Genomic DNA, 72089 nt, shown 5'->3' with positions numbered 1-72089 from the left:
GGACCGACGATCTACGTAAGATTGCCGGTGTAGGCTGGATGAGGATTGCGGAAAACCGGGATGTCTGGCGCGAGCTTGGGGAGGCCTATGTCCAGCAGTGGACTGCAATAGGCTGAGCTGACTGACTGACTCATTTGTGACAAAAAGTCATTTCTAACATACTTCGAGGATACTCAATTAGACTTAGAGATTTAGAGAGATTAGAGGGACTTCGACTTCATAGTAAGTTCCAGTACATTTGAGGTGTATATAATTTGTACATATATAATGTGTGATATAGCGCACAGAATTAGCAAGTTGAAGTGGCAGTGGGCTGGTCATCTGTGTCGCAGGACCGATAGCCGTTGGATTAGACGGGTCCTGGAGTGGAGACCGCGTCTTGGCAAACGCAGTGTGGGACGTCCTCCAGCCCGTTGGACCGACGATCTACGTAAGATTGCCGGTGTAGGCTGGATGAGAATTGCGGAAAACCAGATGTCTGGCGCGAACTTGGGGAGGCCTATGTCCAGCAGTGGACTGCCACAGGCTGAAGTGATAATTTGTACAAGTAGTAACAACAACCAAATATATGATGAAGTAATATTTTTTTTCAACTTTGTTTTCGGCCATTTAATTAAGATAAATCCTGTTAACCGACTTACTAAAACTAATAACAGTAACAGTCAAAGTGTGTGTCAAGTATTAAACTACTGATTTTACTCCCCTACATGTGGATCTCCCCAATATAATGTGGAAACATTATTTGCAAAACCCGGTATTTAACTTTTATTTCTTGTTGGAATTTTATTCGCTACAAACTTTTGTCCCTTGCTTCATCCTTTAAAAGGTTTCGAAAAAGGACCCTCTGAGGCTACCAAAGGACATTCATATGTTATCACTTATACAAGAGTAAGTATTTACATTTCGTAATTTATAAACTTTTTACGTACTTAAAACGATTTTAAAAATTTATTTAATAAGAAATATATAATCAGAAAGCTTTTAGAATTACCAAAAGCAGCAAAGTATTTCGCTACGTCGGTAACAAGAAGAACAGATTAATAGTTTGTTCATCAATTTTCACACAAATATAAAAAAATAAAATAATTGCCTTTCAAAGATATCTTTTCCAGCGTCTTTGGTGCGACAAAGCCAGTACTGCGGTCACCAACCCGCCTGCCCAGCGTGGTGACTACGGGCAAAAAACATGAGTTCACGTTATTTTTGGCGTAAACTTGTGGAGGCCTATGTCCAGCAGTGGACTGTATAGGCTGTAATGATGATGATGAAAGATATCTTTTTAATGTAAATTTGGAGCGAGTAAATGTGATAGAACTGTTTTCTGTTTATTATTCTTGAGAAAGAAGAAACTCAAAGCAAAAGTAATGTGACGTAACAAATCTAACCTTATTAAATTTAAACGCGATTTGTGTATAGAATTTTACGTATATAAAATGATAAACATGAAGCTTTCAATTGCATATGTATTAAAATACTATTTGTGAGATTTTGATTAAATTTAAATAGGATCACATGACAAATACCAACTTTCGAATGCAAAATGAATCATCAAAATCTGTGCTCCCGGTAAAATGTTGTGAGAGACAAAAAAACGTGTGTGCTTTTGACTACACGACTGAAGTAAAACTTCTTTAGATCCATCTGTATGTATGTGTATAGTAATAATTCAAATTATAAGAAAGACAGAAAGAAAATGTGGGCCCGTACCTCTCCCTTTGCTAGTAATATACGAAACGTACCTCTCTCTTTTTCTATCTTCTCTAAATTATATCTCCCTCTCAACTTAAAAAAAAAATAAAATCGAATAGAGAGCCTTTTTTGTTCATAAAATAGCCGTACATAATATACACATGTCGAAAAAGGGCATGACAAGTTTTGATCATTAACTCCTGTTGTATTTTAATTTGTCATTTGTCATTGATGATTAACATCGATGGAAATAAAGATGAATTTCCGAATTGCTCGTACACGCATAACATTCGAATGACTGTAGCAGAGTGGTTAATACTTTTTTGTGGTAAGGTTTGTACAGAAAAAAAATTACCTACAAGTTTGCCAGATCAACTAGTACATCACAAAAACCTTTGCATCTAAAAATAGTTACTGATATCAAAAAGATAATAATAAATTACGTTCATTCAAGTATTTATGGATGTATTTCGAAGTATGCGGATAAATCTAATTAAACAAACAACGAATCGGTACTGGTCCCAGGTCAATAAACAGAGATACATCAAAGGTGGCTAAAAATAATTTAATGTCGTTGTCCTAGGTACGTTATAATTGTCTTACTGTAACGACGTATATTAATTAGTGTTAACTGCAGATCAAGGTATTGTTACGATTCAATGTCAATATAATATCATCTGTTTCGTTCGGTTTTTTGAACTGTGACGTTAGGACAAGATATAATAGATTGACTGGCCCGTTGGCGCAGTTTATAGGCCCTGCTGTCTGCTCCGTGAGCTATGGGTTCGATTTCCGTCCGTTTGTACTTTACGAGTACATTATATAGTTTTGTATTACATTAAGCACTATAAAAGTATCTGAAGTGCGAACGCGGCTCGATTTATTAAAATTTGTAATATTATATTTAGAATATTTAAAAAATTAATATAATAAAACTATTATAGGATAGTAAAAATAGGCGTCTTTTATCGGTCAACCTCGCACTAAATTTCCAATCGAATTTTTTAATAAGATTAAGGATTACTTACTATACAAGTATTTAAAATTCGAAACTAAAATTACAGATAACGATTTATTGGAAAAAACAAACATCTTCTGTTATATACACTGTAACACGAACACAGGTTTTGTTAAAAATAGAATAAATTCAATTACTTAATATTTAAAAACATTATTCCTTTTTTAACGTATTTAAGGTACCAAATTAAAATGTCATTAAAGTCAGTTCACTTTTTTTATAAGCATATTCCCGATCGTCCGTTGAACAGTAAAAAAGGTTTAAAAAGAAATAAAATCTGTTCCATCACATTGATTCCTATTATAGCTTTGTTCACTGCATGAATAATAAAATGAATACGGTTCGGTTCCTGTCAAAAAAATCTATCTTCGTTACGTCAAAAACATGGTTTAGGAGAATTTCGGTTTTATTGTTTTCGTATGCGACGGATGAAGATTTATTGTTAACGGTTAGATCTCGTTTGATGGTAAATTTAATAGCTTTTTATGTGTATTGGACGTTTTTATTTTCTTTTTAATGTCTACTATTTGATACGATATACTATTTTGATTGAAAATGAAAATTTTTATTACTAGAAAGTTATTTTTTTTGTCTTTATACAGGTGGACAAATGAGCAAACAACAGCGACATCTGCTTCGTGCGAGGAGTTGCAGGCGCGTTGCCAGTTCTTAATCTGATGTCTTAGCATACACTGTTATTACAAGTTCATTATTCGTTTTCTTTGTTTTAAGGTAATGACTTTATTCTATGCTTTGTGAAAACTCTTGATGCAAAAACATTAAGCAGTCTAAACTCCTCTGTTATCAACTGAAGCATTAACACTACGATGTTTGACAAACAAAAGCATTAAGTGAATACGAAAGATCATAAATGAAACACTGGATGGCGAAGACGCCTAATTCACAAATGGGTTTATATTGTAGAACACGACTAAGAACACTTAACGAAACACTTATTTCTCACTTCAAATCTTTAGTTGTTCATTAACAATACACACTTTTAACTACATTGAATACGTTATTACACTAATCACTTATACGCCACTTATCGAATAGCAACGTTGGCCGCACAATAATTAAACAATAACCGCTTCTTTACTAAAAATTATCATATTTAATAGGACAACAATCCCACCAATACATGACAAAGATGGTGACAGACCCATCAGAAAATTAGTAGTAACTATTCGGAAGATGGTGTCTCCATCTTTATGCTCTTTCGGTACTTCAACAAATAATAATCACAATACGAAAGATACAATCTAATGAAATTACAATCAATACAAACTTATAAAATTATCAGAGATAAAAATTTGAACGATAAAAGTATTTATTGGGTAACTACCCTACAAAACAGATAATACCGGTAACTTCAGCATACATTCAATACAGAGTGCAGACAAATCTTTAATTAATCGTCAGTATATCATTTTTAATTTCAACCTTTTTAAATGACTAGGTCAGAAAAGAAAAACGTACGGACCATCCGATAGTAAACGGTTACCGTAGCCTACAAACGCCTGCTTACCAGAACCATCGCAAGCACATTGCCGACCCTAACCCTGATCAGCCCCAGGAGCTCTCTTACTCACTACAAGAAACAACACTATTTGAAAGCAGTATTATTAATCAGGGGTCTTCTGTAAGGTTGACCTTCTTCACCAGAAGGGCTGCACCAGAATTAGAGCAGGGTTTATCCTTCTGTGTCTTATCTCGATAAAACAATTTTCATTTATACAATTGAAAATGGAATAATTAAACATGCGTTGCAGTAATTAAAGTCGTTAATGAAGGTTTAGATAACATTACATGTCTTTAGATAGCCAACCCTTTTTGGGGTCGGTTGTTGTTCGTGCAGGTTTTTTAGGGTTCTTTTTACCCCAATATGAAAACAAACGATGTTTCTACACCCCTTCGTATAAAATTACCATGTTTCGTTTATTTAACGTAAACAGTATAATTATATACACAGAAAAATATTATGTCCGATGTTTGTGTATTAAAATAAATCAATATTTTTGGGACATACATGTAGCATTTAGGGAGATATAGGCTGACACTTGTCTTATGATACAGATATATGAGGAAAGGGTAAAACCGAGAACAAAGTCTAGTGATCAGAAATTTCTTCAAAATTTATTTAATTTAAAATGAAAACATCAACAAATTTAATTTTTTTTAATATAAATAATAGTTTTTGATCCTACCACTATAATATGGACACTGAAAGTAAAGCAAATTTATGAGAAATTCCCGCAAATTAATTGTAATTCTGGGTATTCGCGCTACATAATGAACGTGGCGAACAGAGTCGAACGCTGACACAATGTCATGACACTAATGAGTTAGTAATTATGTCGCGGCAGGGCTTCGGGATTCTGTTACGAAGGGGTTAAGTTGATAGGTATTTATACGTGTTTATCCTGTAATCAATATTGAATTTATTGTGAATTTATCGTTACAGCAATAATACCAGGCAGAAAGCTATTAGGGTTAGTTTTTTTTTTTAAGGAAAAGTTCTTTAAAATCGTTGTGAATTGAAATTCGATGAAACGAAAAATGTTTCGCGATGAAAAAGGAACCACATATATAAATGTATTGGAAAGAATGAGATAGACTACATTACTGCTCAAAACTCGTAAGCGATACGTTTTGTATGGTGCTCAAAACCTTTTTTACGAGGTCGATAGAAAACATCGCAACGGCCTTTCCTTTTCAATCTTTCCCAACCTTTCTACGAGTTTTCAGAAGTTTCACTAATACAAATAAATGTATCAATCCTTTAGAATTTGAAACATAGACAAGATTTCTTTTACGGAGAATAGTAAATACGCCTACCCTCATTTTAAAAAAGGTTTTTTTTTTCATTTCCAAATATTTATTTCCGTAAACAGTTCATCAGTTTCTGGTCTCGAGGATGTCAACGGAGTACTATCACTTTGGCTGCCAGGGGAAATATTACTTAGTTAATTTTTAGCACCTATTGGTATAATAGGATGCCTGAAATTAAGACAAATAATATAAATGAAGTAAATTCAAAAACGAGGGTTGAACGATTAAGTTTGGAGCTAAATTAGTATAAATGTCAGGGTTACAATATTGCCCATGTGAATTTAATCTTGAATGCTCCTGGAATTGGGGAATAGGGTCGTCAACGCGCTTGCGATGTCTCTGGTGTTGGTACGTCTATAAGCTACGATAATTGCCATGGTGAGCCATACTTATTATTCCTAGTACTCTAGTAATACTCCCGTATTTACTAGGGCGTATTTTTTTTCTATTTTGATGTCAGTCCAACAATGCCATCACAATGGACAATTCAAGAACATATCTATTCTTAATTTCTATTTTAATTTAAAACTATAAATTATCTTGGCTTCTTCCGGCATTGGATTCGCCAATATTTCTTATATATAAAATTCTCGTGTCACAATGTTAATTACCATACTCCTCCGAAACGGCTGGACGGATTTTTATGAAATTATGTGTACATATAGGGTAGGTCTGAGAATCAACTAACGTCTCTTTTTCATACACCTAAGTTATAAGGGGCGGGGATTAAGGGGGTTAATAAAATATATGGTAAAACAACGTTTGCGCGGTCAGCAAGTCCTTTAATAAAATCCTACAGATTTTAAAGTTAGAATTGGTGAGTAGGGCTAATATTTTTGGAATTATAACCCCTGTACCTTTAGTTGTAGTTCTACTTATATGAGCCGTAAGGTTATATTACATGCATTCCTCTATACGCAAATGTTGTATTTTTTTTTTGAATTGGAAAACTTAATATATGAGTTGGAAACCCTGAACCTGAAACGCTGAGTATCTCGCTATAATATATAAAAGAAAATAGTTTTATTTAGCAACGACATAGATTCAGGTTTTTCTATATTATACTAGCTGTCTTGGCGAACTTTGTACTATTTTTTTTCTTGACTAAATCTAACTTTTTCAATTTTCTTGTATCCGAACCGTGTCCTGACAATAACAAATGTAATAATTATGCATTTGGTTCTGTCGTTTGGAAGTTACGCGCGTACATACATTTGGGCGATTCAATTTTATTTAAATAATTAAATGGTAGGTTTTTTTATAATCACTATAATAACCTTGCTATGTACGTCCCATAGGAACAGAGAGATCAAAGTAGTTATTGCAGTAAAACTTCTACACGGACTCTTGACTTGGGGAGTAAGCTAGTGAATGCGTGAGGAGAGCATTACGAAAAGTGTGATCGGGCGACGCGAACGGAAGTTGAGAGGGGGATATAAGTTAGTGGAGATAGAAAGAGAGAGAGTTACGTTTCGTAAGTCTTACTGTAGTCGTGTAGTCTAAAGCTCACTCGTTTTATTTATCTAAAAACGTTACTGCAAATTTAAAATTACATAAGAAAAATAATAATCTTCTGACTTAAAAATAGTGCAGTCGGTCTTATCACTACTAGCGATCTCATACAACCTCTATCAATAGAGAAAGTATTGATAACAACAACAATAATAATAATAAGTATGCGTAAAAAAGTCTGTAAGCTTAAACGCGTTGACTAGTATCTATGTAGAGTTGACAACAACTCTGGAAACAACTCTGGTTTTATATACGAAGTATTGTTTTCCTTGTGTAATATTGATCGTATTTACTTTATATTAATAAAGTATATTCTATCATACTTTTGTTCAACGTTTCGGCTATTCATACATTTAACTGAATACGGTAATATGATATTTAATCTAGAAGTTTATATTTACTGATGAGGTTTCATCCACTTGATAATTTATTACGATTCATTGATAAATTACGATTTCAAATCGATTTTGAAGCCTACTTAAATAAACAAATGATTTTGATCTTAATAGCAAACGTAACGTTTCTGTGTGATGGTCATAAGAAAATGATTTAATATTGTTAGTAAACTGATTTCGTAAGAAAAAAGTTTTTTTTTTTATAATTGATCCTTAAATTTTTCTAAACAAACCTCTTTGCTTTAAATAGCACTGGCACGAAATAAAAATTACGGTAACTATGGTACGGTTCACGTCGTTTCCCTCGGCCCATCGCTTAAAAATGTACTAGATCAATAGTAATTTCGTTTTCAAATTATTAATTTAAACAACCGACTTTCCCCTAACTTTATGAATTTTGTATACGTTAAAGCCAATGTCGTGCAAATTATGTATTATTGTATACTAACCACACAACGTGGTATTATTTGCATTTAACCGACTACGAAAAAAGGAGGAGGTTCTGAATTTGACTTATATTTTACCTCATAACTTTTTAATAGGTGTGCCGACTTTGATGATTCTTTTTTTTAATCGAAATGTGGGACTTATCGTGTGGTCCCATTTGATGTTGTTCGACGTCTGAAGTGTTCTTAATAATTAATATTTAATTGATTTTTTTTTGAGAACTACTTTATGTTACTTGACGATTTAAAGTGAAATCGTATTTGTTTCTTGTTCGTTTGCTAGCAAATATTATATGTCAGGGTTCTTTATATTTGAAATTTATTCAAAATCATTTTAAATAGATCATAAAATAAAAATAAAATCAATAAAATCATCAGCTTGTTTACATTACTACATATGTATATAAATATAAAGAAAGTTGCATTTATATATACACATTTATACTTATATTGCAAAGCTGAAGACTTTATTTGATGGTATATTTGTACAGGCTAATCTCAGGAAGTACTAAAAAAATTGAAATATTATTTTTGTGATAGATATTCCATATACCGAAGCCAATAGGCTATATAATATATTAGCAGGTTTTTCCTCAAATTAATGCGACCGGAACGAGGCGCAGCGGGTTACTTAAAGAAGTTCGTTGAAAAACTATCAATAGTATCAATAGTATATATTTACGGTGATCTCGAAAACAACGCAAAACCTAAGGATAAAGGGATAATAACTAGTGATAAGGGATTCACATGATCCTGGATCTAGAGTTCTATGAAATGAAAATAGATATTTACTCTTAAAAGAAATATTTTTGCAATAAATACGTGTGTATACAGTTTTACCCGTGCAAAGGTTTTATTGATATTTTACGGTTACTGTTCTCTTTCTATCTTATTGTGATTTTTATAGCCTTATAATCTTTTTAAATAAAAAAAAAAATTTACCCGTAAGTAATTATATTTTAAATTATATTGGCGATTGATACGCTCATACGTGCAAACTCTTTATGTTTTAATTATTTATTATTTGTTATTAATTAATATAGATATAATTTTATATTGTATTCGAAATAAAATGGAAGTATAAAACTTTGATTTTAAAATAATTTTATCAAATATTATTGTCTTATGACTTAAGTGATCTTTTATATGAAATTTTATTATTAATTAAAAGTTTTTGAGTACATTTTTAGTCAACTGGTTTAGGAAAAATAATAAAATTATAAATGCAACTGTTAGCTTCTTACTTTGAACGTTTACATGATGGGAAGTGATACGTTATGCGATAGAACGAAAAATAATTTGAAATTATTTTTCATTAAAATAACTTGATAATTTGTGTATGTTTAATAATGAAAGATATTGAAAAAAGAAAAACTTTTTGTGATAAAATTTTTAGATGCCTTTTTTTTTGATTTATTGCAGTCAGCAGCTTATTTATTGATTTATTTATTTTTTAATTAGAATGATTGCGTATTTTAACGTGCCTTAGTTTCAATAGCACTAAAAATATTGTTAGAATTTCCTATCACAAGGGGTTATACATCGACAAGACCAAAAAAGAAAAAAAAATCTTACCTCATATCGCAAAAAAGGTGCACAAACAGTACAAGAAAAAAAAAACGACGAAAAATCCCGTACACAAAACCACCTCCTCGAAACAACAACGGGAAATAGTCAAACGTTCGAAAACAAGAACGCTTATAAACTATTATTTGAAATTCAATTCGTCATTGAAAAATTGCTTTTCATTTGAAACCGATATTTCGGACGTATTTTATGCACCCAGCAAGTGGATAGGATTTGAATCTATTTCGCATGATGATATTACGATGTGAATAATTTTTCGTAACGCGATAAGGGTGCGATCACATTGCTGGGTGACGCGTGCGCCGCGACTGCACTGCGACGCGTCTGCAGAGTGCATAACAAACAAAACTGCAGATCGGTCGATCTTAGGCGGGGTTCGCGCTATTTCACAGCTTTAGCGGCTACGAACGGCATTTGTTTTTTATTTTTTTTTTATCGTTTCAATTTATATCATAGGTTTATGAATGATTTTTTAACACGTGTGAACTATTTTTGTTTCATCGTTTTGTTTTATTGTTTACTTCAAATTGACTGTCTATTCCGTTTAATATTCGGAACTGGAGCTTTATTCAAATTTATTACACTTATAAATAACGTTACGTGACCCACTGAAAATGAAGCGATATATGATTATATATTTTTGAATAAGAAAACTCTGGATGTTTTTGGTATAGTAAGTCCTCGCGATTTCAACTATTGTGTGTTACATTACTGCCTTTTTTTCCTCGGGGTTCAAAAAATTGCTACAAACTGTAATTTCAAATTTTATTGAAGTAATTAATAATTTGAAATATTTATATATTTTATATATTTAACATTTTATTATTTCTTAATCACAAATTAAATGTAGTTTTATTTATTAGTGAAACAAATATAACTATCGAGTTTTCGATCGGTTTCAAAGTGCTTTTTAATTGATCGTAGTAAAAATAAAATGATCGGCGCACGCGCAGCATCCGAGCGTCAGGTTTAAAATAACCGGCGACAATGGTCAGTTAGCTTTCTAAACGAAGGGGACAATTTGCTTACATTATTTATACAATATTACTACAAACTGAGGCAAGCGATTATAGATTTTTTTATACATGTAATTAATCATAAAACCAAAATGAGGGTAGTGTCACATTTCTACTGAGAAATGAAAAAAATATTAACATGAGTTGAAAAAAAGGATATTTTTAAAAAGCCTTTTAGGTGTTGATGTAAATTTTTATAAATTAAAATATATAGTTGTAAGTCGTTTCGTGGACATGGCGTCTGTAATATCAGAAGTCTCGAAATAAAATTTGGGGTAAAATAGTTTCATATTTTTATATATCGTATAAAATTTTTTCTTTCTTCAAACTTTGTTTCGTCGTTGTATTTTCTTATTTGAAATTTTAAAAATAAAAATAAGTATAAACTTTTTTTACTAATGGACTACGTAAATAGAAATAGCTAGTTAGTATAGTTAGTAGAGTTAATAGGTCAAGCACAATAATAATTTTTTCGTACTACTTGCTCAAAAAAGTGACATTCTATGCCACAAAAAGCGAACATAACAATAGTCATTTTTAATCTGTTAAAAACAGGGAAAGAAAATTGTACTGAATTTCATTCATCCTCTAAGGGGAGAATGTGATTTAAATTTGGAATACTTACCGAAATTTATACCGAACTACATCTGTGTTTACACCATTGAGTTTGTATATAAAGCATTACACATCTTTTTGAAAAAGGAATACGCATTTATTATGCAGTTATGATTATTAAATAAAATTACGAAAACCGACGAGGCCGTATGAGCTTGATGCCTTTGCTTTTCCGACAAAAAATATTAGTCTAGGAATTTGCCGCGTTTTTGTTTTCTTCAAATACATAAACGTTAAGTTTATTTTAATTTATTTTTATAAATCAGTTAATGTTCTAAAAATACGTCATTATTTTTAATAAATGCTTATCTCATATTATTATTGTTTTAATTTTTTTTGTAAGTGGTACGAAAAGTAGAGTATTTTCCTCGGTGATAAAGCTGTCTTAGTCTTGGGTGAACTTAAATCCCTCGCTTCACTCAGGACTCGTCTTAAATCCCTCGCTTCGCTCGTGTTTTAAGTTTTTAACACACTCGCTACGCTCTGGAGTAAACCTCGAGTCCTTTGTTACGCTTGCGATTTAAATCGTCACCCGCGACAGAAGACACTGCTTTATCCCCTTGATTAATAATCTACGATGACTTCTAATTTTTTTTTGACATGATAACGTCTTATAAATTGATGAACATCGGCTGCACGCACGAAAAAGTGTCACGTTCCGCCTGAGCCTGAGCGTGCAAGCGAGAGCGCGGAACAAGCAGTAGAGAGGCACGATAGGCCCAATTGTTGGCTTGTGACACAATTATCTCTTCTCGCGTGACGTCAGAGCTAGCAGTTCGATATAATTCAGTGATATGTTCAATTCAATTTATATAAATACTAGCTGACTCGCAAACGTTGGGCATGGGTTGGTGGTAGAAGGGTAAAAATTTAGGGTTGTATATATTTTTCAACGGCAAATCATAATAAAATAAAAAATAAATAATTTATCTAAAAATTAAAAAAATTAGGGGTGGACTAACCACCCTTAACATTTAGGGGGATGAAAAATAGATGTTGTTCGATTCTCTGACCTACCCAATATGCACACAAAATTTCATGAGAATCGGTCAAGCCGTTTCGGAGGAGTTTAACTACAAACACCGCGACACGAGAATTTTATATATTAGATTCAATTTTCCATCAATGTTTCTTTATTACGTTATCACGTAAAACTATCGTCCGTAAACCGACTTTATAGACGACCAATTTTTTTTTAACAAACATGTTACTTTTCTTATTTTGAATAACTGTTTTCCATACATAGAGCATTTCCTATTTCACTCCCCTTAGTATCAGGTACTAGATAAATTACATGTGTATAGCTAATATGGACTGTAATAAAGAACTTAACTGAGGTAGGACAGAGCAGCAATTTCCTGCTCAAAATATAGAGCAGGGCACAGCGAGAAATTAGGACCAGCCCCATTCGGAATACCTCGTACCTTAATACCGCGACCTTATAGAAGAGCACAGCTAAATAATACTGTTTTCAAGCAGTATTGTGTTCCTGTTGATGAGTAAGGTGACCAGAGCTCCTGGGGGGATTGGGGATTAGGTCGACAACGCGCTTGCGATGCTTCTGGTGTTGCAGGCGTCTATAAGCTACAGTAATCTTTTACCATCAGGTGAGCCGTATGCTTGTTTACCGAACTAGTGATATAAAAAAAAAAAGAATCCGCAACTCCATACTCAGTCAGAGAACGTTGTAAAGCTGATTGCTATGGAAAAGACATAAGGTTGCACCTTATAATCCTTGCGACTCAAGATCTGATTTGTGAGACAAGAGTGACTGTGCAAACTAAATTAAAGATCTCGCCAATATAAGGTACTCAAAGAATATACTGTATTAACTACTGATAGTTGATAACATATTTTTAGCATTAATCTCATTTTTAACCGATTACCAAAAAAAATGTTTTTCTTTTTTTGCACGTGCAACCTCATAAATTTTTACTATAATATATATTTTTTAATTATATATATTATTTTTTAATTTAATATATATTTTTACTATAGGTGTACCGATGGTTTTTGATGACTCCTTTTTTATTCGCCAGCTGGTTTATTCTACAGGTAGTGTTTGTCGTGTAGTCACAGTTAGATTTGAGCGAGATTCGGCCATTTGTTTTTGAGTTCGCCCTAATGTTGCGCATATAATAATATGCGCAACATTAAATATATTTTCGACTAGCTGTGCCCGCGACTTCGTCGGCAGGGAATTTTTATTCAGTTCGCAGACTTATAAAATGAATAAATTTCTAAAATAAAAGTAGCCTAAGTTACTCCTTACTACATCAGCTATCTGCCAGTGTAAGTCTCATCTAAATCGGTCCAGCCGTTTCAGAGATTAGTCTTAACAAACAGACAGACATCCAAACAGACAGACAGACAAAAATTGTATAAAAAAATTATTTTGATGATAACTGCTTTTTACTATATGCAATTAGTAAAAAGCAGTTATTTTAATATGACAAATAGACACTCTAATTTTATTTATTTGTATATAGAGTACGAGTATAGGCTAGTTACGTTGATGACATTTTCATTTTATTGCTTGTTAGTTAAATTGAAGTCATTCTTCATTTGATAACAAACAATTATTTTAATTAGTTAATTACAATCGTGCGAAGATAGGTTCGATCGCTGTTTTACAATATACATATATGTAATTTCATTGAGTACGACATTAAGTAAATAATTAGTTTAATCGTGTGTTTAGAGTTTTTATCGCCAATATTAATAGCATCACTTAGCGATACGCTGTTACAATGTAGGATAAGTTTAATTACTCAGCTGGATAATCTGCAAATGTTCTATCCAGTTCATTTTTTTTCATTTGGAATCACGCCTATCTCTTAGCGTAAAAATGGATAACCGATATGATTACAACTATTTCTTCTTTTGCTTTCTATATTGTACTTCACTCATGATGTACCGTGATGTTTTATAGCCTATAAATTCTTTCAATAAACGAATACAAAAAAAATTAAAATCGGTTTGATGCCTCCTGCCAACACTGTGTTCAAGTAAATAAACAGACTAATACTAATTCGCTTAAACCGAAAATAAAAAAAATCATCATATCAAAAATTTCGCTCTAGCGGGTATATCGTTCCATAGCTTAATTGGCTAGAGCGCCGACACGGTCAGTCGGAGACGCGGGTTCGAATCCCGCTGGAGCGGTCAATTTTTGAAATTATATTCAAAAATGTTTAGAATTCCTAATGTGTGGGTAACACAAAAATAAAATCGTACATATTAAAAAAATAGCATGGTGTCGTCTCCTGTCAAAGATTTTCATTGTAATATGAAACTTTGAATAGTTACGGGTCTCTGTAAAGAACTCACTATAGACGGCGCCACGGTTCGCTTAAACCGAAAATAAAAAAAATCATCATATCAAAAATTTCGCTCTAGCGGGTACATCGTTCCATAGCCTTATTGGCTAGAGCGCCGACACGGTCAGTCGGAGACACGGGTTCGAATCCCGCTGGAGCGGTCAATTTTTGATATGATATTCAAAAATGTTTAGACTAATACAGATTCATTAACATGTACTTTTGTAGCATTAATAAAAATGTTCTTGCATATGTACACCTACGTTCTTTATTTGTTTAGTTATTCTCGTATTCTATGCTTCGAAGTTAATCTGAATCGACATTCTTCATTAACACGTTGATTTGTAATTATAAAAATAAATAAATATATTAAAGGAATTTAAGAGTAAGGCGTCTTTTTCTTTTCTGCCATTACTATTTTCCTCTCCTCTTTGTATTTTTTAAGTGTACTAAATTATGTAAAATTAAACCTGACTGATATTTTAATTCTAAGATCATAATAGATAACGTAATGCTTTAAAAAAAGCTTAGTGGTTTGTGAGGTCGTTACGTAATTTTTGCTATTTGTTAGTTATTTTAATATGTTTTTTTTAGATAAATCTATAATCTATATCTATAATCTATAATATATATAAAAGCGAAAGGTCACTCATTCATCACGAAATCTCCGAAACTATAACACCTACAAACTTGAAAATTGGCAGGTAGGCTCCTTATAAGACGTAGGCATCCGCTAAGAACGGATTTTACGAAACTCGACCCCTAAGGGGGTGAAACGGGGGTTGGAAGTTTGTATGAAAGTCCTATGTTTTTGAAGTAAGAAACTTGAAATTTAAAATGTAAGCTCTATAGATGGTGAAAAGGTGACCAAATAATGAATATTTAAAAATTAACCCCTTTTTGGGGTTAAAACGGGGAATCGTAGGTTGACTCACTGATCACGAAATCTCCGAAACTATAACACCTACAAACTTGAAATTTAGCAGGGAGGTTTCTTATACAGCGTAAACTACTGCTAAGAATGAATTTTACGAAACTTGATCCCTCAGGGGGTAAAACGGGGGTTGGAAGTTTGTATGAAAGTCCTATGTTTTAGAAGAAAGAGACTTGAAATTTAAAATGTATGCTCTATAGATGATAAAAAGGTGTCCAAATAATGTGTCTTTAGAAACCAACTCCCTTTTGGGGTTAAAACGGGGGATGGTAGGTTGACTCAGTTATCACGAAATCTCAGAAACTATAACACCTAAAAACTTGAAATTTGGCAAGTAGGCTCATTATAGGTCGTAGAAATTTGCTAAGAACGAATTTTATGAAACTCGACCCCTAAGAGGGGTGAAACGGGGGTTGGAAATTTGTATGAAAGTCCTACGTTTTTGAAGTAAGAGACTTGAAATTTAAAATGTATGCTCTATAGATTGTGAAAAGGTGTCCAAATAATGTATCTTAAGAAATCAACACCCTTTTGGGGTTAAAATGGAGGATGGTAGGTTGACTCACTCATTACGAAATCTCCGAAACTATAACAGATACAAACTTGAAATTTGACAGGTAGGTTTCTTATAGGACGTAGACATTTGCTAAGAACCGATTTTACGAAACTCGACCCCTAAGAAGGTGAAACGGGGGTTGGTAGTTTGAATGAAAGTCCTATGTTTTTGAAGTAAGAGACTTGAAATTTAAAATGTAAACTCTATAGATGGTGAAAAGGTGTCCAAATAATGTATTTTTAACCGACTTCCAAAAAAGGAGGAGGTTCTCAATTCGACTGTATTTTTTTTTTTTTTTTTTTTTTTTTTTTTTTTTTTTTATGTATGTTACATCAGAACTTTTGACTGTGTGGACCGATTTCGACAAATTTTGTTTTAATCGAAAGGTGGTGTGTGCCAATTGGTCCCATTTAAATTTATTTGCGATCTAACAACTACTTTTCGAGTTATATCTAATAATGCGTTTTTACTTGACGCTTTTTTCGTCGACCTACGTTGTATTATACCGCATAACTTTCTACTGGATGTACCGATTTTGATAATTCTTTTTTTGTTAGAAAGAAGATATCCCTAGTTTAGTATCGTGATAAGGACACCAGGATCTGATGATGGGATCCCAGAGAAATCGAGGGAAACTCTCGAAAATCCGTAATAACTTTTTACTGGGTGTACCGATTTTGATAATTTTTAATTTAATCAAAAGCTGATGTTTATCATATGGTCACATATAAATTTTATTGAGATCTGATAACTACTTTTTGAGTAATCTTTGATAACGCGTAGTTGCTTGACTATTCTTTCGTCGATCTACGTTGTATTACTTGTCGATGTAATTGAAGTCGGTTTTTTTTTCGTTTGCGAGCAAACACAATTATTAGAGATCAACTCCTTTTTGGGGTTAAACCGGGGGATGGTAGGTTGGCTCCCTCATAACGAAATCTCCGAAACTATAACAGCTAAAAACTTGGAATTTGGTAAGTAGGTTCCTTATAAAGTGTAAACATCCACTGAGAACGAATTTTACGAAATTCAACCCCTAAGGGGATAAAACGGGGGTTGGAAGTTTGTATGAAAGTCCTATGTTTTTGAAGTAAGAGACTTGAAATTTAAAATGTATGCTCTATAGATGGTGAGAAGGTGTCTAAATTATGTGCCTTTAGAAATCAACCCCTTCTTGGGGTTAAAACGATTAATGGTAGGTTGACTCACTCATCACGGAATCTCCGAAACTATAACAGCCACAAACTTAAAGTTTACAGGTAGGTTCCTTATAGGGCGTAGACATCTACTAAGAACTGATTTTATGAAACACGACCCCTTAGGGGTTAAAAGTGGGGTTGAAAGTTTGTATGAAAATCCTATGTTTTTGAAGTAAGAGACTTGAAATTTAAAAGGTCTGCTCTATAGATAGCGAGAAGGTGTTCGAATAATGTATCTTTAAAAATGAACACCCTTTTGGGGTTAAAACGGGGTTGGTAGGTTGACTCACTCATCACAAAATGCCCGAAACTATAACAGCTATAAACTTGAAATTTGGCAGGTAGGTTCCTTATAGTGCTTAGACATTCACTAAGAACGGATTTTACGAAACTCGACCCCTAAGGGGATAAAACGGGGGTTGGAAGTTTGTATGAAAGTCCTATATTTTTGAAGTAAGAGACTTGAAATTTACAATGTATGCTCTATAGATGGTGAGGAGTTGTCTAAATAATGCATCGTGATCTATATATATAAAAGAGAAAGGTCGCTGACTCACTCATCACGAGAACTCAAAAACCGCTGGATAGTCCCATCCACCCAGGATGGACAAAGATGAAATTTGGCAGGGGGAGGGGGGGGGTAGATTATAGTTAGTAGACTTCCGCTAAGAACGGATTTTGTGATATTCCACCGCTAAGGGGGTTTAATTAGCGATGATAGTTTGTATGAAACGTATACAGCAGCTATAAGTTCGCCTGATAGGTTATTTAAAAAAATAATTTGCGTTAAAAATCTTAGTAGTACATATCTTCATAACTATGCGAACGTAGTCGCGGGTAACAGTTGTAGTAACAGGTATTATAAAACAAAGTGCCCAAAAGTTTATGTGATCGATTCCCTCAAAATCTATCGAACGGATTTTTATGCGGTTTCACCAATGGAGAGTGGGCTTCAAGAGGAAGGTTTACGGAACGGCTAAGCCGATTTTGATGATAGTTTCACTGGACGTTTACCGGGAAAACTTTGTGACACACTGATTTCAACGCGAGTGGAGCCGCGGGCACAGCTAGTTAATATACATATAAATGTAGGACTTTGATATCTTATTATGACGGACTGCTTCATCGATCAAAACAACCAGCGTTAACTCTATTATTTTTTTTTTGTTTTATTTATTCATTTATTTTAGAACCATAATTTGCATCATCATCATCACAGCAGCCTTTCGCAGTCCACTAGTGGACATAGGCCTCCACAAGTTCACGCCAAAAATGGCGTAATCTCATGTGTTTTGCCCATAGTCACCACGCTTGCAAACTTGCATTGTACTTATAAAATACAAAAGATAATCATAGACCCACAGGGGTACAAATATTTAAGTAAATAGGAAGCACTTTGATAGGTACATATAATTATTTACACTATTTTAATATATATATTAGGTGCGATAATTGTTGATCATTATATCATAGTAATATATAGTAATTAATAACTACTTCACTTTATTTATAAATTTATAATCGCGTTCTTACTAAATCCACTCGTTAGGTAGCTGTAGCTGGTAAGTTTGTGTTATACCTTGATCTAAATATGACTTTATTACAGTAAATATAATATGGTAAAATCGTAAACGTTAATTTATGTGGTCTAGATTTAAAATGTCATTCTTACAATGGTCAGAAAACATCGCTGTAAATAACTTTCTCCAACAATTAAAGGCGATTGTAAGCTTAATATTGGCAAGGTTGCGCTCCGCTTTTGATGTGAAATTTTGAAACAAGCAATTCTGAAATATTTTCCGAATTTCATTGGAAATTTTCGCACAGAACCCTCCGAGTGTACGACGAACCTAAAAATTAAATAAATTTGATTATTTTGTCATTTTCGCGTTCGGAACCCGTGTCAATTTTATTGCAATCACGACTACAAGGTGACTTACATGAGACAAACTTCTTAGCGTTCCATGGATTCACCGTGCGGGTGTCGGGTCCATCGTGTGGCAGAGGAAGAAATTCAAAGCAGTTTGCAGGACCTAGGTGTAGGTTTAAGGAGGCACCCTTTGAGATGCGCATCAACGCTCACCTTCACTGCTCGAGTTTCCCGCCCTGCCTAGCCAAATTTGGTAGGAACCTGTTAGTGCAGCCTTAGACACTCGTTCTAAAGTAGAACTTACTGCAGTACTTTTGTTTTATGTTTACGTAAAATATCTAATAAATAAAATTCTCGTGTCGCGGTGTTTGTAGTAAAACTCATCCGAAACGGCTTGACCGATTCTCATGAAATTTTGTGTGCATATTGGGTGGGTCTGAGCATCGAACAACATCTATTTTTCATCCCCCTAAATGTTAAGGGTAGTCCACCCCTAATTTTTTTTTAATTTTTAATTTTTTTTTTATTTTATTATGATTTGGTGTTAAAAATACATACGACCCTAAATTTTCACCCTTCTACCACCAACCCCTATTTTTAAATAGCGTTTAGCGGCAAGAAAACGTTTGCCGAGTCAGCTAGTTTTTTTATAATATTGAATTTACCAAAAAAAGCATTACAAATTACTTAAATGCTTTTATAAATTTAACTCCTTTAATTATCGTGTTTCTTACAGTACATGTGTACGTTAAAACTAGCACGGCCAGATAAAGTTTAAAAGCTGATTTATCTAAATCTAGATTGTATCATCTAATGGCTGGTTTCATTAAAAATATGTTTTTGATTTTGCTTATTAGCAATAGATTTCTGTCATAGCTCGTATTTAGATTATATCAGAACCTATCTCCAGTAAATGTAATTACAGACTGACATTCTATGGACGCAACTTCGTAGCTATTACTCTTTATAATTTTTGCACAATCTCTCAGAGAAACATGATGAATTTGGTAATAAAAAGTATTCAGTGTTCTACCTTTGTAGTATGAACCTAAATGTCGTCCACTTTCATTAATATTTGAAACTAGCTGTGTCCACGAATTCATCCGCGTAGAATTTAAGAAAATAATTATTGTTCAGTTCGCAGAGTTATAAAATAAATATAAAAAAGACTATAATAAAAGGAGCCAAGTTACTCCTTATTACATCAGCTATCTGCCAGTATAAATGCCGTCAAAATCGGTTCAGAGATTAGGCGGAACAAAGAGACAGATAGACAGATAAAATTTTTACAAAATGTCATTTTGGTATATGTAACATACATGTGTATTTAGTAAAAAGCGGTTATATTAATATTACAAATACACTCCAAATTTATTTATTAGTACAGATTATTAAATCATGATTAATCTTATATACCTACTAACTTACACGTATTTGCTTGTCTCTAAAAGGTAAAATGTCTAATATTATATATACTCTGTAACTATAAGTAAAATGTGTGAAACTACATTTCAATAAATTATCATTATTTTTTTTTACTTTATTAAAATTTATTCAGTTGTTTTAATTCGCGTGATACACAACCAAGAGAGAGGCAGAAAGATAGACAAAAAAAACAAAAGCACACAGATCTCACTATCGAATGTAGAGTACCCTTCAAAAAGAATTTTCATTAATTGTAACACTAGTAAAAATGGGCCATGTTATTTAATACAAAAATAAGTCCAGTATATCAACAGGAGAATGACAAATCACTAGAATAGAAAATGACTATTTTTTTGTTTGTTGTTTTTTGTATGTTGTTGTTTATCATTGTTACAAAACATTTTCCTACTACATATTTACGAATGATAGTTACATACATAAACGCAAGAAACGCCCGCCTTATCTATCGAGATTATACTGAGAATGCAGTGTATTGCAGAATTACTTCAAGTAATATAAATCCTTGTAACAACTAAACGCTAGCTGGATTTTATGACCTTCTATATTTTATTAATAATTAACGCATTTTTCTCTATAATTAAGTATTTAGTTTTAACACCATGTTTTATTTTATTTTTTTCGCGGGGAAATGCTTTTACGCACCCCGCCGACGAGGCCGGCGGGAGTGTGGGACTCCTGGCCAACCCAGACTACCCACTAAAACCCAGCGGTGCCCCCATTGCCATGGCGAAGCGCCACGGGATCGCTTTCGCATGCTACCGCGACGCCCCGACGTTTGGCCCGCCATGTGCAGGCCGCCTTCGTCTACAAAGTGCCCACGGGCACTGTGAGCGCTCTATCACCCCGATGACGAGCGGGAGGAATAGTGGTGCCCTTCTCCCACTCTATTACGAAGGGTGAAGGAGCGTATAATGGCGTCTCCTTCCCCCTGGTCGTCTACTACGAAGCGGATTGGCGTCAGCCTCACGCTGTCGCTCCGCACCCTCTTTTAGCGCCATAACCTCCTAGCAGAAGGAGGTTACGGCCGACCAGCACCTCTTGCGACGCGACAGATCTTCGCCTATTACGGCCACCAGGGCGCAGCGCTGGGCGAGGAGGACTGTGGCGCCCCCAAGCGACACAGTACGCAAGGCCAGCCCTGCGGTCACCAACCTGCCTGCCCAGCGTGGTGAATATGGGCAAAACACACAAGTTCAAGCCATTTTTGGCGTAAACTTGTGGAGGCCTATGTCCAGCAGTGGACTGTGATAGGCTGAAATGATGAATGATGAAATTTTAGAAAATTAAAATACAACAATACACTGAACTCAATATAATTATATTTAGCTTTATTAAAACGTCCTTAAAAATTCAGTGAGAGATCACAGTTATCAGATTACGTATTCAAATTGACTACCATCAATCAAGCGCTCGTCGGGCGCGCTAATAAACGTAAGAAAAGCAAAACACACCACCTACTTAACTCAAAATTCACTATCCGGAGTCACTTAACCCATTCAGGGAACCGATTAATTTATTATTTCATGCCAACCTTTTCGCGCATCCAATTTAAAATTTGACATCTTAAACAGTTTTAAATTACACGTGGAATTATTTCATTAGTGCCGAAACGCCCGGGGGCTAGCGCCGATGTGGTCGAAACCGAATTTTTCGGTACCGAAAGTTGTAATCAACACGTCACAGTGACCACGCCTTAAACTCTTCGCATTTATGGTCAGATCCCGATATCGGCTCATTCTGCAAACCGCTTCACAAATTGTTCGGAATCAACGAAATATGTTTTATAGTAATTCAGTTTTTAGTCTAATGGTTATAGAGATGTATTTCGCATTTAAACGTATAATCGATACATTGTTGTGCTATAAGGTCGTATTTGCGGCGTCGTATGTGTTTTTGTTTGTTTACACACCAATATTTTAACGAGAAACGCGTATATAATCGGTTTGAGTGAATTTAATGTGAGTGTAATCGTAAAAGTAAAGTAGAAGTTACATATCAGATGATGAATTGTTGAATTACAATCGCGTTAAGTTGAGAATTTATTTAATAGATACTCTTCTGAGTTATTTCTGTAACACGAGTAAGTCTTACGACGACTTTATAGTAAAATTACTGTATCGCTAAGAGTTGTGTTTCTTATTTTATTGATTAAACTATTATTATTATTATTATTATTATTGATTATATGATTAATGATTTATATATTCTTATAGTTACAGATAGTACAATATTTCCACTACAAAAGTACACCGAATAAACCTGTACGTAAATATATTATTTTCTAATGCGTAATTACGTATATTCACAAACAGGCATATCGAGATAAAACGGAAGCGATTAACGAGTCGAGTTAAACGAAATAATAAAACACAAAAATATTGCAGTCGTTTCATATATTACGAGAAGTAATTGTAATAAATATGTTAAATTGAAAATTTATTATTGCATTAGTTTGAATTACAAAGACGTTATCTTCTACGATTAAAAAAAAATGTTGTAATGTCTTGGCTCAGAATTTTCCTATTTCGGAAATTTTCTTTAAGTTTTGCACAAAGCAGCTGACTTTTTAAGCGACTTCCGAAAATAGAGGAGGTTCTCAATTCAATTGTATTTTTTTTATGTATGTGACTTCGGAACTTTTGACTGGGTGGACAGATTTTGATGATTTTTATTTTAATCGAAAGGTACGTGTCATGTGGTGCCACTACAATTAATTGAGATCTAAAAAGGACTTTTTGAGTTATATCTAATAATGCATATTTACTTGATTGTCGTCGACCTACGTTGTGTTATACCGCATAACTTTTCACTGATTATATCAATTTTGATGATTCTTATTTAGATCAAAAGCTGATGCTTGCTATACAGTCCTTTTAAAATTTGATTGAAACCTGATTACTACTTTTATGAGTAATCTTTGATAACCCGCATTTACTTGACTATTTTTTCGTCTACTTATATTACTTGTCGATGTGATTGAGGCCGTTTTATTTGTTTCGTTTGCGAGCAAACACAATTATTGTATAAGTGTATCTCAAACATTCCTAACTCGATTTATATGGCTATTATTCTTTCTCAATATATTTCTTATAAATAACTAACGTAGGCTAACGTAGCCAGGTGTGCCCGAGATGGGCGGCGCTGCGTCGCGATCTGACGACAGTCTTCGGAGGGGACTTGTCACTGCCGAGCTTCATCGACGCGATGCTCGGCGACGACGAGTCCTGGAAGGCGATGGTCTCATTCTGCGAGACAGATAATAATAATATCCCAGAAGGAGAATGACGAGTGGGTGAGAGAGGAGGCCGCCGATGAGGCTTCCCTCCGCAGGCGACGAACGGGGGTGCGTAGGAGGTGCTACTTAATGCGTCCCCAGTAACGCCCCTGTGCTAGTGTCTGGTCGGGATGAGAACCCGGTCCTGCTAGACAGGGCGTTACGTCACTAGCGTCGTTGGGAACCCAAATTAAACTTTTATGTAACTGTGAGGGACTAGAGATAAGGACGTAATCATCACGTTAAAAAATGAGATAAATGATTTCATATTATTGTTGCTTTTAAAAACTCTTTTATTCGTGTAAAAAGGAAATTTAAGGCGGTATATATGTACATGTATGCATCCTAAATTAAAACTTAACTAGATACTTTAACGAGTGAACTGACTGAAAAATAAATAAATAAATGAACGCTTCACACTTAACGGCCTCCAGTAGGATTTTCTCCTGGGGGTCCCACACAATACACAAGCACAAACGCTTAGACCACGTCAAACATCTATGTGGCCAATGCAAATGTCTGTTCTGTGCGGGGATCAAACCCGCGACCCTCGTGACCGTTGCGCCAACGCGTCGTCAATACTTATAAAGAAAATACTTTTTCATGCATGTCAATACAAATTACGACTGCATAAATCTTTCATTAGGAAACGTTCTCGCTACAATTTTAGTGTACATATTTATAATTTACTAGCTGACCTGGCGAACTTCGTATCACCTTTTTTTTTCTGAAATATAATAATAACATAATATATCAAAATAAAATATAGCCTATCTTTTAAGTTGGATCGAACTGCACATGGTGTGCGAATTTTATTATAATCGGTTAAGTGGTTTAGGAGTCCATTGAGGAGGACACGAGATTTATATATATTAAGATTGTATGAGAAAAATATTGAAACAAATATTATTCAACCTATGCGAGAAATTTACTATGTTGAGTTCATTTCCTACATTTAAAAACGAACAAAGTTAAAAGAAGCATAAATTTTTATCATTTTATCCATTACCGCGAACCTATGAACAATACTATGATTGGAGCGTTTAAAGACGTTAGAATTGTTTCTGGTTTATCTCTGTATAGAGACAATTTAGGTTACAGTTTCACTGTTTAGGTTTGCAATAAAATAATAAAATGTTTTATTTACATCGGGTTGAAGTGAGAACTATTTAAGGGAAAGAATAGTGAATTTGCTCTTGTTTTTCTGTAAAAGTGTCTTAACTCTTGTATACTATGTATAAAGCCTAACAAAAAATTTATTAAACATAATGCAACGTAAAAACAAATTTAAAAAATATAAACACTTACTGTAAATTTATTCTTTCAAAAAATACGTTGCTTCGAATATTAAAAAAATAAAACAAATTTTAACAGTATGAAATAGTACGAAAAAAAAGTGGTAAAAAACAATAATAATTATTTGTACAGAAAGAAGAGAACACAATATGTGGCGAAAAAGGTAGCCAGAGCTTCGTAGGATGTTCTGTGTCGACAGTAGCTGTAGAGTTAGCAACGCGGTTGTACTGCGCTTAATAATCATCTTTGATAAATGCGATCTCCTTCTGCGAAGAGGTGATGACGCAGAAGAAGGCCGCGGAGCGGTCCAGGGAGAGTGACGTCTCCGCTGACCCACTCCGGCGCAGACGTACGGGGCAAAGAGGAGACGGTTTGCCCATCTCTTCCCTCCCCTCGTAATAGTGGGGTCGCTGGCCGATAGTCAGGGGACTTCGGCCGGCCGGAAGACACGACCTCGCACGTCTGAGGGGTTGCCTTGTTGTGAGCGAGGCCACTCCACCATTGTGCCGGGACCCGGAGGCTTTGTCCGGGCCTACCGCCGGGGCGAGGTGGCGACCCCATCTCGCAGGCGGACGACTGCTCACACGTGGTGGTTTTTTAATCAGTAGGAGTCTGACCTCCTCTGGCCCCCGCACTGGAGGGTATCCATGATGGAAGGTCATAGCAGGAAATTTCCTGCTCAAAATATGGAGCAGCCCAATTGGAGTAGCCCCTCGGTCTTACAGAAGTTCACAGCTAAATAATACTGCTTTCAAGCAGTGGTGAGTTCCTGTGGTGAGTAAGGCGACCAGAGCTCCTGGGGGAATTGGGAATGGTGTCGGCAACACGCTTGCAATACTTCTGGTGTTGCAGACGACTATAAGCTACGTAATCGCTTACCATCAGGTGAGCCGTACGCTTGTTTGCCGACCTAGTTGTCTATAAAAAAAAAAAAAAAAAAACTAAAATATGTTTACCATCAAGTGGACCGTGCGCTTGTTTGTCACTTTGATTTTTGTTAGTGGTATATTACTGTTACGTGTTAGGGTTCGAAGGATTTGGAGAGAAAGACCTGCTGACTCTTTTTAAGACTTTATTTACTAGCACTAGGTCCAACACAAAGCACTAGGTTCAAACACTAAGCACTAACAATGTCCTAAGTCGTAGCCAATGTCATAGGTTTCGCTGGTACCACTCTTGATCACTAGTTTTCACTCTTAAAGTCGCCTCGAAGATCGCTCAAGCTGAACTGAACTCACTCACCTACCTGCGGCTATTTATATCGGCCGACACGAGGCCCAGACCATTCTGGAAAGTTCGCGCATGTACCCGGTTTTCGAGACTATACTTCTATATAGTTCCACAGTAGTTCCTCTAACGCCATCTAGTATTGAGTAGAGAGTTTCGTGCTATCGCTATCTTTGCGTGGTTTCAATGGTTGCCGCTAGATGGCGCTAGTTTCTTTGTGTGTTCGTAACACTACTCCCCTCTTAGAGATGTTCGTCCCGAGCATCGTTGTTACTGCCATGGTAACGCGCCAAACGGTCTATGTGTACCACTTTGAATGTCCCTCTAGGTTGCTTTTGAATCCGGTAAGTCACATCATTCAGTCGGGTAACTACTTTGTATGGGCCGTCCCACTTGGTCTGCAACTTTGGAGATTTCCCTTTTCGGCGGGTTGGGTTATGCAGCCACACCAGTGACCCTTCTTTGAAGCCGCTCGTGTTCGATTTCCGGTCGTATCTGGTTTTCATGTTCTCGCTTGACTGTAACCCATTTTCCCAAGCCAAGGCGTGTATATAGTGCATTTTTTCCCTTAAATCGCTGACATAGTCTTGTACGGTATTTGGTCCCTCCGGTGACCCTCCAGTCAATAGGTCTACTGGTAATCGTAATTATCTACCGTAATTGACATACGCCGGGGTAGCTTTTATGCTCTCATGCTCGGCGGTTCGGTACGACAGAAGGAAGAGTGGTATATGCTTGTCCCAATCCTTTTGCTTGTCATCTACCAATTTCGCCAAATGCCTCTCAAGGGTCTGGTTAAATCTCTCATACGCAGTGGTCCTCGTCTTATGCATGCCCAAAATTCTACACACTTCCTGGAATACTTGCGATTCGAAGTTCCTGCCCTGATCAGAATGGATTTCTAGAGGCACACCAAAGCGACATATCACTTCTTCGACTAACTTAGAAGCGACTGTTGTAGCTTCTTGGTTTGGTATGGCGAACACTTCGGGCCATTTGGTGAAGTAGTCCATGACAACCATAAAATACTTGTTTCCCGATTCCGTTACAGGAAATGGCCCCGCTACGTCAACTGCAATTCGTTCCCACGGTGCACCGACGTTATACAACCGCAGGTTCCCACGGCTCCTGGTCTGTGGTCCTTTTACAGCAGCGGAAATAGTACATTTGCGGCACCAGTCCTGTACATCATCTCGACAATGCAACCAGTAGAATCGTTCTCGCACTTTTGTTAACGTTCTCTTGACACCTAGATGACCTCCTGATACCCCATCATGTATTTCACGGAGAACATCTGGTACTTTGGTTCTTGGGACAATTATCTGAAGGTGGAACTCTCTGCCGTTAGTCTTCTCCCATTTCTGGTAGAGTATTCCGTTTTGGAATATTAGACTGTCCCATTGAGCCCAGTACGCCTTAGTGACAGCGCCAGTGGGTGCAACCTCACTCCAGATTAGTTTTACGTCACCCCTTTTCTTCCATGTGATGATGTGCCGAAGGTCGTCATCTCTTTCTTAAGCTTCCCTCATAGCATCATTCTCCCAGATACCCAAAGGACTTGTTCTTGTTAGCTTTAATGTTACTTCATTAAATTCTTGCTTAACACAATGTTTGCAGTCTTCCGAACACGGCCTTCGTGAGAGTGCGTCGGCATTCCCATGCATTTTTCCGCTGCGATGTTCCGCCTTGAAGTCGTACTCCTGAAGCTGCTCAATCCATCGAGCTACTTGACCTTTTGGGTTCTTGAATTGCAGTAGCCACTTCAAGGCTGCGTGATCAGTTCGCAGTAAAAACTGTCTGCCGATGAGATATTTGTTGAAATGTTGTAGCGTCTTTACAACAGCCAAGAGTTCTTTTCTTGTCACACAGTAGTTTCTCTCTGGCTTGGATAAAGATTTGCTGAAATATGCGATAACTACTTCTCTTTCACCTTGTTTTTAAGATAACACCCCTCCAATGGCCGTGTTGCTTGCATCCGTGTCGACTATAAACCGTCGTAACCATCGTAAGAAGCCGTGGGCGGGGCTTGAGACAAAGTAGGCGGGACCTGAGTCTGAGTAGGCGGGGCCTGAGCCCGAGTGGGCGGGGCCTGAGCCCGAGTGGGCGGGGCCTGAGCCCGAGTGGGCGGGGCCTGAGCCCGAGTGGGTGGGGCCTGACTCTGAGTGACCGGGGCCTGAGCTCGAGTGGGCGGGGCCTGAGCCAGAGTGGGTGGGGCCTGGAGGGCGTGGTCAGTGGGCGGGGCATGATAGGCGGGGTCAGTGGGCGAAGCCTGGTCCACGGTGGGCGGAGCTTGGTCCACAGTAGGTGTGGCCTCCGCATCTCGTTGTGCCCTTGTCCTGACGCCCTTGAAGTCCTTAAAGTCTTCTCTCGGAGTCAATGGCATCTCCAAATCCCACTTCTGACACCAGTTGTTACGTGTTAGGGTTCGAAGGATTTGGAGAGAAAGACCTGCTGACTCTTTTTAAGACTTTACTTACTAGCACTAGGTCCAACACAAAGCACTAGGTTCAAAAACTAAGCACTAACAATGTCCTAAGTCGTAGCCAATGTCGTAGGTTTCGCTGGTACCACTACATGATCACTAGTTTTCACTCTTGAAGTCGCCTCGAAGATCGCTCAAACTGAACTGAACTCGCTCGCCTACCTGCGGCTATTTATATCGGCCGACACGAGGCCCAGACCATTCTGGAAAGTTCGTGCATGTACCCGGTTTTCGAGACTATACTTCTATATAGTTCCACAGTAGTTCCTTTAACGCCATCTAGTATTGAGTAGAGAGTTTCGTGCTATCGCTATCTTTGCGTGGTTTCAATGGTTGCCGCTAGATGGCGCTAGTTTCTTTGTGTGTTCGTAACATTACTAAGCAGTATCATCCTTAAAAATAAGAATACTGTAACATTTTTTATTATTCTAGAACATTTCATGTTTATCGTATAACTTAAAATAACACCTTATCATATTTTTGTATATTTTAGCATATCAAAATACGACCTCAGCATAATAAAGATTAAATACACGCTACCGTAGGACAGAAATCGCGGTGAAGATAGAACAATCGCAACTCATTATTGAAATACAAGCACAATAAAAGCCATGGTATTTATCAATACAATTGTTTTACATGTTATTGTTTGTACATGGTATTTATCAATACAATAATATCTGTATACAAAATACTTAGATTTTTACTCATACTTCTGATAATTTGAGTTCCTTTTCGTTAATTAGTCCAGTACAGTATGGAACTTACTATCATTTATACACTCGTAATACTAGCTGTACCCTGCGCGCGTTGCTACGCTTTTTTTTGGTCGTACCAACTTAGAAACCTTTGTGGGCTCATGCACAACACTTTGTTGAAGATCATGACATGATCAAATGCATAGTTTACAAATCTATAAAAGACATACAGAAAAGCATTCATTTTTTATATATAGATTTTCTTTTGTTTTGTTTTAAAAATAATTGATTTGTATTTCATATTTTTTCATATTTTCATATTTTTAATAATATATATATAAGTACAAATTATTAAAATGATTACGTACGCTTACACAATTTATTTTTACTAACCGACTTCTAAAATAGAGATAATATGATATACATATGTTTGAAGTAAATATATATTATACGTGTCAAACGTCGAGAGCAATAATCTACCGCGTATTTACTGCCGTGAACATAATTTTAACCAAGCTTAAAAAAGAGAGGAGGTTCATCAGCTGATATTTATTTATTATTTATTTTTTTCGATTACCTTAAGATCTGGCAAGAGCTGTTTGCCCTAACGTTGCCTGGAAGAGACTGTTTTATGGAAAATAATATGCAAACTTAATAATCAAGATATTGATGGTACCAACAAAGTCTTACAAACCGGTGCTCCATTTTTGATAACAGCTTTTGGCCGACTGATACCGTGGATGTAAACAATAATATATGTTAAGCAGAAAAAAATATAATAAGCGCACTGAAATAATAAAATTAAGCCATTAAATAAAAGTACCAAATGATTTTTGAAGAAGTTTTCAACAATTATTTGTTATTTATTAAACTTTATTAATAATTAGAATAGCTTATACGTAACATATATGTGTTACTTAATTTATTAGTTAATTAAAGTAAACTTAATGAAGTCCTTAATTATTTTCTCATAAATTCACTAGCTCCTAGTGGTAATAAGGAAAGGCTACCAAAAAGGTCAATATCAAAGTTTTTAATATTGTCAATAAATAAAAATAAAAATAAAATAACAATGAAGGTGAAGAAACTGTCTGAGGTATTCATAAAATCAAAACTTCATATCGTAAACTACCATAATATTGATTAACGAAAAAAAAAAATAACACCTTAATTGCAATAAATTTACAGAAGATTCTTACACCTTTCGTAAGCTAAACGTTATTATTTCATAATTCGAGTTGCAGTAACGATAAAAATAACATACATCCGTCGTTTCGCCTTAAATATTAAGTAAAAACGTTTAAAATAATTACATAACAATTTAGTTAAGTTTCTGTTGCACTGTTGCGTTAATATATATTTAAAAATATTTTTATACAAATTATATTCCTTAATATTTTTTTCTGAAACTGTAATTTTTATCAATAAATTCTAAGGTTAAATACAGCTTCATTTTATGTTATTTATACAGAAGAGTGCTCACAGTGTATTAACTTCGTAATTATATTTTAAATATTTAGTAAGACAAAGCATATAAAAAATACATAAATTATTTAATTTTTGATGTCTTACGAATGTCTTAAGCGAGAGTGAAACTACACCTTAAGCGTAAAGCGGCGATCGAAGGCATCGCAAAAATTGCGTTTCTTACATTGAAAATCGATCGATGGAATGTCATTAAATTTTACGAGCTATTTGTGTAAAAAGTTGTTTGTACTAAGCTTTTGTTTGCAACTTTGTAATACAGTCGAATAACAATGTATATTGGCAAAAAGTTATTAAATTATAATATTTATTTTTGTTAATAATATTTGGGAAGCGGTTTAAATGTATTATTCATTATTTGTTTTTTTTTTTTTTAATATTATATTATGAAAGTACGTCGTGATGGAATTTAGTAGTGTTAAAAAAGCACAATTCATGCAATATTACGAAAATATTGACAACTTTTTATATTTCAATAGATATTTACATTATGTACATGTTTATACGACGATTTTTTTTTAAATCTTTCTAGTATTCTAAATTATTGGAAATGTTATAAAATTGGCTCATAATAAAAGCTTGTTCGTACCACAGCTAAGTTAAGGGTCCTCCAGCTACTGAAAGGGATTGGAGCCAAATTTTCCAGATTAGTATAACCTTAACATTATTAAAACTGAGTGTTAAGGCTCTCAAACATACTTGAGTGAATTGTGTCAAGAAACAAGATGTATTACAAAGGAATTCCTTGTATGCCCGTAATTTACTGTCCAACTGCTAAACAAAAGCCTTTTACTACTTTTGCGGAAAAGATATAAAGCTTTACCTCACAATACCAAAACACACTAATTGGCCAACATGGTTGAGGATTTCGCCGGTAACATATAGGTGTAAAAATATTGTTTTTGTTTAGAAGTAGGATTGCGTAAATTTTTGAAAAACTGATTGTTGAAGCTGAACTTTATCACACCTATATACTTATCCATTTACTTAAATGACTAGTATAACCTTCTTATGCTAATAAATGGAGATCTGGTTTTTTTTTGTTCAGTTATACTGCGAAAACTATTGAATCCATCGGAATAATACTAATACGATAAGATGCAGCATTTTTCGGAAAAGGTTTTAGTATATGACGCCGCGTTGGCGCAACGGTTACAGCTATGGATTGTATCTGTTGCGCTGGCGGTTGCGGGTTCGATCCCCGCACACGACAAACGTTTGTATTGGCCATAAAGGTATTTGCCGTGGTCTGGGTGTTTGTGCAGTCTTTGTGGGTGTCCCCACCGTGCATCGGAGAACACGTTAAGCCATCGGTCCCGGTTGTTATCATGTACACCCGATAGCGTTCGTTACTCATAGTAGGGAATATATCCGCCACCCCATATTGGAGTCGTGGCGTGGTCGATTAAGCTGTGATCCTTCTTCTACATGGGGAAAGAGGCCTATGCCAAGTGGTGGGATATTACAGGCTGAAGCGTACATGATGCGTTGGTAATTACTTATTGTGGAAAGAAATATGGACGGAAAGAGGTCACTAGTTTATATTACTTTATGTCAGTATTAATTACTAACTTATGAGAGCGCAAGAAAACAATAATAAACGTTGTATGGCAGTCTCATTTTTGCAATAATTTTCTGTGATACTCAGTTTTTCAGGCCTTGTCTTGATATTATATAGCACTAGCTGACCCGGCGAACTTTGTATCGCCTAACACAAACTTTATCGTATGGTATTAAAGTTCAAATTGACTTTTAAGTATAATCACAAATCTTTTGTATGGGAGTATAGAAAAGTGTTGTTTTTAGACTTTTTCAGGAAATTTAATTTTTTTTTTTTAGAATTTTTCTCTCCGTAAGAACCATCCTCGTACTTCAAGGAACATTTTAAAAAAAGAATTAGCGAAATCGGTCAAACCGTTCTCGAGTTTTGCGCTTAGCAACACATTTTGCGATTCATTTTTATATATAAGATTACTTAAAAAATGAGCTATCTAAAACAAAGTTTCTTTTTTTTCAATTCGGATCCACAGTTCCTGAGATAAGCGTATTTAGCTGAAATAACTTTTCAGCTCTGCAATTTTCTTGTAGATTAATTGTATTACTCTTGTGACTAATTTTCTCCAAAAGTGATTTCAACTTTTAAACTTATACTTCTAAGTTTTCGAGACACTTTGTATCAAATATTTTTATTAGGCTTAAGTGGAGTCACTGTATATTCGAATTTATTTCAATACTAGCTGCCCGGACAGACTTTTTTCTGCCAAAATCAATAGTATTAAATCCTTCCGTGGGCCTTAAGAAACATACAAAAAAAAATTAGGCGAATTGGTTGAGAGTTAAAGTCATATGCTTAGCAACATTATTTTTTTTTTAAATATAGATAGATGACAAATATTTTTACATGGCTACTATAGCAATATTAATGTGTACAAAATTAACTTTAACAATGAACTTTAAAATATAAAATTAATATTAAAAGAAAGCTTGGTACTGCAGGCTTTATAGGTTTGTATTAAAATTTTATATTATAATGGAGAATTCTAAGTTAGTCATAGCTTAGTTTAAGCTAACAGAATAAGTACTAAGCTGTAATATTTTAGCCTACACATTAAGTAACTACTAAGAAGTGAGTTATTTATAAACCCCTAAGTGTCTACAAAGCTTGCACTAAGCTTTTAATATAAAATGAAGGCGTAAATAAAAACAACAACATTGTTAGTTTAACAAACAACATTAGAGCATTATTAAGACGTCACACTCAAAGGTTTGCAGCCCTTTAATTCATATTAAATAAAAGAATTTATGGTCAGCGATGCGTTTATGATGATCGCGTTGGTGTAGGTGTCTATAAGCTACAATTACCAATCATCAAACGAAACATACACATTTTTACCACTATGATAAAAAAGAGGTGCGTGTTTTAATTTATAGATTTTTTTTTGTTGCTTGGTGAAACAAAAAATTGTTGTTTAATATATAAAGAAAAAAAAAAACACTTTTTTTCGTTCCCTTATTACTTATTATACATAAATTATTTGAAGCATCATCATTAGGACCTTGAAAATTTCATAAAATTATTCCCACTAGATAATAAAGAATTGCTACATTTTGAAGGCAATCGTCATACAATAAAGATTTTTCAGTGTTTTAAGCACAATCCTGTGATATAATTACGTAGTATTAAACGTTTTACGATAGCGTGGAAGCCTTTTTATACGAGACCGCCTTGCACTTGGTCGGCTTTTATTACAGCATCGATATTTCATCGGCCTATGAATTTTTATTGCACATTATTATTGTGTACTGTCAAAAAGCTCAATTGAAATTTATGAGTGAAACTTATACAACAGTTCAGACAGTTTTTTTTAATGTCATACAATTTGGCGGACGACGCGTTGGCGCAACGGTTACAGCCATGGATTGTACCTGTTGCAGTGGCGGTTACGGGACAAACATTTGTATTGGCCATACAGATATTTGCCGCGGTCTGGGTGTTTTTGCAGTCCTTGTGGGACTCCCCACCGTGCATCGGAAAGCACGTTAAGCCGTCGGTCCCGGTTGTTATTATGTACACCTAATAGCGATCGTCACTCATAGTAGGGAATATATCTACCCGCCAGCATTGCAACAGCGTGGTGGGGAAAGAGGCCTATGCCCAGCAGTGAAATATTACAGGCTGAAGCGAATTTGGCGCTAATGTAATTCAATCTGAATTCAGCTACAAAAGCAATAAAATTTTTCGATGACACGGATGAAGTTGTGGAAAATAGTATAAATGAAATAATACTTTCCTAACGACTTTTCCTGCCGACATAACACGTGAATCGTATGATGTGTAGAAGGCAAAGCACAACAGGACATCTTCCTCAGAAGTTGGAGCAGCGAGAGTGGGGATAAAAGAAAGAAGGAAAGAGAGAAAGTTATAAATTTATTTGGAATTGCTTGATCTGTCATTAGACAGCAAACGATTAGCTTTTAAGTAACATTGTGTTGAAGCACTGGTAAGTAAGGTAGCAGTAACTCCGGTCCAAGGCATAGTAAGAGATGTGCTTAAAATGCACTTAGTATGTAAATATGTTACGGTAACCACATTTTATACAAAAACTTTATATAGCGAAAAAGTCTACTAAATATTTAAAATTACAACACTATGACACACCTTAAGCCGCAAGAAAAATCTAGTTTTACATAGGTATATATGTAATAATCATTAAGATTTATTCATTACCTTCCAGGTCACGACAGAGCAGGACCTCCAATGTCGAAGATTATTTCACCATCCGATCGCCTATTAAGTACATCATAAAATCATAACGAAAACATTAAAACAAGTTATTAAGCCGGTCAAGTAGTGCATGAAATACAAAAAGATGCTAAATAAAGTTGTTCTTTAAGCGATCAATATAATAATGGAATTATATGAAAATTGCTATCGGTAATATTTAAAAACCTGTCTCGAGATTATTGCAGGAGTTGATCCTGAGTGCCAGGGTTCCTTGTAGAGTGTTGAAGAATCTCTACTATTAATAATGATATTTAGACTCAAACCAACTAACTTTACAACAAGTGAGACAGAAAAACAGAATCATTACATGAAATCAAAAATTTATACGAGTAGTAAATCTTTTTACCAACTTTAAAAAAGGAATATATCAATTTGACTGTATACTTTTTATAAATGTTCCTCAGGATTTTTGACTGGGTGGATCGATTTCGATGTTTTTTTTTTTTTATATCGAAAGGTGGTACTTATCATGTAGTCCCATTTAAATTTAATTAAGATTTTTATTATCTATTTTTGCGTTTTTTGCGTCGATTTACGTTGTATTATAAGCTCATAAGTTTTTACAATGCGGACCGATTTCGATAATTCTTTATTTAATTGAAAGATCGTGCTTTTTGCTGCTTCTCATTTAAATTTGATGAGATCTGACGAGAAGTTTTTGAGCTATAACTAATAATGTGTATTCGTATAATTACTTGAATATTTTTTGTGTACCTACGATACATTACTTGTCGATGTAATTGAAGTCGGTTTTTTTCGTGTACAAGCAAACAGAATTATTTTCTATTACATTTGGTTTGCGACTCTTTTTATTTAAGTCGCCTATCTAAAGTTTGATTAAAAATATCTGTGCTAGCCATAAGGCCATTTGTTGGCAACTAATACAATTTGATTATTATCATATTCAATTCTATATTTAATTAATTTTTTAGCAAAATTTTAATTATAAAAAACCACGAGAAAAATACGAAAAAATTAATTTTTATTTAATAGTTAATAAAAGTTAATAAAGAAGTTTCATCTTAAATATTATACCGTTTTATACAACCTTGTGAATACGACTCGCACTTAGCAAATTTTTTGTTACCTGAATAACGATTATGGTAATTTAAACACCTTAAAATATGCCGATAAATAATAATAGTTAAAAGGATAAGCTAAATCGTTGTAAGTGCTTTGTACTTGTACTATGAAGAATTGTTGGCATATATTCATTAAATATGTCCCTGGATTTAATTTTACATACACGTTAGATCGATTGAGATTCCTTGTTGCAATTACATTGCGGTTACTGTAGTATTTTAAAAACAATTAAATAATACATAGCTCCTGTTTTGGTGCTATGTAGTTAATGTATGTGTTACGGGATATTTAACAGCCTTAATTACCGAGCGGTTGCTTCAAAAAGTACCTGCAAAGGATTGCGGGTAGGGAGACCGTCCCTGCCTGCCGTTAGAGTGACGAGCCGATAGATACGGCTCTTAAGGAGCTTCATGAGGATTGTGCCACTGGGCGCCCAAGCATGCACCTTGGTAGCCGCAATAGGCACCACCTGGACGGTGACTTGAGCGCTCTATAAGCGAAAGCGGCCCGTATAGGTGGGCCCCACTCTTCCGCCGATGTTTTGTATCCTATAAAATTACTTCATAAATACCTTTTAGCAGATTGATAAATAATAGATCTATGTGTTAGATTAGAACAAACATATAATAACAATATCAATATTTTTAAACACATACATACATTCAGTTTGCCAATCATTTAAATACAAATTAAATATTGCTCATTTGACTAGTAACAATTTTTTCTAATTTAATAAAGAAGTGTAAAGTTAGGCATAAAAATTCTTTTTTTTTTAATTAAAATTGGTCCGAAATCAAGAAAATCTAAAAACATTACTAGGTTACCCGTAAGTTAAAAAAATATCATGCAAAAGATAGAAGCAATAATTGAAACAAAATGTAATTTTTTAAGCTCGAATAAAAAGTCTCATATAAAATACTAACATTTTACACACATCCTTACATAGCTCTTTACCGTAGTGTCAATTTCAACCAATTACGTTTAAATGTGACCGATTTATTAGTTTACAATGTTTGATGGCCGACCGAAGCTATGATTAAAATGCAATCAGACTCGGCGATCATTAAAACGATGGATGGCGCGAAAAAAAAAACGTCAGATGCAACTGGACTGTCGATGCTGACGGCTGTGTAAAAGGTTAAAAACATCGGCTCGCATATTTATACTGGGTTACAATGTAGGTTTATCTGAGCAGATTTTAGGTTGACCAAAATTCGTGTACTATTTAGACGAAAGTTGTACTATAATTTTAATAAACGCTTGATTTGGGAGAAAGCTGGTGATGATTGCGTGATGAGAGCGTTACGAAAAGTGTGATCGGTTAAGACGAACGAAAGTTAAGAGGAAGATATAAGTTAGATGGAGCTAAAGAAGTTTTACTTAAGTCCTGTGGTCTAAAGCTCACTCGTTTTTTTAAATTTTACATAATAACTACGCCTCGTTAGAAGTTTCATCCACGTAATTTCTGATCCTGAGGGAATGTTGATATAAAAGTATGTGTAGCCTGTTGAATCAATATTTAACTGAAACTCTCTTATTTATAGAATAATGTTAAAATGATTACTAAATACGAGTATATATGCATAATAAAATTAACATCGCATATGTACCTATTTTCTTTTAACGTTAAATATAAAAAATACACAAACAAAGAACCTCTTTAGTTCATAGACATTAAATTGTCAGTATACATCATGTTTTAATTAAATAATGAGATTAAAAATATATACCTCTTTCGTGTTTAAAATATTTGATCCGAAAAATTGAAAATGGAATCATTTAAACTTTTTTTTTTGTAAGTTGGACAAATTTAGCGGCAACACGAGCATCACAACTGGCCTCCATATCTTCTATTAACGGTTACATAGGCATAAGAATTTGTATTGCTAATACAAATTTTGGCTATGACATCAATCGCACGGATGTATGTAAAGCAGTGTGCATTATAATGTTTGAATTTATTACTTTTTTTTTTTTAAGTGTAACTCACATTGTATGACAGTAAGTACACACACAGACAGTAGTAAGTATGAGTAATATATTTTTAATATATGAAAAACTTACTGTTTAAGTTAAGAGGTAAGTTATTAAAAGTGTTAATAAAAATTTAATAATATAACGAAAAGAAAAGTCATCATCTAGGACCATTTAAAATCAAAAATAACTTTATTCGAATAGGCTTCAAAGGCAGTTTCGTCATTTTACAAATTGGAATTCTAAAAGTGTAATCACTTTTAAAATTGTAACTTTGTATTAATTAAAATTAAATTAATTAATTAATTATTCTAAATTAATTAATGATTTTATTTTTTTATGAGGCGTATGTCCAGTAGTAGACTGTAATAGACTGACTGTATATTTAAAGTAACTTAGAAACTAAATATTTATAGACATAACTCATTTAAAATGTAATAACATATATGTAACTAAGTTTATAAATAAGTATATAAAGAAGAGAAATAAACTTTTTCCCGTTATTTTTTACTTTTTCATTCTTCAAACACTTTTTATCCGAAAAAAACAATGCACATATTATGCGCATGGCCCGTAGCTGACGTGCGTCTATAAAATATTAGAATCTATTTCGATTGTGACGTCACTACATCACAATCTCAAGAATAAAAATACAGGATTCACCTGCCAACAATGTTTTTTAGTCCAGAAGTCGTTTTCAAAAGAGCCCATTTGACATCAGTTCATCGAATAACTTTAAATACCAATGTAAATTTACATTTAGACCATTCAATTTCGACTCAATTATAGTCCCTATTTTTAACGTGATAAGATATGTAATTTTGTTACACGAAATTTATTTTAACTTTGTCATGCCGTAACATTGATGAATCTTCATCCTGTTTAGGCAACTGCCGAAACTGACATATACATGAACTAATTTAAAATTCCAAATAGCAAGACCGCTTTTGTTGTCAATGGCGATAGCAAAAAGGACTTCCAACTTGTTGCATATTGGATCTTTTGCTGATATGACGTTGAGATATTGTATGGTTTTATTTTGTCCATGTTTAACTAGGTGCATTTTTGTTCTTTGATGGCCATCGACTATCATACATACACATTTTTTTTCGATCGCTTTAGTTTAGAGGACATTGTTTCGTAATATTTTTTGAATAATACCTGTTAAGATTGATCTAAAATGAACTGGATGATGGTTTCAAATGTGTCGGAAATTTGTGGGATAATACTTTAATACTTATTAATACTTTTTGTCCTATTTTACGTTGTTAAAATTCTCAACAACATTATCCCAAATCTATATTTTAAAAATAATATTTTTTTATTTATAAGTCAGGCAGTGGAACCAGTTTTTAAATGAGTACACAAGTGGCTATACACATATATACAAATTAATGTACCTCAACCATGCTTATACGTAATCACACGCGTCTGTGATAATAGCTTTAACAGTAATTTTACTTGTTTTAACAGCAGCATTTAAGCTAACGAACGTTCATGTAACATTTGTTGTATGTAGAAGCTAATTTCCTTAATTTTGTTAGCGTAACCATTTAATTTGTGTTTAAAATAGGCTCAGTTAGTTTAATACAAAAACTTTGCTCTAATCTTTTTATAGTGACTAAAATGTTTTCTAATTCTCGACAAAAATATGTAGTTGCGTTTAACACATATTGATATATCTGTTGTCATCGTATAGAAACTTTTCTGCTAACGATTTTGACTTTATTAAGAGTGTTTTAGCTGTGTCTCGAGAAAATATGTTAAATCATTTGAAGATAATCAGTTATTTTCTAATAAATAAATTAAATAGCTTAAACTAAATTATAAATTCGCGTTTTATAGATATGATCTTACGCTAAAACACAATTTAATTTTACTAATATTATTAACTAAATGCTCCCTTGATACACCGCTTGGATTTAAGGAATATACTATTATATATATTTAACATGAAGGATGAATTTTTCTTTATTTCTTGAAGATTTATTATACTTAGAGTTTACATAAAAAAACGGAATAAATATTCTTTACCTATTTATAAATATTCATGTCCATAATTGCTGAAAGAAAAGAAAAAATGTAAACAATTCGACTCGTAGCTACATTTTATATGTATGGTGCGAACTTTTTAAAAGTCCGATTAGAATAAAGAGTATTCTCTCTGTTTTATATCACGTATTCATTGAAATCAGTACAAATTTAAATTGAAATAAATACATAATCGAAATCTCGAAGCTAATTATATTTAAATATATAACCTGTGTATTTAATTGTATTGAATTATTTTTATGTAATAGTGTATTAATAGTTTTTAATTATATTATTAAAGCGGATACTTACTTATTCATAAATGTTATATAACATGTAGTATATTAATGTATGTATATCGTCTAATTGAATAAACATTAGAAAAAAAATAATGTGCTTTAGACCACACGACTGAAGTAAAACTTCTTTAATCGTCCCTACAGAAATATACGAAACGTAACATTCTTTCTTTCTATCTTCACCAACTTATATCTCCCTCTCGACTTCCGTTCGCTTCGCCTGATTACACTTTTCGTAACGCTCTCGTTACGCTTTTGCTAGCTTACTCTTCAAGTCAAGCGTGCTTAAAGAAGTTTCACTTCAAAAATTATAAATAATGGGACTGGAAAATGATGACTAAAATTTTAGCAATATCGTCTTGCAAACCTAATTTTTTGGGCCAGTTTTCTTTCACAACGGACTTAGTCTGTGAGGTGGGTTCTCTGGTTGTCACACTAATAGGGACACGGTATCGCATACAAAGTATCGATACTGTACTAAAAGTATCGATACTTCTAGGTATCGAGTATTTGTCAGCAAAAAAAAGGGTGGTGCTTCAAATTATCGTACAAATACTGATCAACTGTTTTCAAATTTCAGTCGACCAAAAAAAGCGTAATGTTACCCATTTAAAACTTAATTTCTTATTCGATACGATACCTGCCAAAAAGCACTCATTGAGTAAAAGTATCTAATGCAAAGTATCGGTATCGAATGGAAATGTACTCGATACCACAAAGTATCGATACTTTTTTCGTGCCCCTGTATCGATCACAATTAGGTTTTCGTATGATAACAACCGAGTACGATGGCTTTCTCAGGCAAACTGACGAAAGTTTTCTAATATATTATCTTAAAACAACGCAATATTGACTGCTATGCAGGTGGTTTATATTGCCACACATAGAAATTATTATAGTGGCCATATAGGTGTTTGATATGTTTTGGGAAAATGTGCTTGTGTATTGTTCGTCACCGGACCTCCAACGCAAAAGTAAATCCTAGTAAGAGCTGTTGAGTATGAGACTTTCTTTTACCATTAGATCATTCATGCTTTCCCGTTCATCATATTTAATTTCCTTTGAACCTGATATCCTGAGTAAGCGAAATGTAAAATTAAAACAAATTAGTGACTAATACACGGAAGTGCTGTGTTGCATTTATATTTATTTATTTATTTCAATTATGATTTAAATATAGAAGAAAAACTGTAAAACGAATAGATGATTTCGACAAAAAAAAACCGATTATATATTACGACATACCAAAATCAAGATTCCTAAGGGTCATAATAAAATAGTACCATTCCGCGTTCTCTTGTGTCCAATATTTAGGAAACCAATCATAAAGATAGCAAACGTTCTTTAAAAATAGTGTCTCTCTATAAATCTGGTGTACTATAATAAATCGCTAGATAACAAAGATGTTATCTTATATATAAAATTCATAACTGATGACGTATATTATATAGCCTCTACATAAGCTGATTTTTTTATATATCAAAATAGTTTTATGAACTGGTAAACTAAATTTTTTTAAAACAATCTTTTTATATTCTTAATATCGAATATATAAAATTCTCGTGTCACAATGTTAGTTACAATACTGCTCCGAAACAACTGTATCGCTTTTATGAAATATTGTATGCATATCGGGTAGGTCTGAGAATCGGCCAACACCTATTTTTCATACCCCTAAGTTATACGTTTTAAGGGGTTAATAACATATATGGCAAGTACGTATGCGGGGTCAGCTAGTAATATAAAAATGAATTGCCGACATGTAACACGTATAACTAACTTCTCAACGACTGCGTCAAATTAGATAATTCTTATGTGTTATATTTTTTTATTGTGAGGACGACATTTTAGTAAAAGAAAAAACAAATAAAAATCTATATATTCATAAAAAAAATTGGTAGTACGAATCGCGCCGGGTCAGCTATTGCAATATAAATAAGATGGCAGAGGAAGCCTAGAAAAGTCAATGACCTACAAATATATATTGTATTTATATTTCTCCAACTAATATTTATCACTATCAAGTATGAGTGAACAATAACTATTCTTAAAAATTTAATATAAGTATGTAAATTTTTGAGCTTTTACGGTCCCTATGAACACTTATTCTACGGGACTTACCGGTAAAAACGGCGGTAAATCCTGAAACAGAAAAATATATTCTTAGAATTTTAAGTTTGTTTTTAAGGGTTTACACAAACATTACATTCAATATTTAATATATTACATTAAATAATTTTTCAATTACTGACATATGATTCGTAAATACGTTGATTTATTTATTTATTTATTATTATTATTTTTTTTATAAAAAGGCAGTCATTTGGAAGTTATGCGTGTACATATATTCCGGAAATAAAACAAATTTAACAGAAACTCATTAATTTTAGTTGTTCTGATCTGATGTGGTTCACATGTAAAATTTTAGTTTTATAACAAGAACTAAGAAGTTATGATTAGCCTAAATACAAGGTAAACAGTATGACCTCCATTTCCATAAAACCTCTTTCACTTTGGGACCATCAATAATCAGATCATTCAACGAGGAAAATTTAATCGTTAACAGTATGCAGTGGAAATGTTATGTTTTAATACTTAAAATTAGATATATTATATTTTAAAATGTGATGTCAAAATATTTAGGACCTATCCACACAATGTCGCACTTCGTCAGTCCCCGACCCTCCCTGTAAACATGTAACGTAATTTATGGACGATCCCTTTCCTCTACACAAACAAAATTTACCCTTTCAAAATTCTATGTAATACCAATTTTAAAGGATACAATACAGACACACCTATAAACAAATACCTTCAATATGTCACGACGCAACATTGTCCTAAAACCTCGTCCTTAGCCTTGACAATGTAACACATAAAGCCATCCGTATGCAACTCAAGCGCAACCTTTGGCGCACGTTATGTTAGGTTAATGTATACATATACTTACACGTATATATTCTTATTACGACGACATTTTCTTTAATTTGTAATATTACATATTTTAATATACATTATTTTAACAACAATACTATTACTTAAATTAATTACTTATGACTTCAATTCAATTAAAGTTAATTAATATACATATCTCACATCATAATACGCATTTTTATTAATTTCAGATTCCTTTTCAAAATAACCATGTAATCAAAATGTGGGTGAAACTTTCGTTTTTGGTTTACAGAAGTTCGAATCGGCGACTCGGAGAGAATGAAAACAGACGAAAAGTAAACTCTCGATTGATATCGTAACGATTTTTATTAACATCCTATTTAAGTCATAATGCCTTAACTTTTAATTATTTATTTGAATTATTTTATGTAACTTTATCATAGAGTTTTTGAGAAAACCGTGTTAATTTGTTGTAGAATTAACAGTCAAATTTAATGTAATACTATATAATTCAGAAATAAAAGTATAATAAAATATATCGTGTAAAGTGATAAAAGTCATGATTTATTCTAAAATGCTTATCGCAAATGCACTGTGAGAAAAATTGATTAAAAACTGTGTAGTCTGCAATATGCGGGTACGCCCAAACTTATAAGCAGAGGCCACGGACTGACCTCCTTCTTATCACCACCATACAAACATACTTTTCCGCATCAAACTTCCGCAAAAATCTGGTAAATTACTACCAAAAAGAAATGTTTTTTCTGTAGCAATGAATGTTCTTATTGGCCAGGTTTTACTGATAAGTTCATTGGAATGGAAGAATTCCTTTTTTATACATGTTTGTGCAAATTATTTTATTTATATGTTTTTTTTATAATCAGAATCGAGACGCCGCGTTGGCGCAACGGTCACCGCCATGGATTGCATCTGTTGCGCTAGCGGTTGCAGGTTCGATCCTCGCACATGACTAATATTTGTATTGGCCATACAGGTGTTTGCCGTGGTCTGGCTGTTTGTGCAATCCTCGAGGGACTCCCCACCGTGCCTCGTAGAACACGTTAAGCCGTCTGTCCCGGTTGTTATCATGCACACAAGATAGCGATCGTTACACATAGTAGAGAATATATCCGCCAACCTGCATTGGATCAGCGTGGTGGATTAAACTCTGATCCTTCCCCTAAATGGGGAAGAGACTTATGCCCAGTAGTGGGATATTACAGGCTGGCGCTATAATCAGAATAAAATAGTTTTTATGTAAGATTGTCTTTTTATTAAAGATTATATCAACTCTAAGATATAAATATAAATAGATTAAAATACCCTCCAAGCCACTTCGGAAGTATACATTTGTCATCTGTGGAAACGTGCAATAACAAGCTCCTACAAGGACTATGCTGATAAGTCATTAAACACTTGAACTGAATAGTAAAATCAGATAAATCAACGGGTACATTACATACTGGATCATTCAAGTATTAAAGTAAGAAAATATAAAAATAATTTATAGGTTAATGATGATGTTCCTAGTTCACTACCACGACCTTGTAATTTTAAGACTGATAAAGAAATCTTTACGAATGTGGGTCAAGATGCGACTAACAACTTTGTGCTGCACTTGGCCAACTAACGTACTATACTTTTAATTTGTAGGGTGACCATACGTTATGATGGAATAAATGAATTCCTGTGTATAAAAAATTTAAGTTCAACTTTTTAATTATATATCATTAATTTCATCAATTCAATTAAATTTAAATCATCAAAATACTAGCAAAAAAGCTTTTTATCTATTGTTTGGTTGTATATACATCTTAGAATATCTAATGAGAGATAAAAAAAGCTATTGATCATTTTCTTTAACTTTTTTTTTATTGCAATTGACGTTTTGTTTTATGTTTATTAAGAAAACGGTCTATATGAAAGTCTTTCAACTAATTATAAATAAAACATTAAATTAAGTTAGCTCAGCTGTTACATTAGTTGTTAAACACAGGTGTTATGTTACTCTAAGGAATAAACGACCATGTTTATGTGTACACACGCATGTGTGTTAAACATCTTTTTTTACTATACAAAAAAAATATTGTAGTTATAAAAAACGCGTAATAGAAGATTAACAAACTTAAAAAAAAGATCAATCTGACAAATTTATTCTAGTTTCAATTTTGTTGCTTTCTTGGTTTGTTGTGTAACGTTCAAAAATGTTACTAAAATGTACTTACTTTTTTCTGTATTCAGTAACCATTGTTGTAGTCTCAGATAAATACACTTTAACATTTAAAAGGTTTATTATACAAGAAACAAATAATTAACGCTATAAGATTCAACGATACATAATTACATACGTTGAGATTTTGATCCGAGTATCAATAGCAGGCAATTGTGTGAAGTGTAATTTTCATCAGTAAGGTCGAACTCAAGGAATAATCCATGATATAACTCTCAACTGTGCAATATAAGTAGTTGAATTCAAAGTAAACGATAAAATGCTATTGTTTTAGCATAAGTTTATAGTTATTTTAAATTTTACTTGTGTTATAAAATTTATGTTAGACTGTCGGATTTATTTTGATAAATATACTAAATAAAAAATTATTAATCTTAAACATGAGTTAATTTATAACCACACAAAGTGTTTACTTGTATACTTAATTGAAATTAAAATGTACAGAAATATGAGATTATTACAAGCATTATACAACAATCGAGGCCTGTTTCTAGTTAATTACTACTTATTCGTATGCTCTACATATCTTGTTTTTTTTTTTACCAAATAGAAATTCTCTGATATCCCTATATATATTATAATATATAGTTTTAAGATTTTTCATTATTTTTATTAACCGACTTACAAAAAAGGAGGTTCTCGTGTCGATTGTATTTTTTGATGTATGTTACCTCAGGACTTTTTACTGGGTGGAGCGATTTCGATGATTCTTTTCTTAATCGAAAGATGGTGCTTGTTAGTCTCATTTAAATTTAATTGAGACCTGGCCAGCACTTTTTAAATTATCTCTAATAATATGTACGTATTTAACATTTTTTTCGTCGACCTACATTGTATTATATCGCATAAATTTTCACTCGGCTTCCTTTTTTGAAATCGGTTAAAATAAGAAAGAACATGGAAAAACCAGAATAACATATTTGTTTTATTATAACAATGTTTGATTGATTAAATTGAAAATAAATTCTAGCACCAAAAAGGTTTATTATGTACACAACTGAAAATAAAAAAAAATGAAAATATTTAAAAGTATGTCACCCTAATGGCTCACACTGACTGACATTGCATAGAAATATTTCGATAATGCTCATACATTTGTGTAATGACAGGCGGTTCCGCGCTCGTTATCTGCGCTTATCAAGCGAGGTTACCCGCCGAACCTGACAATGAAATGGAATTAGTGATGCCTACTTGTCGATACAATCATTGTATCGAGTGTAAACTGCGCTTTTTTGGTTACCTCTTAATTGTTACTGTAATTGATCGTCACTTACCTCTTAGCTTTAATGACTTAATTATGGTTACTATTATTTTTGTTTACATTTTAAATTATAACTTACTAAAAATTGCACCTTGAGAATTGTTAAAAAATATATTATCTGTCAAAAAAATTACTATATTTTATAAAAGTTTTAAAAGATAATGAGAAGATTTAAAAACTTTTCGATTAAATTTTGATTTGATATTTTTAATGGTTTTTTTTTTTAATTGTTTGAACGGTGTAATATGTCCATAATATTTCCTAAAAATAGTTTAAAATAAAACTGTACTTGTAATAGAAACACAAACTCGTCGATACGTAGCTACTAATACGAGAGTACACATCACTAGATGAAGTGAGTTATAGGGGTCAGGCCTTCGAGCGTACGAAGGAGGCTCGTTCCAGCAAATCATAGTTCCTTTAAATATTAACTGTATGAAATCTGAACATATAGTATGTGCACGCATTTCGACACAAGTGCACTTGTGTCTTATATAATTTATTTTATTTACTTATATTCTAATAAACTGAAGCACTCGTAAAGTCATTTAAAGACAATTATTGAACTGCTTCAGATTAAAAGTGTTTGTCGATAAAATGTGTCGTCTTATTGTGATATTATTACTAGTGTTTTACGTGGATTTTGGATTGTGCTATGTCAATTGTAAGTCTAAATTTTATTAAAGAGATAGCACTTGGAGATATTAATGATTTGGGTTATTTGTTTGATCTACGAGTATATTGTCTACACTAATATTCATATATGCATAATTAAGCAGTCTAATAGCTATTAAAAATCTCTATATGACAATATTTGTGTAAAGGTAATAATGATGTTATCATCATCACTTCAACCTACCGCAGTCCACAGCTAGACATAGGTCTCCACAAGTTCGCGCCAAAAATGGCATGAACTCATGTGTTTTAAATGATCTTATATTAATAAAAAATCTAAATCAACTTGTGTTGTTGTGTTCCATAAGAGAAAGACAGTAAAAATCATCAACAAAGTTATGTTTCTTTCACGGAAAACTTGAAGTAGCAAAACAGTAAGAGTAGAAGAACTTCTTTGCTAAGAACTTCGCTTGAATAGATTAAAGATAGCAAAAAATTAAATTAACTGAACCGTCTTTAACTCCATTAACAATTGTATTAATTTTTCAAGAAAATGCTGTTATTATTTTTATTGCATTTAATTTCTCAAAATCATGTCTTTGAGCTGTGAACGTCAAAGTAAATTAGTAAATTTATACACTCAGGAATGTTAAAAAACTCTCATTCAATTAAGGTCAATACTTAAATTGTATTTTCCTAGACATTTTTTTTTTTTTTTTTTTTTTTGTTTGTTATATATAGAGTTTTCAGTCGATCATTTTATAATAAATATTAAATTTAACAAGACAAAATATGACTTTAATTGGCGAAACGAAAATTTACGATAGCGAAAGGTTTGAAAAATCAACCTCCGCCTAGTAAAAATTGTAATAAGAGTATATAAAATGAGACCTTCTTAAAACTTAATTACATTATAAGGAAAGCCAGCCTAATATTAAAATTCTTCAAAAAATCATGATCTCAGATCATGGTATCGATTTTTCATGTTGGGTTTTTAAAAAGTCTATAAAGGTATTTATCTTTTTAGTGGCAGACGTGGAGTGTGGTCTTGTGATGGCGCGGAAGGGTCGTATCGTGGGCGGGATTGACAGTCTACCCGCTGAGTTCCCCTGGGCGGCAAGCATCTGGAGACAAGGCACTCACCAGTGTGGTGCCACTGTTATCAGTGACAGGTGGCTGTTAACAGCAGGACACTGTATTTGCAGGTAATTACAATGTATAATTAAATACAATCGTATACATAACTACTTTTTTTAATGATTATACAGAGAATAAAATAATTTTGAATTCGTTGATGTTCGTAAATTTCTATCACTTTAAATACCAAACATAACTACATAAAAATTCTTTTAGTGCCTTATTATTATTTTAAAACTATTAAATTGAAGAACAAGTAACGATGTGCTAAGTTTACTGTGTGTTTCGAATAGCAAAGTATGTTTCAGCCGTAAGTGCAATTCTGTCAGACAAACAATATCACGGGTGAAATTTCTGCAGATATGAACCAATCCAATTTTATGGTAGAAGTTTAAGTGTACCAGACTGGTGACAACGAAACTCTATTTTACAAATTTTTAAGTGCAAAAGTTTTTTATCCACGTTTTTTATGAACAAATAATATCAAAATTTTGAGATTTGAAATCAGAAAATAGCCTTAAATATTTTTTTTTTCTAATTTAAATTGTCGTCCCGTACCTGATGTTTATGCCCTGCTTATTTTATAAAATTTACTGTTTCAATTACTTTATAAGAAAGGAATAAAATAAAATAGGAATATTCCTAAAAGACAAACTAAAATAAAAAAGCAATGAAGGCCTTACTTCCGGTATACGATGGATTGAAGTTTAATGGCCACACAACCGCATCCCTTTAGGAATATTTGCCCTACTGAGAGTAACAATTAGTATAGTTGTTTATGATAACAACCAGGATCCAACAAACCAATGTCAACTTTTAAGAAATCAAAACAATATCCTACTAATCTTATAAGTGCAAAAGTTTTTGAGGATGAATGTTACTCTTTCACGCAAAAACTACTAAACTAATTTTAATTGATTTTGAAACGCAGATAGCTGGATATTTAGAATAATACATAAGCATAAGCTACTTATCGACGAAAAATTTTTACGGGGTCGAAAAATGTACTGGTGATACCGCGTGGCCAAGCCAGTTTACCATAGTCTTAAAATTGGTAAGAATGACATGAATTACAGAAGATCACAGCTAAGTAATGCTGTTCTTAAGCAATGTGGTTTTCCTGTGGTGAGTAGGGTGGCTAGAGCTCCTGGATTGGGGGTAGGATCGGCAACGCGCTTGCGATGCTTCAGGTGCAGCAGTCGTCTATAGGCTACAGTAATCGCTTACCATCAGGTGAGAGCTGTTCGCTTGTTTGTCGACGTAATTGTAAAAAAAAATTGGTAAGAATAATTTATTTAATGTTTTGTTATATCCTTACTATATTTAAAAATATTGCTTCAGTGTGTTCGATGAATTCTACAAATCCAAACAGTTAACAGTCGTTGTTGGGTACACAGATATATCTGTTAGTGATAAAAACGAAAAGTTATCAAAAATATTACCACATCCTGAATACAGGTAAGTATTGTTTTCGTTTACGATACTACTCAAAGTAAAACGTAAAGACAATGATAATTTAACAACAAAGATAATCCATGATTCAATCAGGTTAGTTTTTAATACTCTTTATACTCTATAAAATTAACGAAGGCTATTTTAGTATACGAAAGTCAAATCTTCATTTTTAAGTCACTTAAATCAATATTTAAAAACAAAGATATTCACTGCGTAGATTTGTTAAATTAATTGCTAATGATTTTTAGTTGTCAATGTTAATTAGCGGTTAATTCTCAACGTATAGATTTTAATTAATTGCTAAGTTTAGCTTATTTTTATAGTGGATGTCGCATCCGTTTATAATGTTTTTCTAAAGGTGAAAAAAATTTATCGCACAACACATACATACACATATATATATAGACGGTACAGCACATCAGTTCCGATTTCGTTTGCCTAATCCATAACTAATATTACAGATGTAAAAAGAAGACAAATGATGTTGCCCTTCTTAAAACGGTACGTCAGTTGGAATGGAGTAGTGATTTAAGACCCGCGTGTCTACCACAACCGAAATCATCAGACTTCATTGGTGAAACAGCTACTGTAGCTGGTTGGGGTTTCACAAATGAAGATAGAGGAATCGGTAAGATAAATATTAAAATATTGTAAATTTTTAAAATACTTTAGCCTCTTCGCTTAAAGTCATACCTCTACATTTCAATAAAATGGATTTGAAGAATTAAATCATAATTCCGAGCAGAAGATACTCTTAAAAACTATTTAATTTTGTGTTCTTATAATTGTTATAAAACAATGACTTAGTGTGCAGAGCGTTATAAATTATACATTAAAACATAATACATTTGTTTGCTCGCAAACGAAAAAAACCGACTACAATTATATCGACCGTACAACGTTGGTAGACGAAAAAATAGTCAACTAAATACGCACTTTTCGAGATAACTCAAAAATTAGTTGCCAGGTCTCGTTCAAATTTAAATGATACATGATATGATGATGATGATAAATGATACATGACAAGCATCAGCTGCGATTAAAAAAAGAATCATCAAAATCGGTCCACACAATAAAATGTTATAAGGAACGCTAAAAAAATGCAGTTAGATTAAGAACCTCCTCCTTTTCTGGAGTTAGTAAAAGTGTCGTTTACTACTGTGTTATTAACTTTTTACTAGAAAATTGTACTCAATAAATACATAATTTTATTTTTATTTCAGGAATTAGACCAAATGTTCTACAAAAGACAGATGTGACTGTAGTTGAAAATGGGGTATGTAACAGTTGGTATGAATCAAGAGGTAGCAAGGTTAAAGTCATTGCGACACAAATGTGCGCTGGTTTTGAACAAGGAGGACGAGACTCTTGTTGGGTAAGTTAAAATAAAAGTAAAACTAATTCTTCTTTATTCTAACATAGTAAAAATACCTAAAGTATGACTTAACAAACAAAAATTTTAAAAACAAATATATGTTGTATACGTAACACAAATGTAACACAAACCTAAATAAAACAGTTGCATAGTTTAACACTAATATACTTTTTATGGTAGCATTCTAACGTATTGTCATTTCAGGCTGACAGTGGTGGTCCTTTGATGGTTAAAGAAGAGAAAGGCCATTCAATGGTGATTGGTGTGGTATCTACAGGCAGTGGTTGTGCCAGAGCTAAAATGCCAGGAATATATTCTAGAGTATCTAAGTTTACTGAATGGATAATATCATCTGTTAATGAAGATAACACAAGATCTGGCCTAAGCTGGTATACAAGAAAGGCTGAAAGATTTTTTTAACGACAACACTATTCATTGATGCTTTGACAGTTACCAAAAACTACTATAAATAATATTGCTATCCATATCCAAATAATGTAATAACTGTGATACTAGAGTTAAGATTTCAAATTGTTTAATTTATTTGAGTTTAATGATTACATTTATTTAAAATGAAATATTCTTTTCTTTACAATATTTATTGAAATCACGTTGGCTCTCTTCTATAACTTCATACAGCTTTTTACCCGATGTTTCTTCAATGTCATCTTTTAAAGAATTTAATGCTACTTCTAACGATTCTTTTGCTTCATCTAGCAAAGGCTTAGTTTCCTCAATAGATTTTATACTACCGTCACTTTTAGCCTTTTTAGATTTTAATAATAAAGCTGAGTGCAGTTCATGATATAGTACTGCACTATATAAGCTGAGCCTAGCATTACCTGGATCTAAAGTTTTCGTAATAATTATCAAATCTCTACACATTTTTATTTTTTTATCTAAAATTTCTTCCGACATATAACTAGGTTGCCTGCCATACAGTTGGATTAGTGAATGTTTTATAGAATACAAGTGATAATGATTTGGATGTAAAAATGTTGATAAACGGCATAGAATATTTTCTAACATATTCACTGAACCACCCATCATTTGAACATTTTCGACTTCTTCGCCCATTTGGGATATTAGCATATTTATTTGTGAATTATTCACTTTAATTGAACATTTACTGCAAGCCCATTCTGTCTCTTCATCTAATGGATCTTCCGGAAGATGTACACCATCACAGGGTCCTTTGTCGTCTCCGAAACATTTCATTGCGCTTAAATAGGTACCCAATTCGGTAGGGTCGCTACACCTTTGACATGTGCACGAAAAGTATTTCGTGTCTTTTAAATGTTGTCTTCTTGCTTGTGTGCCCCATAACGCATGACTGTACATCGTAGCTATATGACTTCCTTTTGGTATCGGAACCACTACTTTAACAGTTATTCGGTAGCTATCGTTTTTGTCTTTTGTGCAAAGATTGAATACATGTTTTGTATTTGGAATACAACTGTGTTCCATTAAGCACGTAAAAGGATATAAAGCGTTAAGTTCAGCTCCATCGGGCAATCGGATCTCTAATGCATTTGTATCAATTATCCCACACATAACGTGTATAAGATCTGCTGATATATCTTTCAGATATTTATTCTTAGTAGAATCATCTAGTTTATCAATAAAACTATTTATAAGATATTCCACAACGAATTCATTTGCTTCGCTAAAAAGAAAAACATAAAAAATAAATAAATAAATAAATATCTACACAATATACACAAGGTCGTCTGTTCCTAAAGTAAGCAAGTTAATGCTTGTGTTATAGGTAACAGCCGACTGGTATAGCTACATATATTTTTTTTTCGATAAACATAATTTTAAATATTACATATATAATTAAATATATATATTACACCCAAACTCATGGTGGGAATCGAACCCACAACCCCCGGAGCATAAAGCAGGGTCACTGCAAACTGTACCAACGGGCTAGTCAAATATAGACTTAAACAAATAACTTAAAATTATTTTAATTAAAGTTTAATAGTTTTAATTTTTGTCCTGTTTATTTGTCGTAAAAAATTAAATTTACTAATTAAAATAAAATTAAATGTTTAATATTTATTTTGCAACCATCTAGATTTTTGGTTTTAAAATTATCTTTAATAGGATTTTATTTATTTTCTAGTTTAAAGTCGAAAAAATCGACAATTTAATAAAGGTAATTTCTTTTATACGCACTCATAAATCTCCGTACCAGGCAAACGACATTCCATATGCGACTGCATTTCAGATAACGTTTTCCATTTTTCGGGATCCGTATATTGGAGCAGAAGACATCGCAATGGCAATAATGCATCATGTCTGTAACAATAGCGATAACGTAGCATAATGTCATTTATTTCATACAGCACTATATCATCTAAAATTGATACATGCCTATAGAAATGTGGTGTCTCTAAACATTTTAGTGAAATGATCTATTGTCCCTCTGTGTGATTTTTTTAGAAATTTCCACAAGAAACTACAACGGGAGGCACGTTGGTCTATATAGTCGTTTCGAAAGAATGTGTGAAAATAAGGCTGCTGCCTCGAATTTTGCGGGCAGCGGGATGGCGGCGGCGGCGGCGGCGACGCGGTAGCGAGGCGAGCAACGCATACCCGTTTTCGAAACCAGCGGGTAGATCGCGTGGCCCTATAGCTGCGTAGTGTTGTGATCGTGGTTGTGTCATCGAGATATTTGTTTTTCTTCGCGAAAAAAATGTCTGAACAACGGCGACAATATCTTTTTGATTCAAATTTATTCCTAACGCTCAATTTATTGTGAGCTAAACAAGAACTGAATCCGGTCGCCGCTGTTTTCGAGGGAACCAAATGGGCCGGTCCATTTGATATTACGCATAAGATCACGCCGCTCACGCGCCGCCACCACCACCCGCTGTCCGCAAGATTCGAGGCAGCGGCCTCAGTAGTATTTGAATTCGATTGGTCACGGGTTCATATTATTATGAATATGACGAGACTGGTTAGTTAAACTAATATGAGTAAATTATGTGTACATACAAAAATTAATAGGAACAGTATGTATAAATATTTTGTTATATTTTCTATATTTAGAAACAACTTTTATAAAGTGTTAAAAGTTGTTGCACTATTTATTAGATATATTGCTACCTTTACCCGCGAAATCGTCCGACATATTTCGTAGTAATAAACATATTTTATTAAAAAAATTACTTAAAAATATCGTATCCTTTACACTTTTTTAGGTGATGTAGTAGTTTTAAGTGTGAATCATAGGTATCGTTGTAAAATAAGTAATGAAGTAAAACACAATACTATATAATTACTAGCTGTGCCCGCGACTTTTCCCGCGTGGAATTTAACAAATTATTGTTATTGTTCAGTTTGCAGTTATAATATAAAAACAAATTTCAAATAAAGTAGCCTAAGTTACTCCTTATCTTATTACATCAGCTATCTGCCAGTGCAAGTCCCGTAAAAATTGGTCCAGCCGTTTCAGTGATTAGCCGGAACAAACAGACAGATGGACAAAAATTATAAAAAATGTTATTTTAGTATATGTACCGTGTATACATAAGTAGGAATTTAGTAAAAAGAGGTTATTTTAATATTACAAACAGACACTCCACTTTTATTTATTTATATTGAACTAGCTGTGCCCGCGGCTTCGCCCGCGTTGAAATCAGTTTGTCACAAAGTTTTCCCGGCAAACTTCCAGTGAAACTCTCATTAAAATCGGCTTTGCCGTTCCGTAAGCCTTCCTCTTGAAGCCCTCTCTCCATTTGTGAAACCGCATGAAAATCCGTTAAGTAGATTTTGAGGGAATCGATCACATACGCTCTTTTGGGAACTTTGTTTTATAATACACTAACTGTTGCCCGCGACTACATCCGCGTGGTTATGAAGATATGCATTATTATTAAGATCATCATCATTACAGCCTATACAGTCCACTGCTGGACATAGGCCTCCACAAGTTTACGCCAAAAATAACGTGAACTCATGTGTTTTGCCCATACTCACCACGCTGGCCAGGCGGGTTGGTGACCGCAGTACTGGCTTTGTCGCACCGAAGACGCTGCTGCCCGTCTTCGGCCTGTGTATTTCAAAGCCAGCAGTTGGATGGTTATCCCGCCATCGGTCGGCTTCTTAAGTTCCAAGGTGGTTGTGGAACCTTGTTATCCCTTAGTCGCCTCTTACGACACCCACGGGAAGAGAGGGAGTGGCTAAATTCTTTAGTGCCGCAGCCACACAGCACACTATTAAGATGCTTAACGCAAATTATTTTCATACAAACTTCCAACCCCCGTTTTATCCCCTTAGGGGTCGAGTTTTATAAAATTCGTTCCTGGCAAATGTATACGCCCTATAAAGAACCTACTTGCCGATTTTCAAATTTGTAGCTGTTATAGTTTCGGAGATTTCGTGATGAGTGAATCAACCTACCATCCCCCGTTTTAACCCCAAAAGGGAGTTGATTTCTAAAGATACATTATTTGAACACCTTCTCACTATCTATAAGCATACATTTTAAATTTCAAGTCTCTTACTTCTAAAACATAGGATTTTCATACAAACGTCCAACCCCCGTTTTACCCCCTTAGGGGTTGAGTTTTGTAAAATCCATTCTTAGCGATGGTTTACGCCCTATAAGGAGCTTACCTGCTAAATTTCAAGTCTGTAGGTGTTATAGTTTCGGAGATTTCGTGATGAGTGAATCAACCTACCATCCCCCGTTTGAACCCCAAAAGGGAGTTGATTTCTAAAGATACATTATTTGGACACCTTTTCTCCATCTTTAGAGCTTACATTTTAAATTTCAAGTCTCTTACTTCAAAAACATAGGACTTTCATACAAACTTCCAAACCCCGTTTTACCCCCTTAGGGGTCGAGTTTCGTAAAATCCGTTCTTAGCGGGTGTCTACGACCTATTAGGGGCCAATCTACCAAATTTCAAGTTTTTAAGTGTTATAGTTTCGGAGCTTTCGTGATGGGTGAGTCAACCTACGATACCCCGTTATAACCCCAAAAAGGAGTTGATTTCTAAAGATACATTATTTGGACACCTTTTCACCATCTATAGAGCTTACATTTTAAATTTCAAGTTTTTTACTTCAAAAACATAGGACTTTCATACAAACTTGCAACCCCCGTTTTACCCCCTTAGGGGTCGAGTTTCGTAAAATCCGTTCTTAGCAGATGTCTACGTCCTATAAGGAGCCTACCTGCCAAATTTCAAGTTTGTAGGTGTTATAGTTTCGGAGATTTCGTGATGAGTGAGTGACCTTTCGCTTTTATATATATTATAGATATAGATAGAGAGAAGTCCAGCAGTAGGACTCTTAAGGGTAATTTTTTTGTATGACTACAGTGACAAACAACACCTGCAATATCTGCGTTGGGCTGCTCCAAACTTCAGCACGATATTTTTTACTCTATGCACTAACACAATAAAATGATTCAATTTCGTTGTAGCTAATTACTTAATTATTAAAAGTAGCCGTTCACGTCAACATATTTACCGTTACTTTGACTCGTATACAATAAATTTGATTATTCATACATAATATATGAATGTGGTTGAAAGTAGAATCAGTGAAATTCCTTGCCGGCGTCTGTATTTCCGAGTTCATACAACCCGGACATGTTTAAAGCGCGGGTGAACAGGCCAACACGCCAACACGCCAACAGCCAACACGCCAATACGCCAACAGCCAACACGCTAATACGCCAACACGCCAACAGCCAACACGCCAATACGCCAACAGCCAACACGCCAACACGCCAACACGCCAACAGCCAACAGCCAACACGCCAACACGCCAATACGCCAACATGCCAACACGCCAACAGCCAACACGCCAACAGTCAACAGCCAACACGCCAACACGCCAACACGCCAACACGCCAATACGCCAACACGTCAATACGCCAACAGCCAACACGCCAACACTCCAACACGCCAACACGCCAACATGCCAACACGCCAACAGCCAACACGCCAATACGCCAATATGGTAACACGCCAACACGCCAATACGCCAACAGCCAACATGCCAACAGCCAACACGCCAACAGTCAACAGCCAACACGCCAACACGCCAACACGCCAATACGCCAACACGCCAATATGCCAACAGCCAACACGCCAACACTCCAACACGCCAACACGCCAACATGCCAACACGCCAACAGCCAACACGCCAATACGCTAATATGCCAACACGCCAACACGCCAATACGCCAACACGCCAACAGCCAACACGCCAACACACCAACACGCCAACAGCCAATACGCCAACATGCCAACACGCCAACACGCCAACACGCCAACACGCCAACACGCCAACACGCCAACAGCCAATACGCCAACATGCCAACACGTCAACACGCCAACACGCCAACACGCCAACACGCCAACACGCCAACACGCCAACACGCCAACACGCCAACAGCCAACACGCCAATACACCAACATGCTAACAGCTAACAGGATGCGATATGTTTATCTCTTTGTCCTCTGTTTTACCGTTACAATAAACCACCAAGAAGAATTATATTACATCATGAAAACTGAACTACAAAAAAGTATCCTCTCAAATACAGCCTCAAACGTGACATCCATTTTTTTAAATTGTCTTAATTTTTCATTAATTAGTTTTTAAGTACTTTGAAGTCTTTGTTTTATGTTAGTTTTTGTTTTCCCTTCATTATGTTTTCATTGTTCCTTTGTCATTTAATTAAATAAAGATAAATAATTTCGCATTTTTAAAGTCAATTATAGCACCCATTTATAATAGATATCTATTAGATACAAAATTATCTTACAAGTGCGGGCCCGCCTTTTTTCACTATGTACCTCATGTCCGCCAAAAGGTTGCCGACCTCTGTTCTAATTTATTAAGCTAGCTGATTATTATACCTACATAAATTACTCAATCCGAAATACCTGTAATATTCAGCCATATTATCAAGCACGCATTCAGGGCGGGTACTGAGAATGATACATTCAACACCGTGGTGGCGAGGATCATTCAATCCTGGACAGTTTCCTGAACACACAGGCCATCCGCATCTAGAAAGTACCACTGACCCTTATACATTAAATAAATAAATTTAATTATCTATAATAAATTATTATATATATATTTTAAATTATTATATAAAAACCGCTGTGGTGTAGAGATGCAAGTAGTCGCCTAAAACACAGACGGTTTGCGGATATTTGTATTTCTATAAATATTCCATTCCGGTTTGGATGTATGTCCTTGTGGGTAACCCCACCGTGCCTCGGAGAGCACGTTAAGCCTTCGGTCCCGGTTATTATCACAAATACCTGATAGCGAACGTTACTTATAGCAGGGAACATATCCGCCAACCTGCAATGGGAGCAGCGTGGTGGTTTTTTTTTTTTATATCACTAGGTCAGCAAACAAGCGTACGGCTCCCCTGATGGTAAGAGATTACCGTAGCTTATAGACGCCAGCAACACCAGAGGCATCGCAAGCGCGTTGCCGACCCAATCCCCAATCCCCCCAGGAGCTCTGGTCACCTTACTCACCAACAGGAACACAATACTGCTTGAAAACAGTATTATTTTGCTGTGATCTTCTGTAAGGATTAAGCAGTGGGATGATACAGGCTGAACGCAAATTATTATATAATAAAGTAATAACTTTATCATTAACATTTAACACTAAAAGTTAAAGGCTACATACAGGTATTAATATTGGCAATATATACAATACAAATTGACTTAGGTCTGTTTCTACCAAGACCACTAATAATGCTATTATTAATAGCATTATTTTGAGGAATGTTAAATTTATTTCTTGATCATAAATGACAATTATTGCAAAAATTTACTTTAGGTGAAACTAATTACAAATGTCAAAATATTAATAAAAAAAAGCTAAATTGATCACAAATGGAACCTTAAATTTTTATGCAATAGGTTAAAAAAAAAGAGAATACCTAGAACATCTTTCTCCAACGTCAGTGAATACTGGCTTATAGCATCCCACACATGGCATAGATGCTTCAGGGTCAAGCATGGCTTTTGGTCCAAAGATTAGTGGTAGTTCTGATAAAACAACATCGCCGGGAGAGAGGTCACGAGCAGCGACGAGATATCTGCCTAGTTCTTCGGATTTATGGACCTGGTAAAATTAAAAAATACAATAAATAAATTATTCCTGATGTTCCAACTAATATTTTTATTGGTTATCTACTTGTGATTTTACCGAACAAACGATTTGAAAGTGCAATTTTGACGCTTTAAAAATAGGACCTGGGTGACCGAGCTTAGCTCGGTATTTTTAGTAAATCGTGTTTTTTGAAAATCATAATTAAATACGAATTACATATTGATAAAATAATATTTTATCAATATGTAATTCGTATTTAATTGAATAATATTTTTCGATTTTATTTTTTTTTAGAAAAAAAAAAGAAAAAAAAACGATAATCGATCTGGAAAACTTGAGGATTCGAACCATGATCTTTTCGGCCGAGCGCGATCGGCCGATTTCCCCTGAGCTATTACAACTTTATTGACAGATGCGAAATTTACCTTCTTATTCTAACGATATTGTAGCCATTTTTTCATTGCCTTAAAACAGGGATAAAACGACATTTTCTAAAAATGAATCCTAGCTAGGTTTATTTATCTCCCCCGTAATCCCCTGCATACTAAATTTCATGAAAATCGTTGGAGCCGTTTCCGAGATTCAGATTATATATATATATACAAGAATTGCTCGTTTAATAGTATAAGATATTTTATAAGGTACCTAATTACTAAATGAACACTGCTGAGCCACACTAGATTCAATTATTAGTGCTTTTATTTTTAAAACCTTACTAGCGACATCTATGAAATTTTAAAAACACTTATCACACCGACACAACAGAAATAAATAACTCGTGATATTTTACGGCAGCTACAATGTAGTACAAAGTTTATTTAATAGATGGCACTCTGATGCAAAAACATTAAAATGAACATAGAATTTGTTTAACGTATATTTGTCTAGGTTATATCTAAGAAATTCATTAGATAATAATAACCACTAATTATTTTGTATTAAACATGTTTCCATTGCTGCTGCTTGCATGCATGCTGTGTGGCTACGGCACTAAAGAATTTAGCCACCCCCTCTCTTCCCGTGGATGTCGTAAGAGGCGACTAAGGGATAACAAGGTTCCACAACCACCTTGGAACTTAAGAAGCCGACCGATGGCGGGATAACCATCCAACTGCTGGCTTTGAAATACACAGGCCGAAGACGGGCAGCAGCGTCTTCGGTGCGACAAAGCCAGTACTGCGGTCACCAACCCGCCTGCCCAGGGTTGTGACTATGGGCAAAAACACATGAGTTCACGTTATTTTTGGCGTAAACTTGTGGAGGCCTATGTCCAGCAGTGGACTGTATAGGCTGTAATGATTGATTGATTGATTGATGTTTCCATTAAATGAAGTTTTAACACTTACTAACTGGAACTCCTTTTTGTTTTATTTAAAAAAAATAACGTTTTCGGTGAATATAATTTTCCAAACTTCTAAAAACAAAGGAACGGACATACAATATAATCCAGTTTATCTGTATATGCCAAAATCACGTCTACTGCAAAGACTAAATTGTCAGGCACCAGCACAGGCCTTTTATGCCGTTGTGTTTTAAGTGCAAGTAATTTAAAAAAAAAATAACCTACTTTCTAACTTTACTATTGCATTCAGCCTGTAACATCCAACTGCTGGGCATATGCCCCTTTTTCCGTGTAGGAGAAGGATTGGAGCTTAATCCACCACGCTGCTCCACTGACCGTTGGTAGATAACTATGATTATATGATGCTATTACTATCTCTGTAACTCGAAAACTGACCAACTTTTATATATTAGTATTATATACCACTTTTTTAAGATTTTAACTCCAATATGATAACATACCTCGTATGTCTGATTATTGTTCTCCTGACTCATTATTACCTGTAAAAGATACAATATGTAAATAATATATAGACGCCTAACATTTAACGAAGTAGCATTAAATCGTGTACCTATTCAGGAAAACTTTTTAACAAGGGTAAAGTATTAAAATATAAAATATTTTAAAATAGTTTACGACTCTTAAACGTAAATGAGTGATGTATTAAAAAAAATTCAAATTATTTTCTTTAGTAAGTTTTTTCACATAGTCTTATTTTTATTGTTATAGTTAACGTTGTCTAAGTGGTTCGATCAAACATTTATTCACACTAATTCTTTAGTAAAGGAGTAGTAGATGTATTAAAAAAAATCAAATTATTTTCTTTAGTAAGTTTTTAACCGACTTCCAAAAAAGGAGGAGGTTCTCAATTCGACTGTATTTTTTTTTTATTATTTTTTTTTTTTTTTCTATGTATGTTACATCAGAACTTTTGACTGGGTAGACCGATTTCGACAAATCTTTTTTTAATCGAAAGGAGGTGTGTGTCAATTGGTCCCATTTAAATTTATTTGCAATCTAACAACTACTTTTTGAGTTATATCTAATAATGCGTTTTTACTTGACGCTTTTTTCGTTGACCTACGTTGTATTATACCGCATAACTTTCTACTGGATGTACCGATTTTGATAATTCTTTTTTTGCTGGGAAGGGAATATCCCTAGTTTGGTACCATGATAAGGAAATCGGGATCTGATGAAGAAATCCCAGAGAAATCGAGGAAAACTCTCGAAAATCCGCAATAACTTTTTACTAGGTGTACCGATTTTGATAATTTTTAATTTAATCGAAAGCTGATGTTTATCATGTGGTCACATATAAATTTTATTAAGATCTGATAAATACTTTTTGAGTAATCTTTGATAACGCGTAGTTACTTGACTATTTTTTCGTCGATCTACGTTGTATTACTCATCAATGTAATTGAAGTCGGTTTTTTTTCGTTTGCAAGCAAACACAATTATTTCACATAGAGTCTTATTTTTATTGTTATAGGTAACGTTGTCTAAGTGGTTCGATCAAACATTTATTCACACTAATTCTTTAGTAAAGGAGTAGTAGTTATTTCCTTAAAATATTATTTTCGACATAATGTACAATATCGTGATGCATTTGTTTACCACTGCACGCCAAGGTAAAGCAAATTTTACTACCGCCCACGTCCAATCTATTAAAGTGCACTCTATTTTTACTTTGTGCTAAATTTTTCCATAATCATAAACGACGATCGAACGTTATGACGATCAACTATATACATACTCAAGTATGATAAATAAATAAAAACAGTTATTATGCATACTTTATATTGAAAAATACTCTGACGCTATTGGAAATAATACATTCATATATTATAACATTCTTTTTTTATATAACTAGGTCAACAAACCAGTGTACGGCTCACTCGATGGTAAGCGATTACCGTAGCTTATAGACGCATGCAACGCCAAAAGCATAGCAAGGGCGTTGCCGACCCTACCCCCAATCTCCCCCACGAGCTCCAGCCAACCTCACTCACAACAGCAACACAACATTGCTTGAAAGCAATATTATTTAGCTGTGATCTTCTGTTAGGTCGAATTTTGAAGGAAAAGGGAAAATGCATAATGAGGCAGCGTTTGCCAAAAGCGATTTCTTCGAGGCATTTTCAGGTTTGACGTTACAAGAAAGAAATGGATGACAATTTAATAATAAGATAATTTGATTATATAATTATGGTATCTTCTTTCTAAAATATTATAATTATTAGGTATATTTATTAAAATTAATCATGATTTAAATCATAACGCATGCGTTTAGCTCATATATTTATTGGTCCAAATAGAAATAAAATATGTATTTTTAATTTACACTTTGGGCCTATTTCAGGGGTTACAGAAAACGCTATTTGACGGATGATAATAAAAAGTTTTAGAAAGAAACAGTATCCGTCAGTTAAAAGTTTTTGATTCATTATTCTTTTTACCATCGAATTTTACTATATTTATGAGATATTTCTATTTCAATATATTAATATTAAAGTTGCAGTTTATTATTTGGGGAGAAATAGAGCCTACTGGCCTATTCCACCTCTCGCTGTATCGTCATCCGTCAAATAGTGTTATCCACAACTGATGAAACAGGCCCTTAGAGTTTTAAAGCTTTTTTCTATTAAGAAGCAATATAATATAAACCAGTATAAAATAATACAAACAATGACTCAGGAATGCAACTGTAACTAATAAATCTTGATGAGATCACAAGACAAGTATGTCTAATTTTGAACTATATTTAGTTTAACCTCCTTACTTTAATTTTTTATTTTAAATTATTTTTCGTAATGATTTATAACCGAAGGGTGTATGATCGTGTGTAACCGAAAAACGTATTCTTTTTTTTTGAAGATGCAGGTTCGATCCCCGCTAGAATGGTCGATTTTTGATATATTAAAAAAAATTAGAATTTTTTGTCATTAAATTAAGGTATAAAATCAAAGTCCTAATATACATACAAATAGTATAAAACCTGGTATATAGGTACGTAATTCAAGTAGATAGTTTAAGTAGAGTTAAGTTTATTTAAATATGTAGTATAATATCTCATTTCACTATTTTCTATTTTTTTTAATTCAAAATTATTTTCTTTTTCAAGAAATAAAATATTACAAGATATATAGAATAGAGTACTATTTACAAACTATTGACGTAAAGAAAAAATGGTAAGAAAACTTTATACAAGTAGTTTTTTGCAATATATTCCAAATGAACCGTATTAATCAAATCTAATTTACGCAAATATCCAATTTCCCTTACTTTCATCACAATATGTCACATATTAAAAAATATAAAAAAAAAACTCACCAATTTTCACTTTATACAACCAAAGCTAATAAAAAAATAAAAAACTAAAAACTTTTTACAGATATCGTTGAAGGATCTTTGTAGTTACTGTTGAAAAAAAATTAACTTTCCACGTACACGAACTGCGTCCGCGCATGTAAACTTCAGACTACTGACGGACGGAACTGGACATAACGTTACGTAGTTGCATGCCATTCTAATGATTTTTTATGAAAATAGATAGGTATTCGCTCTTAAAAAATATTTGTCATTTTGATTATAAATTATAAATAAATAAACACATCTAAAAAAATACTGAAAATAATAATTTGTATGGCTTTTAGTTTTATATAATTTAAACTAGAAATGGTAAGATTAAGACTTCTTCGTTAAATTCAATTATCTATACAAAACTTTGAAATGCAAAAGTATTAAGAGTTTATTAGTAATAAAATTTATTTGAAAGTTTATTTAGATGATTTCCATTTAGATAACTAATAATAGCTCATATCAAATGTCTTGTTTATTCTTATTATTATTATTACATCTAATAAGATTAGCATGATAGTTATTTTATTATAATGATCATGCAAATAAAGCACTGACTGAAAAGCGACATTGGTTCTTATCAAGGAGCACAAGTTTTGTAATACTTCATTTTGTTGGCAGCAACACAAGTCTTTAGTTAGACCAGCAGTGATAATTAAATACACGTATCTATTTTGAACGAGTATTGTGTTAGGAACGAGCCGAGATGCCCGCGCGCTCGCCCTAAAAACTTTCAGTTAAACACAATAAAACAAAAATGGATTATATCAAGCGTGAAATACCAGTCTGCGAAGTTTGCCAAAAGCCAGCCAGTCAAACATGTGGTGGGTGCAAACTTGTGTATTACTGTTCGAGGGCTCACCAAAAATTGGGATGGAAAGAAGGCCACAAATCAAAATGCTGCGGTTACAAAATTCAATATTCCGAAGAATTGGGAAGACACATGGTAGCCACAAGAGATATCCAACAAGGTGAAATAATATTGAGAGAAAAGCCGGCCGCAATTGGTCCAAAGATTTCTTGCAAGCCACATTGCTTGTCATGTGGCCTTAAACTGGAACCGATCCAGAAAGATGACGAATTAGACTTCTACAAATGTTCATCATGCAATTGGCCAATGTGTGGTGTTGATTGTGAAAAAGCTGAAGTACATAGGGAAGAATGTAAGATTATGACTAAAAGAAATTACAAATGTAAAATTAAATACGAAAGTTCAGACAAACAAGAAGCAGCGTACTGCATCATTGCACCAATGAGAGTACTATTAATGAAACAAACTAATCCTCGTCAATTCGAAAGTATAATGAGCTTGGAATCTCATCTAGAGGACAGAATAAACACACCATTATATTTGGTTTTAAAGGCCAATCTTGTCACGTTCATTATTCAAGTACTCGGGCTGTCTTTTGATGAGGAAACTATTTTAAAAGTATCTTCGATATTTGACACTAACTCCTTTGATGTGAGATCTCCGGATGGATCTAAAAGGTTACGAGCTATTTATGTGACAGCGTCGATGATGAACCATAACTGCAGACCTAATACGAGGCATATTTATTTAGGCGATGATAATACTTTAACTCTTATTGCCACTGTGCCTATTTTAAAAGGCGAAATGATAACTGCTACATACACGCAGTCACTGTACGGTACTTTGGATAGACGAAAGCTTTTAAAAACACATAAATGTTTCAATTGCGAATGCGACAGATGTAAAGATCCGACGGAATTTGGTACATATTTAGGAAATATTTACTGCTCCGTCTGTAATAGTGCTAGTTTAGAATCATCTTCGGAAAAACGTGGCATGCTAGTTTCAACAAATCCTTTAGATGAAACAGCGCCTTGGCATTGTGAAAAATGTGGGTACTATATACAAAGCAGGCAAATGTTTTGGGGCAATAATGCGTTAAAACAAGAACTAAATACACTTAATAAATCTGGACCTAGATGTTTCGAAGAATTTATTGATAAGTATAAAGCCACACTACATCCGACGAATCATTTGGCCATTCAAGCCAAATTAGCCTTGGTGCAGATTTATGGAAATTATGAGGGGTATACATTGGCAGGTAATTATTGCTGAATTGAACTAAAAAGATTATAGTTGAAACTACTGCACAAAACGATCCTTAAGTCATTGTCATAATATTTCATCTAAATGTACCATTTTATAAAGTTACATAAATAAATAAAATGATGAATTAAAGACGTAGAACTATAATTTCATATTTTTAATTACAGATCTTCCAGACCATCTTATAAAACGTAAAATAGACCTTTGCCATGATCTGTTAGATGTAGCTGATAAACTTGAGCCAGGTTGGTCAAGGTTCCGTGGCACCATATTGCTGGAACTGCAATCTGCTATGACGATGCAAACCAAGAGGGAATTCGAAGACGATATAATAACCAAATCTGCAGCACAGGTGACTATAGTTTGTTATTTCAGATTATTTCTAATTTATGATATAAACATGACATAGATACTACAAATATGACTGACTTTACTTTCATATTTACGAATATAAATATAAGAAAGGTACTAGCTGTAGCGCGCGTTGCTACGCTTTTTTATTTTATTTTTTGGTCTTACCAAGTCATGGTTGACCGGTTGTTATCATAAATATCTGATAGCGATTGTTACTAATAGTAGGGAACATACCCGCCAACCCGCAGTGGAGCAGCGTGGTGGATTGAGCTCCAATCTTTCTCCTACATGAAGAAAGAAGCCTATGCCCAACAGTGGGATATTACAGACTGAATGCGTCACATTTACAAACACCACTAAATAAATTTATTGTCATTGTATTGTAACAACTTTATGCGAAAACGATAACATTTATTTATTTTTCGATCTGTTAAATGTTTGAAACGACTTCGCATTCATTTAAGAAAAAAAATTGGCAATGTTCCAAAGAAAGTAAGCTGCTCTCGCGTTGATAGGCAAAACTGCGTTCCAGATTTTATTAATAGTCATAACACTGAAACAAACATACTCGTGTTCCGTTTTAGTTTTATCTTTAATACTACTATTAATATTTAATATTAACCAATCAGTTTACCGAGTTGTAAAATATATATCTCAGCTAAATAAAATAGTTACCAATTACAATTTGGTTCTAAATCGAAAGATTTGAAAAAAAAAAACTTTGAACGCCATCTCCCTAACAATATTACTTTTTATTACATGTAGTATTATGTGATTCTAGAATAAACTCATAGTTATACTGACCATCTTTTTACTTATAAAACCACATCATAGTATAAATCTAATAATAATACCTGTAATATTAAAATTGTAAATAAATAAATAATTTTGGCCGCCTGCCCAACGTGGTGACTATGGGCAACACGAGTTCACGCATTTTTGGCGCGAACTTGTGGAGGCCTTTGTCCAGCAGGGGACTGCAATAGGCTGGAATGATGATGATGATGATGAAATATTTTTGGTCAATTGGTCATACAATGCATGTAACATCTTATGGGTGCGGTATGTCATATGGGTTTATATCAGAAACTGCTTACCTGATAGCATTTTTGTGTAATTTATATTAGTAGAACTCAAAATGATGCAATGTATTATTCTTTTACAGGACCAATTAATGGAAAGCATGGTACTCTTGCAAGAAGCTGCGAATATACTGAGAATAGAACCTCATATGAAGACAGTTCTGGAGACAAAAGTTCAAGAATTATCTAACTTACTAGACAACACAAATCTCTAGTATTGGCTAACGCTTTACAGCATTATAGTAGGTTCCGGTTAGTTTAATTGAGACCACGTTATAATTTATAAGGTAGGTACAATTGAAAGTGGTTTTTTTATCATTTACAGAAAATATATAAATAACATTATACAAGTTTATATTTAGCATTTATAACATACATTTATATAGTTTTTATCGTAATTATTCTAAAAATATAAACGCATTTACAAGTTATATTGCAAGCCTTTCTAATTCTTAATATTTTCATTTTCAACCACCACCACATCGTGTATTTGACACTATTTTGCTCCAGTTGCCATTTTTTTTTCTACATGCGTCGAAACTTTTAGCATCTGTAGTATTCTAAAGTTCACTTTATTTCATATTGGTGATAAGGTGAAAAGAGGCTTAACGTCGTTTAATACCTGCTCTTTATTCTAAATATCTTTATTAATTTTTTATATATGTTCTACTTTTAGTGGTGTAACCTTTGTTGGTCTCGTAGTAGCTTCATCGACCTTAGGAACACTAAGTTCCATGGTGTGTTTGTTTATATGTAAAATATTTTTGACAACTCTTGATAATTTTCTATTAGGACGTGGACTGTTATCGATGACGAAAATTTTTTCAATGTTGTTATTTTGGATTGACCGTTTCTTTTTCTTTACCTAGAGAAATAAATAAAATTACATTAATATTAGTTTCTTCATTTAAAATTACTATTTTGGAATATCAGTTCTCTTATTTGTTATATTCATTGATTTTACTAATTTAAACAATTCTGTAACTGAAATTGATGAAACTGATTCAATTCTTGAAATGTATATTCTTAACAAGCTTTGCAGAATTAACAAAAAGAATTAACCTATATAATTATAGTAGATTTTTACATAGAAAGTGTGTTTTCGTAAGACACAAAGTCTTACCATGGTACAAATACAACACCAGCTGCCGAATCTAAAACAAGCGATGCCAGGAGTTCGGTCCATAGCTCTTCTGAATCTGACATTGGTGAAACCGTATATTAGTGGATTGATGGCGCAATTTAAGTACATTAGGTAGCTGGCTATGAACCACATTATTTCATAGGCTCCTTCAACCTACAATCATTCAATAAACATTATTTGAACTAAAAAAACAATATTAAAAAAAATACTTAAGGCCCCTTCTGAGATCTGATACTTAAATAGTTTGTTTATAATTGTGTTTGCTAGCAAATGAAAAAAAACCGACTCCAATTACATCGGCAAGTAGCGTTACAGCGTAAGTAGGCGAAAAAAAAATAACAAACGCACAAGTCGCCACTACGATTTTCGAAAGTTCCCCTCGATTTCTCTAGAATGCTATCATTAGATCTCGGTTTCCTTCATCAAAGGTATCTACTTTCCAACAAAAAAAGAATCATCAAAATCGGTTCATAAACGACGAAGTTATCCACCGGTCGAATTGAGAAAGCTCCTCCTTTTTTGAAGTCGACTAAAAATAAAAAAGTAAGTACTACTACTACAAATAAGAAATGTTATGTAGTCTGTTATATTAGTTATTGTTTCAGTTTTATTAACTCTATAATATCTATACATTATACCGCATTGATCTCCAACGACATGGTACTCCTCCAATACACCAGAATAGTGAATGGAATCCTACAGATAACTGCGGCTACTAATACACAAGCTGTGATCCTCATGGCTTTTCCTCTTGCCCTTGATATTGTTTGACCTCCTCCTCTTGAAGATAGTTCTCGAACGCTCCACTCCAAACGCCACATGATCGTACCATACTATAAAAGAGTTGAGATGACAATTTTAGAAGTTACTATTATTATTATTATTATTATTACTATTATTATTACTTATCCACATTATCAAACTTATTTTTTTACTTATACCTAAGTTAATTATTAGTACCTGGTTGACCGAGCTTAGCTCGGTATTTTTAGTAAATCATGTTTAAATACGAATTACATATTGATAAAAGATAATATTTTTCGATATTACCAACATAAATATAAATATTATAAATAAAAAAATAAAAAATATTAGCTGGTTATCTAAATAAAAAAATCACGAGTGCAAGTAGAAAAAATATGAGAAAAATAATCGATCTGGAGACATGGATTTAAACCGTTGTCTTCTCGGTCAATCCCGACCGAACGATTTTTCAGCTGAGCTATTACAACTTTATTGACAATTGCGAAATAATTTACCTTCTTATTCTAATGATACTAAAACCATTTTCTCATTGCCTAAAAACAGGGATAAAACGACGTTTTCTAAAAATGAATCCTAGCTATATCGATTTATCACACCCAAAATCCCCTGCATACTAAAATTCATGAAAATCGTTGAAGCCGTTTCCGATATTCAAATATATAAGAATTGCTCGTCTGATAGTATTAGGTATCATTTTTATAATATTGAAGCATTTTTCTTCACGTTACTTAAAAAATTAAATTGAGAACAACAGTCTGCCATATAAAAGTGACTATTACTCCTATTTATCTAGTACATTAATCTTTTTTCAAACATACTATAAAAAAAAATATATACGCACAGTCACAATCATCACGCCGAGCGGTATCCAGACCAGCAATATGACGACAAAGTGCCAATATATAGGAAGAAAAACCATATCTTCAACGCATATATTTTCAATATAATCAAGCCAGCGACGCTCCTGTCAAGAAAATTAAGTCTTTTTTTTAAATGTTAATACAATATTTTGAGGAAATGCGAAATCGTAACCAAAATTTTATTTTTGTAAAAATGTCATATTTGTACAAACATATTTTTTTTTTAAATGATTAAGAGTTCTTCAGGATATAAAAGATACAATAGATCTTTGCCTCGCAATGGGACAGTAATGAAAAAAAAAAAAACCCAGAAATTTCAAATACAAAATTGTACTACGAGTATTAACCATATGATATCTCTTTATAATCCAAGGTGAGGACAACGCTATTGAAACGATCCATGATAATATGATGAGTTTCACAGCAGCTGATTTAGTGACACGAGCTTCAGAAGTCAACGCTGCGGCTGCTAGTCTGTCGTAAGATACCAGCATGACAGCTACTACACTGGCTAACAGAAGTGTTGCTGAAATCATTAGAATTCTTAGAGATGCCAATTCATAGAGGTATACAAACAGTGTCTTGTACAACAAATAATTCATTTTGTTTAACTACAAAACTGTATTTCGTACAGCTATTGTTTTAATTCATTTAAGTTTTTTGTTAATCATTAGGTTAATTTTGGAATTCTTTGTTTTCTAATTATTTTAGTTTTAATCGCGAGCTAAATGACGCGTCGGCACAACGGCCACAGCACTGGTTGGTGGCTGTTGCGCTAGCCGTTGTGAGTTCGATCCCCACACATGACAAACATTTGTATGGGCCATACAGATGTTTGCCGTGGTCTGGGTGCTTGTGCAGTCCTTGTGGGTCTACCCACCGTGCCTTGGAGAGCACATTAGCCGTCGGTCCCGATTGTTATCATGTATGTACACCTGATAGTGATCGTTACTCATAGTAGTAAATATATCCGCCAACCCGCATTAGGGTAGCGTGGTGGATTAAGCTCCGATCCTTCTCCAACATGAGGAAAGAGGCCCATGCCCAGCAGTGAAATATTATAGGCTGAAGCGTAATCTGAATCACATAATTTAAACCTCATGTGGAATATGATATTCTATTAATTTTGACTGAAATTTTGGTATAGGTATAAGACATCATAATCTACACAATTTTATTTCATTCTTTTTTTATATTATTCAACATTTGATAATATGGCAATAAATTTCTTGAAGAATCGAACAAAAACAAAGATATATAATATTTTACCTTGCAAGAATCCTTCGAAGCGGCAGCCAAAATTTTTTAAAACGTAGTTTTGAAAGAAATCTCTGACCAACATAAACCACGGGCAAAATATTAAAGTAATAAGGTCCATGAACGCCAGATTCGCTATCAGATAGTTGCTTGGTGTCCAGAGCCACTTATTCCTCAAGAGGATGATGAGAAT

General features: G+C 33.8%; 4 protein-coding genes across 5 annotated transcripts in view; 2 read left to right on the top strand and 2 right to left on the bottom strand.

The window, feature by feature from the left end:
• The first annotated feature begins 46796 nt into the window (after positions 1-46796).
• Positions 46797-52115, top strand: LOC123660178 (transmembrane protease serine 9-like). The gene is made up of 6 exons (XM_045595279.1): positions 46797-46911; positions 48598-48775; positions 50049-50165; positions 50624-50790; positions 51386-51537; positions 51742-52115. Exons 1-6 carry the CDS (start codon positions 46797-46799, stop codon positions 51955-51957), a joined length of 945 nt encoding a protein of 314 aa, XP_045451235.1. The 3' UTR covers positions 51958-52115.
• LOC123660409 (SET domain-containing protein SmydA-8) lies at positions 51555-61525 on the bottom strand. The gene is made up of 5 exons (XM_045595497.1): positions 61456-61525; positions 59480-59664; positions 58455-58580; positions 53722-53844; positions 51555-53203 (listed from the first exon to the last, which is right to left on the bottom strand). The coding sequence occupies exons 1-5, from the start codon at positions 61486-61488 to the stop codon at positions 52105-52107; spliced, it is 1566 nt and encodes a 521-aa protein (XP_045451453.1). The 5' UTR covers positions 61489-61525; the 3' UTR covers positions 51555-52104.
• A 3443-nt stretch (positions 61526-64968) lies between these two features.
• On the top strand, positions 64969-70850 carry LOC123660287 (SET domain-containing protein SmydA-8). Of its 2 annotated transcripts, XM_045595382.1 has the most exons (4): positions 64969-66429; positions 66602-66786; positions 67954-68122; positions 70623-70850. In XM_045595382.1, the coding sequence occupies exons 1-3, from the start codon at positions 65115-65117 to the stop codon at positions 68083-68085; spliced, it is 1632 nt and encodes a 543-aa protein (XP_045451338.1). In that variant the 5' UTR covers positions 64969-65114; the 3' UTR covers positions 68086-68122; positions 70623-70850. The 2 variants fall into 2 exon arrangements, with proteins under 2 accessions (XP_045451338.1, XP_045451337.1); XM_045595381.1 differs by lacking the exon at positions 70623-70850 and having other exon boundaries at positions 67954-68762.
• Positions 68526-72089, bottom strand: part of LOC123660177 (ultraviolet-sensitive opsin) — a 4301-nt gene continuing 737 nt past the window's right edge. The window contains exons 2-7 of the mRNA XM_045595278.1: positions 71909-72089; positions 70987-71165; positions 70621-70743; positions 69653-69847; positions 68994-69167; positions 68526-68735 (exon numbers count right to left, since the gene is read on the bottom strand). The exon at positions 71909-72089 is cut by the window's right edge and continues 123 nt beyond it. Of these exons, the coding sequence (XP_045451234.1) occupies positions 68526-68735; positions 68994-69167; positions 69653-69847; positions 70621-70743; positions 70987-71165; positions 71909-72089 (1062 nt within the window). The remainder of the gene's footprint in view (positions 68736-68993; positions 69168-69652; positions 69848-70620; positions 70744-70986; positions 71166-71908) is intronic.

This window comes from Melitaea cinxia, chromosome 15 (assembly GCF_905220565.1).
Source record: "Melitaea cinxia chromosome 15, ilMelCinx1.1, whole genome shotgun sequence".
NCBI classification, from domain to species: Eukaryota; Metazoa; Arthropoda; class Insecta; order Lepidoptera; family Nymphalidae; genus Melitaea; species Melitaea cinxia.
This window is presented reverse-complemented; position numbering and strand designations above follow the sequence as displayed.

Excerpts from the sequence above, each read along its gene's own strand:
- LOC123660178 (XM_045595279.1), top strand. The coding sequence starts at position 46,797 with ATGACAGGCGGTTCCGCGCTCGTTATCTGCGCTTATCAAGCGAGGTTA. Across the intron at positions 46,912-48,597 it reads ATACAATCATTGTATCGAGT|TGGCAGACGTGGAGTGTGGT; the intron begins GTAAACTGCGCT and ends TTATCTTTTTAG. Across the intron at positions 50,166-50,623 it reads TTACCACATCCTGAATACAG|ATGTAAAAAGAAGACAAATG; the intron begins GTAAGTATTGTT and ends CTAATATTACAG.
- LOC123660409 (XM_045595497.1), bottom strand. The coding sequence starts at position 61,488 with ATGAGTCAGGAGAACAATAATCAGACATACGAG. Across the intron at positions 59,665-61,455 it reads ACAATAATCAGACATACGAG|GTCCATAAATCCGAAGAACT; the intron begins GTATGTTATCAT and ends TAATTTTACCAG. Across the intron at positions 53,204-53,721 it reads CCTGGTACGGAGATTTATGA|CGAAGCAAATGAATTCGTTG; the intron begins GTGCGTATAAAA and ends TTTTCTTTTTAG.
- LOC123660287 (XM_045595382.1), top strand. The coding sequence starts at position 65,115 with ATGGATTATATCAAGCGTGAAATACCAGTCTGCGAAGTTTGCCAAAAG. Across the intron at positions 66,430-66,601 it reads TGAGGGGTATACATTGGCAG|ATCTTCCAGACCATCTTATA; the intron begins GTAATTATTGCT and ends TTTTAATTACAG. Across the intron at positions 66,787-67,953 it reads TAACCAAATCTGCAGCACAG|GACCAATTAATGGAAAGCAT; the intron begins GTGACTATAGTT and ends ATTCTTTTACAG.